General features: G+C 40.3%; 1 protein-coding gene, 3 long non-coding RNA genes and 3 other non-coding genes across 11 annotated transcripts; 4 read left to right on the plus strand and 3 right to left on the minus strand.

The window, feature by feature from the left end:
- Window positions 1-13219: 13219 nt before the first annotated feature.
- Window positions 13220-21306, minus strand: LOC128630084 (uncharacterized). Its single transcript, XR_008394329.1, has 3 exons — window positions 20882-21306; window positions 14824-15226; window positions 13220-14526 (listed from the first exon to the last, which is right to left on the minus strand). It is a non-coding gene; the product is annotated as an uncharacterized LOC128630084 (long non-coding RNA).
- trnal-uag (transfer RNA leucine (anticodon UAG)) lies at window positions 17742-17823 on the plus strand. The gene has a single exon. It is a non-coding gene; the product is annotated as a tRNA-Leu (tRNA).
- On the plus strand, window positions 18332-18413 carry trnas-gcu (transfer RNA serine (anticodon GCU)). Its single transcript has one exon. It is a non-coding gene; the product is annotated as a tRNA-Ser (tRNA).
- A 1789-nt stretch (window positions 21307-23095) lies between the features above and the next one.
- Window positions 23096-26573, minus strand: LOC128630085 (uncharacterized). The gene is made up of 3 exons (XR_008394330.1): window positions 26361-26573; window positions 24694-24819; window positions 23096-24073 (listed from the first exon to the last, which is right to left on the minus strand). It is a non-coding gene; the product is annotated as an uncharacterized LOC128630085 (long non-coding RNA).
- Window positions 26574-29130: 2557 nt separating this feature from the next.
- trnav-aac (transfer RNA valine (anticodon AAC)) lies at window positions 29131-29203 on the minus strand. The gene has a single exon. It is a non-coding gene; the product is annotated as a tRNA-Val (tRNA).
- Window positions 29204-49940: 20737 nt separating this feature from the next.
- Window positions 49941-52312, plus strand: LOC128630088 (uncharacterized). Of its 2 annotated transcripts, XR_008394333.1 has the most exons (4): window positions 49941-50005; window positions 50375-50488; window positions 50616-50788; window positions 51545-52312. It is a non-coding gene; the product is annotated as an uncharacterized LOC128630088 (long non-coding RNA). The 2 variants fall into 2 exon arrangements; XR_008394332.1 differs by having other exon boundaries at window positions 50375-50788.
- A 14055-nt stretch (window positions 52313-66367) lies between these two features.
- LOC128630086 (E3 ubiquitin-protein ligase UBR2-like) lies at window positions 66368-69715 on the plus strand. 4 transcript variants are annotated; one of them, XM_053678627.1, is made up of 6 exons: window positions 66368-66459; window positions 66700-67163; window positions 67284-67489; window positions 67582-67675; window positions 68564-68713; window positions 69505-69715. In XM_053678627.1, exons 2-6 carry the CDS (start codon window positions 67123-67125, stop codon window positions 69692-69694), a joined length of 681 nt encoding a protein of 226 aa, XP_053534602.1. In that variant the 5' UTR covers window positions 66368-66459; window positions 66700-67122; the 3' UTR covers window positions 69695-69715. The 4 variants fall into 4 exon arrangements, with proteins under 4 accessions (XP_053534602.1, XP_053534600.1, XP_053534603.1 ...); XM_053678625.1 differs by having other exon boundaries at window positions 66700-66872; XM_053678626.1 differs by having other exon boundaries at window positions 66383-66515; window positions 66700-66872.
- The last annotated feature ends 2374 nt before the right edge of the window (window positions 69716-72089 follow it).

Below are 72089 nucleotides of genomic sequence, written 5' to 3' on the forward strand. Positions count from 1 at the left end.
TTGTCTGCCTGTCCCTCTTTCAAATAAACAACTGTTCATCCTGCACTTGCATCCGTCCTATCTCTGCTCCGTCACGACACGTGACGGTGACCTGCTCCAATATGAAATTTTGTACATAATATACTTTGCAGGTTTCTGATGTAAAATGATACGAAATAGGATTGTTTACATTAAAATCCATTATATGATGATAATGTATGATAAAGGGGAAAATGTGAGATTTGCAGTCTAGAAAGTCACTTTTCCTCAAAAGTGCCCTGACAAAGCGTGTTTTCATTCCTCCTGTGTGTGCAGACACACGGGGGCGCTACACTGGCTTAAATCACTATACAGTGAGTTTCACGCCACTGGGAGCAAGGGAAAATAGTTTTTCTAACAAATTCATTATCATATGTTTCACATGTTCATGATTTAATATGATTCTTTGACATGTTTCTGACTCAATATTAGATGTTTAACTTGTTTACATAAAGCCCACCCCATTTCTCCAAAAGATGTTTTTTTTATTATTATTATTTAATTAAGTTATTTTTATTTTTGCTCATGCAGTATAAAAGAACAAAGTAATGGTACTTCAAAAAAAAAAGTCAATTGTTATTATATCAACAACAAAAAATCAAATGTAACAGATGTGCATTGTAAAGGTTTCAGCTCTACTCAGTGAAAATGGAGGGGACATAACAGGTCTTAATACAGATTATAACCCAGATCTAAGTCTAATCAACACTTACATCTAACCACAAAGTTACGTTGACGCTGACGTGAGGAACAGATGCAGGAGTAACAGAAGTGGGTGGGCTCGTCGCAGTGCATGGTCTTCTTAAAGGAGATAGCCTCCTCACGGGGGTCGGTCTTCTTATAGGAGATAGCCTCCTCACGGGGGTCGGTCTTCTTATAGGAGATGTTCTTCTTAAAAGGGATGAGAATCTCAAAAAGGGGATGGGCTTCTAAAAGGGGGTGTGATTCTCAAAGGGGATGGGCTTATTACAGGAAAGGGTGTGATTCTTAGAGCAGATAGGCCTAGTAAAGGGGACGGGCTTCTCGAAGGACTTCTAAAAGGCACCTCATGCTCATCACCACCATTTTGCTCCTCCTCATGCTGGTCAGGCATGTGGACGTCATCCTCGTAGTCACTCTCCACGGTGTTGTAGTACAGCTCGTCGGCAGCAAACGGCGGATCAGAAGATGTATCCTCCCTCCGTGTTCCTGTATCAAAAGAGATGAAGAGACAGTGAGACACATCTGCACGTCTCGTAAAAGGAACCAGAAAATCCTCCCTCTAAACTGTCCTTTTCACAAAACGCATTTACACAAGTTAATGGTAAATTACTGTCATCTTCCTATAACGGTGCATACATCCTCAGTATCTCCGTTATAGCTGCATGTAGAGGTGTTCGATACGGGTGTCACAGTGTCACGACTTCACCGTTAGTCACGGCATATAATCACACACTTACCTCACTGCTCACTTTCCCCCTTGCCAACAAACAGAATAAAACACATTTCTGTCTATTACCGTTTTTTTCTGATCTCTAACGGTTCTTATCCCTTTTATGTCCATCTGTGGCTCCCCAAAAACTCTTCCCACCCTCTTTCTCCTAAATCACACAACTCCTAACTTCATCACACATCGACGGCTATGAAGAACAAATCATCGCTGACCAGAATTAAACCAAACTACTCTATATTTTGCCTAAGCAGCACTGCACACTGGTCAGATTTATGATTATTTATTTATTTATTGCTCAGTCAGCTGCATTTCCTCACAGCAGCTCTCTCTCTCTCTCTCTCTCTCTCTCTCTCTCTCTCTCGCTCTCTCTCTCTCTCTCGCTCTCTCTCAGCTTATAACAACTTTAACAATACTTTTCTCAAAAATATCTTAGAAACAAGAACAATTAGGAAATTTTATTTGCTTTAGTTAAATTCTATACGGTTATACTATTCACTGTAGCAAACTTTAGTTAAACTTTTAGTAAACTTTAATATAGAAATAGCTGACTTTTCTACCAAGATAGTAAACACAAAACCAAACTGTTTCATATATCTGATTAAAATTTATATATATATATATATATATATATATATATACACACACACACACACACAGTATCTCACAAAAGTGAGTACACCCCTCACATTTTTGTAATTATTTGATGATATCTTTTGATGTGACAACACTGAAGAAATGACACTTTGCTACAATGTAAAGTAGTGAGTGTACAGCTTGTGTAACAGTGTAAATTTGCTGTCCCCTCAAAATAACTCAACACACAGCCATCAATGTCTAAACCGCTGGCAACAAAAGTGAGTACACCCCTAAGTGAAAATGTCCAAATTGGGTCCAAAGTGTCAATGTTTTGTGTGGCCACCATTATTTTCCAGCGCTGCCTTAACCCTCTTGGGCATGGAGTTCACCAGAGCTTCACAGGTTGCCACTGGAGTCCTCTTCCACTCCTCCATGACAAAATCACGGAGCTGGTGGACATTAGAGACCTTGTGCTCCTCCACCTTCCGTTTGAGGATGCCCCACAGATGCTCAATAGGGGTTAGGTCTGGAGACATGCTTGGCCAGTCCATCACCTTCACCCTCAGCTTCTTTAGCAAGGCAGTGGTCGTCTTGGAGGTGTGTTTGGGGTCGTTATCATGCTGGAATACATGCTGGGAGCATGCTCTGCTTCAGTATGTCACAGTACATGTTGGCATTCATGGTTCCCTCAATGAACTGTAGCTCCCCAGTGCCGGCAGCACTCATGCAGCCCCAGACCATGACATGTTTTTCAGTACAAACCTATAGTTATACATTTTTATTTCATATGTCTTCTACATTATCCAGTCAGTACAAAAAACATTTCAGATTCCTAAACATTAGTTTCCCAGCACAAAATTAAATGTTACAGAAAAATGTTTGTATGTCAGTAAAGAAAGCAGCATATTATGTAAGAGACACTTTTCAGACAAAAAAAAAAAACAACATAATGAAGACTGCTGGGTTTTGCTGCAAAAATAAGAAACAAGTGCGACAGTCAAAGTCTCCAGAAGAACCGTGACTGGTTCTGCAAGATGCTCAATAAAACCTACATCTCATTTCCTTATAAAACTGCACTAATAGTATGGGAGACTACTATTTTTTAAGCAAAGGGTCATCACAACAAATATTTACTGTTTACTGTTTACTGATTTTTATCTTATGTTTAAAAAATATAGAAACATTTCATTGGATTATTGTTGAAGCATGTTTGCTCTACAGCATTTCTTTGAATGTGACTTTTGTACAGTACGGTGTGTGTATATATGTACAGTACGGTGTGTGTATATATGTACAGTACGGTGTGTGTATATATGTACAGTACGGTGTGTATATATGTACAGTACTGTGTGTATATATGTACAGTACTGTGTGTGTATATATGTACAGTACGGTGTGTGTATATATGTACAGTACAGTGTGTATATATGTACAGTACTGTGTGTGTATATATGTACAGTACTGTGTGTGTATATATGTACAGTACGGTGTGTGTATATATGTACAGTACGGTGTGTGTATATATGTACAGTACTGTGTGTATATATGTACAGTACTGTGTGTGTATATATGTACAGTATGGTGTGTGTATATATGTACAGTACAGTGTGTGTATATATGTACAGTACAGTGTGTGTATATATGTACAGTACAGTGTGTGTATATATGTACAGTATGGTGTGTGTATATATGTACAGTACGGTGTGTGTATATATGTACAGTACGGTGTGTGTATATGTACAGTACTGTGTGTGTGTATATATGTACAGTACGGTGTGTGTATATATGTACAGTACTGTGTGTGTATATATGTACAGTACTGTGTGTGTATATATGTACAGTACAGTGTGTGTATATATGTACAGTACAGTGTGTGTATATATGTACAGTACAGTGTGTATATATGTACAGTACAGTGTGTGTATATATGTACAGTACTGTGTGTGTATATATGTACAGTACGGTGTGTGTATATATGTACAGTACGGTGTGTGTATATATGTACAGTACGGTGTGTGTATATGTACAGTACTGTGTGTGTGTATATGTACAGTACGGTGTGTGTGTATATGTACAGTACGGTGTGTGTGTATATGTACAGTACGGTGTGTGTGTATATGTACTGCATGGTGTGTGTGTATATGTACAGTACGGTGTGTGTATATGTACAGTACGGTGTGTGTGTATATGTACAGTACGGTGTGTGTGTATATGTACAGTACGGTGTGTGTGTGTATATGTACAGTACGGTGTGTATATCTGTACAGTACGGTGTGTGTATATCTGTACAGTACGGTGTGTGTATATATGTACAGCACGGTGTGTGTGTGTATATGTACAGTACGGTGTGTGTGTGTATATGTACAGTACGGTGTGTGTATATATGTACAGTACTGTGTGTGTATATATGCACAGTATGGTGTGTGATATATATATATATATATATATATATATATATATATATATATATATATATATATATATATATATATATATATGTCTGTACATTATACCTACGGTCTTGAAGGAAACATGAATTCTGCTCTCTACCAGAAAATCCTAAAAGAGAATTAGGATTCTCGGTCTTCAGTCCATAATATGAAAGTCAAGCGCTGCAAGACAATGATCCAAAGCATAGGAGTAAGTCCAAGTACTAGAAGTAAGTGAAAGTCTGATCTCCAGTTATTAGAAATGTTTGGTTGCAGTTATTGCTGCTAAAGGTGGCACAACCAGATTTTAAGTTTCAGGGGGCAGTTCATTTTTCACGTTGCTGATAGATGTAGCTGTTGGATAACTTTTTTAAAAGTATTGTTTATAAAATTGATTATAAAATACTATTATTAACCTATAAAGCACTAAGTGGTCTCGTGCCACAGTATCTAAGCGACCTTTTGGTTTTATATGATCCGCCACGCCTACTTAGATCAAAAGATGCAGGCTACTTGACGGTACCTCAAATAGTGAAGGCTACAGCAGGGGGAAGAGCTTTCTCTTATAGAGCTCCACAGTTATGGAACAGTCTTCCTATTAGTGTTCTGGACTCAGACACAGTCTCAGTGTTTAAGTCTAGGCTTAAAACATATTAGTTTACTCAAGCCTGACTCTATTATGCTAATTCACAGTCCTAATAATCTTTTCTCTCCCTCTCTCCTTCTGTCGAGCCACACATGAATTTATGGAGATACTAGAGATCCTGATCCTTTCTGCCTCTGGATGGAGCTCTCATCTACTCCAAATCCAGATTGCTGGGACTACGGCTGCTCCTAACGCCATACAGACTTCATATAAATCCATAATGAACTTTTTCACACTATCTGTTGTTGCCCAGATGAGGATGGGTTCCTTCTGAGTCGGGTTCCTCTCAAGGTTTCTTCCTCTTAAAACATCTCAGGGAGTTTTTCCTCGCCACCGTCGCCAGTTGGGATAAATTCGCACCTTTAATATCTGTATACCGTGTTGATATTTCTATAAAGCTGCTTTGAGACAATGTCTATTGTAAAAAGCGCTATACAAATAAAACTGAATTGAATTGAAATGAATTGTATTATATTTAATAGTATTTTATATCTATCTATTTATCTCTCTCTCTCTCTCTCTCTCTCTCTCTATATATATATATATATATATATATATATATATATATATATATATATAATATGCTGAATTTTTCAGTAAAAACATTTTTTAATGTAAGAAAACATAAAAACCAAGCAGTCAGGCATTAGCATTGATGCATTCTGCCCCATCTGAGTCCTACTGTACTTTTACTGCTCCATGTGTCAGTTTTAGTCATGAAGCATTGTGATTTATCTAGCATGAAGTATCTTGTAAATAAGGTTTAGAAAAATGCTATATAAATAAAGATTTAATTACCACAGAGATTACATTTACAAATATTTAAGCGACGGTAAAAACATTTTGAAGATAGTCATAACAACCGCTGTACTCACCTGTTTTTTCCCAATCTTTTTACCCGTTCCAATCCACTGTAACGACACTTTACTATTTAATTTATTCTTTAAATCATTATAATAATCATTATTAGTATGGTGGCTTAGTGGTTAGCACATTTGCCTAGCACTTCTGGGGATGGGGGTTCGACTCCTGCTTCCACCCTGTGTGTGTGGAGTTTGCATGTTCTCCCCGTGCTTCAGTGGTTTCCTCAGAGTACTCCAATTTCCTCCCCAAGTTCAAATAGATTAGATTCCACTTTATTGTCATTAAGCAGTTTGTGTGAGATTGTTTACATTCACCCCATTAATTATTTGCAATATACCACAAGTCACATGTTCAACAGGATGTTGTATCATCTGACTTTCCTGAAGATCATGTGAAGAAGAAAACCATGTTCTGTAATTTAAAAATTTTTTATAACAAAACTTAACCCTGTTGCGTTCAACCCTGTTTCTCATTTAAGAGCAAAATGCAGCCATTTTCTGCAAAGAAACATGATAAAAATGAGATTGATGCCCGAGATGGATGAACCTTTTTTTGAATGATTAAATGCATGTTTTCTTATATTTGCTCTTCATTCATTTATTCATTCATCTTCAGTAAACGCTGCATCATGATCGGGGTCGAGGTGGGTCCGGAGCCTATCCTGGGAACACTGTGCGTGAAGTGGGAGAAGTCATCCTTGACGGAATAACAGACCAGCACAGGGCACCACGCACACACGTACAGTGCATATGCATTAATATCAATTTAGCTATAACCAACACACCTATTTGTATGTTTTCAGTCAGTGGGAGGAAACCAAAGAACCCAGAGGAAACCCACACAAACACAAAAACAAGAGAATATGCAAAACTCAAGACCCAGACAATAACCCAAGCTCAGGATTGAACTCAGGCCCTGGGGAGGTGAGGAGGTATACCACCTTTCTATACAACCTATCCTACAGGGTCATGGGGAACCTGGACCTGGATGGTGGATGACAGGGTGCCAGTCCATCGCAGGACACAATCACATACACACACACACCCACACACACCCATTCATACACTACAGACACTTTAGACATGCCAATCAGCCTACCATGCATGACTTTGGACTGGGGGAGGAAACCGGAGTACCCGGAGGAAACCCCCACAGCACGGGGAGAACAGGCAAGCTCTGCACACACAGGGCAGCGGCAGGAAACGAACCCCCGACCCTGGAGGTGTGAGGCGAACCCTCTGCCTAGCGTTACAAGGGTTAAATTCACCACAATCATGAAATCAGCCCGACCCTAGATAGTATACCGTGTGTACTTGAGTATGTAGTACATTAGTGTTCAATTTGAAACGTTACCTAACTTTTTTATCTTAAACAGAAATGACAAATAAGTAGCACAATATTTCATGTCACTGAACTGCACCAAAACAGCACCCACAGGAAGCACCATATACAGTAAAACCACAACTGAAAGGAAAAACAAGTGTCCAGTAGCCCACCCTTCATTTTTTTGGTAAATTTAATACATCATCCGAGTCTCAGAAGTACAACGCATCTCACTAAACTTCCCAGTGTGAGCACACCACTCGCACTAAAAGTATCCAAAGTGACACAGCATTAGTAATATGTTTTGGATGGAATGGAGTACATACTTGAGGTAACTTCTGCCAAAATGACTGATTATAACTTCTAAATATTAATTACTACATATGTTTCCATTGACTGGTTTTCAGAAATGGCAAGAGAACATGCATTTCCATCAACTAATGGTTATGTAGAATATCCTGAAAAGAAAGTGACACAATAATGTGAGCAGTACAAGGCAGCTGGTCATAGAGACACAGGAGCACACACACTTGCTGGCACTATTTACTCAGAAATGTGCCTTTTAATGCTTGATTCGCCTCAGTTGTTTCACACCACCCCATCGTAGATCATTTTCCTATAAAAGCACACCAGAACGTTTTATACCTTAATTATGACAATTTTCTCCTCCTCAGCCAAGAGTCAAAATAAATAAATAAATTACATACTTTTTAAAAGTATAATAAATAATAAACTTAATATTAACATGTTTTCCAAATATCCGTTCATAGATTTAAAAAATTGTGACGATAAAACCACCAGGATTGAAGAAATATGGCCGTGGATGCAACTCAAGTGTGATAGTATGTAACAGCTGATAGTGATGCTCTGTGGTATGGAGTGTTTATAAGAAGACGGACAGGACATTAAAAAAGTTCACAACCAATAAAATTTATCCAGGTATATAATTACAATTATGTACATTATCCTGTAACAAGGAAATATTAAAATAGACATATTTTTAGAACCATCGTTCAAAAGGCGTGTTGTAAAAAATAGGTTTTGTTGTGATCTCACATTAAAACTGTAAAAGTATGCTTTCTTTTTCTAACGAGAACACGCATCAATGCGGTTTTCTCTCAATGTGTGCGAGACACAACGGGCAACATGGAGGAAGTGAGTGTTACTAAGAAGACGACAACGTTGACCGTACACTCGTATATGTCCTATCTGAATCCTCTCTGGGGGTTGGGGTTTATTAAGTCATAATGTAAGTGCCTGTCTTAATGATCTGTTCTTCTTTTTTGATCATGATCCTCTTGACATTCATCATGCCTTGTTGAGTGAATTCTGATGCTATTTCAGTCTCATCCATGTCATATCACTCTCTAGTGCATATAACTCCTTTGCTGCTGTTCAATGATGGGTGATAAAATGCCTTTATCGGTACATTTGCCAGCATATTTGCACGCATGATGTTTTCAACATGGCTTTTCTTGGAGCATTCTACTAGGATTTGTCCGGATCCTAGCTTTTTTAACATTTTTAACTGCTCCTGCTATGCCTGTAATGATTTTCTGTATTGCAAATGGAGACAATTTTGTAAGAGGCATGTCTGTTGTTTGTGACCCTAGCAGTATAAATCTCTGCCAGTTTTCACTCTTTTGAAAGTAAATACATCCAATGTCTGTTCTATCATCCGTCGTTTTGTTTTGTTTTTTTGTTAGCCATGTTTGTATTTTTAAATCTCACCACTCCTGCTCCCCACCCACCTCCGAGCCCAGCAAGGTGATGCACAGAGCTGTGGTCATCCTCCGGATATGCACCAAGGATACAGGGGTGATCTACTTGAGCAAAGGGAACAAAATATTCATTCTACTCAATTAAGACCCTAAGCCTGAGCCCTTTCTGGTACATCTTGACTAGACGATTTGGTCGGAGCGGGTACTTCCAACCTCCCGTCTATGTGAATTCGAAGCCAAAGAATTGTGTTGGATCTGAGTCAGCCACAGCATGCACGTTCCTCAAATATCAGGTTCTCGTCCTCTCCAAACACGGGTTGCAACTTACGGCAAATAAGTCGCCTCATTTGCTGCCTTTTACGATCAGCAAGAGGATGCTAGCGACCTATTCTTCCCCGGGTCCCCAGGTGTGCACTGATAGTGTAACTAACATTACTTAATTGAATTTTATATTCCTAAACCAATAGTGATGATTATGGTAGTAAAGATATATTCTATATTTAGTCATATAGTCTATATTTGGCCATCAACACATCAATGACTGGACAATAAAAGATATTAAAAAATAAATAAAATTATGTAGGGAATTTAGCCAGCGGTGGGCGGAGCACAGACACACAGGAGGGCGTTTCAGTGTTATGTGATCTTTATTTAAGGCTATCGGTGAGCGGACTGCGGGTATGTGTGCGTTTGTGTGTGTGTGGGTTGAAGTGCGATCGGGTGGTGAGGGTCTCAGCCGTCGTCGGTTACAGTCAAGGGGGGGCGGAGCCATCACTCGAGTCGGAGTCATCTAAAACCAGGAAAAAACACACAACAGTGATTAGCAGACATGCGCGCGTCGGCAAAATTGCATAAAACACGCTAGAGATCCGCGCTCATGCTCGGAGACACTTCTCTCCCTTTTCGAGTGGAATATCGTCCTTTTATACTCTCCCCTCGCTTGCTGGATGGTGGAATTCTTCCACGCGGTGCACCATTCATGAGCCGTGAGTGTGTCGGCGGCCCCGCCCCGCCACCACATGCTCTCTGGCCGTCCAAAACATTCGGTGGCGCTGAAGTGGAACTGTCTCTTCCGCGTCACCGCGGGAGGAGCGATCTTTGTTTCCTGTGTGCCGGCCGCCGGCCTGTCGCCACAGTACCCCCCCAGCTCCGAGCCCACTGCCGTCGTGTGTCGGGCCCACAGTGCATTCCGTCGCGAGAGGCCATCTGCATTCCCATGGTGGGTCCCTGCCCGGTGCTGGACCTGAAAAGAGAAATCCTGCAATGAGAGGAACCATCGGGTTACCCTGGCATTCGTGTCATTGGCCTTGGCCATCCACTGCAGTGGGGCGTGGTCTGTCACCAGGACGAAGTGCCGACCAGCCAGGTAGTATCGCAGCTCTTCGATGGCCCACTTTATCGCCAGGGCTTCTCTTTCCACGGCCGCATACTTCCTCTCAGCTGGGGACAACTTTCGACTGATATAAAGGACCGGGTGTTCCTCTCCGTCGAAGGTCTGTGAGAGAACAGCACCCAGCCCGGTCTCGGAGGCATCTGTGTGTACGGTGAATGGGAGGCCTAAGTCTGGGTTGCGTAGCACTGGGGCACTGATGAGGGCCTCCTTTAGGGCTTGGAACGCCTGCTCTGCCTCCGCAGACCATTTCACCCTTTCCAGCTGGCCTCGATTTTCTTCGCCTGTGGCTTCAGCATACCCCGGCCAATACGGTAGCCCAGGTACTGTGCCTCGGTCAGGCCTAGGTGGCATTTCTTGGGGTTGGCTGTCAGCCCGGCCTTCCGGAGTTCCTTCAGAACCTCCCCCAGGTGGAACAGGTGGTCCGACCAAGTTAGGGAGTGGATAACTACGTCGTCTAGGTAGGCGGCTGCGAACATAAGGTGGGGTCGCAGGACAATGTCCATCAGCCGTTGGAACGTTGCGGGCGCCCCGTGTAGCCCGAAGGGGAGAACCCGGTACTGCCAGTGACCGGTGGCCGTGCTGAAGGCCGTCTTCAGCCTTGCGTCTGGTGCCAGCATGACTTGCCAGTAGCCTTTTGTTAGGTTCAAGGTAGATATGAACCAGGCCCTCCCCAGTCGCTCCACGAGGTCATCTACTCGAGGGAGGGGATAGCTATCGAAATCGGAGACCTGGTTCAGCTATATATATATATATATATATATATATATATATATATATATATATATATATATATATATATATATATATATATATATATGAAATGTGTCCTAGCTTATTATCTAGTTCTTCATCTGTGTGGTTCAGCAACTGCTGCACAACTAATAGGAAAGAAAAATGTCTTTGCACATATTTACGTGTATTTATCTAAAGCAAATAAAATCTCCTAATTGTTCTTGTTTCTAAGATATTTTTGAGAACGAAAAGTATTGTTAAAGTTGTTATAAGCTGAGAGAGAGAGAGAGAGCGAGAGAGAGAGAGAGAGAGAGAGAGAGAGAGAGAGCGAGAGAGAGAGAGAGAGAGAGAGAGAGCTGCTGTGAGGAAATGCAGCTGACTGAGCAATAAATAAATAAATAATCATAAATCTGACCAGTGTGCAGTGCTGCTTAGGCAAAATATAGAGTAGTTTGGTTTAATTCTGGTCAGCGATGATTTGTTCTTCATAGCCGTCGATGTGTGATGAAGTTAGGAGTTGTGTGATTTAGGAGAAAGAGGGTGGGAAGAGTTTTTGGGGAGCCACAGATGGACATAAAAGGGATAAGAACCGTTAGAGATCAGAAAAAAACGGTAATAGACAGAAATGTGTTTTATTCTGTTTGTTGGCAAGGGGGAAAGTGAGCAGTGAGGTAAGTGTGTGATTATATGCCGTGACTAACGGTGAAGTCGTGACACTGTGACACCCGTATCGAACACCTCTACATGCAGCTATAACGGAGATACTGAGGATGTATGCACCGTTATAGGAAGATGACAGTAATTTACCATTAACTTGTGTAAATGCGTTTTGTGAAAAGGACAGTTTAGAGGGAGGATTTTCTGGTTCCTTTTACGAGACGTGCAGATGTGTCTCACTGTCTCTTCATCTCTTTTGATACAGGAACACGGAGGGAGGATACATCTTCTGATCCGCCGTTTGCTGCCGACGAGCTGTACTACAACACCGTGGAGAGTGACTACGAGGATGACGTCCACATGCCTGACCAGCATGAGGAGGAGCAAAATGGTGGTGATGAGCATGAGGTGCCTTTTAGAAGTCCTTCGAGAAGCCCGTCCCCTTTACTAGGCCTATCTGCTCTAAGAATCACACCCTTTCCTGTAATAAGCCCATCCCCTTTGAGAATCACACCCCCTTTTAGAAGCCCATCCCCTTTTTGAGATTCTCATCCCTTTTAAGAAGAACATCTCCTATAAGAAGACCGACCCCCGTGAGGAGGCTATCTCCTATAAGAAGACCGACCCCCGTGAGGAGGCTATCTCCTTTAAGAAGACCATGCACTGCGACGAGCCCACCCACTTCTGTTACTCCTGCATCTGTTCCTCACGTCAGCGTCAACGTAACTTTGTGGTTAGATGTAAGTGTTGATTAGACTTAGATCTGGGTTATAATCTGTATTAAGACCTGTTATGTCCCCTCCATTTTCACTGAGTAGAGCTGAAACCTTTACAATGCACATCTGTTACATTTGATTTTTTGTTGTTGATATAATAACAATTGACTTTTTTTTTTGAAGTACCATTACTTTGTTCTTTTATACTGCATGAGCAAAAATAAAAATAACTTAATTAAATAATAATAATAAAAAAAACATCTTTTGGAGAAATGGGGTGGGCTTTATGTAAACAAGTTAAACATCTAATATTGAGTCAGAAACATGTCAAAGAATCATATTAAATCATGAACATGTGAAACATATGATAATGAATTTGTTAGAAAAACTATTTTCCCTTGCTCCCAGTGGCGTGAAACTCACTGTATAGTGATTTAAGCCAGTGTAGCGCCCCCGTGTGTCTGCACACACAGGAGGAATGAAAACACGCTTTGTCAGGGCACTTTTGAGGAAAAGTGACTTTCTAGACTGCAAATCTCACATTTTCCCCTTTATCATACATTATCATCATATAATGGATTTTAATGTAAACAATCCTATTTCGTATCATTTTACATCAGAAACCTGCAAAGTATATTATGTACAAAATTTCATATTGGAGCAGGTCACCGTCACGTGTCGTGACGGAGCAGAGATAGGACGGATGCAAGTGCAGGATGAACAGTTGTTTATTTGAAAGAGGGACAGGCAGACAAATCCAAAACGTGATCCAAAACGTAATCCATAAACATGCAAGAGGTCAGGCGATTGGCAAACAAGCGTACACGGGGCAAGGCAGGAATCTAGGTCGTGGTCACGGAAAACAGGGTCGATAAACAAAACAAGAAACCAACTATGACGAGGGACTGGAAGCGGATAATCCAGCGCGAACTAACTCTAAACATGGACCGTGACTATGACTATGATACGAGCTAAACTAACTCTAAACATTTAATCTTCCGCGTTGTGTGCTGGGAGGCGCGCAGTATATATGCGGACATGATCAGCGTCTAAACCGCTAGCAGCTGAGAGCAATTCAGACCCACGTGAAATCCCAGCCAATGACAGAACAGGGAGGAGACATGACAGAAACATAAACAAAACACACGTGTCCAGATGTCATTACAGTCAACAACGGAAAAGCAGGTGCTCGCACATTCACGCTTAGAGCACGCTGCTTCAAGGGGGAATCGTGACAGAACCCCCCCCCCGAGTGCCATGAGTCATCCCACTTCATTGGCGGCCCCGGCCCCCTGGGCTGAATGTCCCAAACAGAGCCAGGAAACTGCCCGGTGTTCTTGGCGGCGTAGGGAGGCTGAGCGACGACCGCAGCTGAACAGGGAGGCTGAGCGACGACCGCAGCTGAACAGGGGGGCTGAGGCTCTGAGGTTACCAGGTGAACCTTGGGCATGGGCGGAGCTTGGCTGTGCGTGTCAGCAGACTCGGGCGTGAGCAGAACTTGAAATTACATGAATTTCTCAAAATAAACAGAAAAAGCAAGCAGAAATCTGTTTTTGCCTAACAACATTACATTTCAATTGCCCAGTGTTTAAAGGTGAAAATATACAACAAAACTGAAGTCATGCTGCTTAGGTATAGAAACTGTGACATACACAACACAACACCACATGAAATCTCTCTTACAAGAAATGCATAACACCATCTCTACTTGAGCAGATTATTTTTAAGTGAATGTACTCGTGCACTGCAGGCATCAGCTCCGATGTTCATGAACAGCCTCTGAATCACCTCAAAGGTGTATTTGAAGTTTGTGGGGTAGTTTATGTTACGTGCATAAAGCAATCCCATCAAGTTGACAAATGCATTTGGTACATCACCAAGATTGCGTAGAACGACAACTTCTTCCATTACAAGGGCTACATCACCGCAGTCACACGGAATAGGGTCCATCGCGTCATCCACAACTGTACTGATTCCAACAGTCACGCCCTTGATTAACTCTTCTTCAGAATCTGTGTGCTGTATTAAAAACAAAGACAAACTTTAAAATGTGCTTTCACACATACATCCTCACAAGCGCAGCGACTTAAGAACAGCATGAGTGAACCGATCTTAACTTTACTAGTCATCACACAAGATGAATTAATATCAGAAGGTGGAAAAAAATACAGTACAACGTCCTGAAATTCATCATCTCTCATGAAAATAAAACAAGGTAAACTCCATCAATACGTGGATATCAATACTCCATATCAATACGTGGACTTCCATTATCCGAATATCTTCCAACATCTTACTTTCCTCACAGACACTTACCTCACAGATCTGTAAGAACTGAGATGGATTCTCCCGCATGGACAGTGGCAGCCCCAGCAGTACTGCAACCCTCTTCCTGTGATTTGATGCCTCAAAAGTACAAATGTTTTATATTCAAATTATGCAGGACAAGAGAAATAGCAAGAAAGGAAATGACCACAGTATTTACAAAACAAGTACACTTGAAATAAACCTACTCACATTTTAATCCAGGCTCTCCAGTATGGCACTCCTTTCTGCGATGTCTGCATGGCGCCTCGAGCGGTACAAATACAGCAGCTTTGAGGCGTGTTTGTCAAGACCCTCATAAAAGGACTTGCTCAGGTCCATCGACACAAGTCTGGTGAATTCTGCGCTGATCTTCCGTCATTACAGAACAATTCTATCAGTGCCTAAAGTAATTCTATGAGGAAAAGAAAAGTCATTCAAAAATGTAATAAACAGTGTACACAAGCAAGATCAGGACCAGAGTAATATATTCTCACCAAATCTCTTGATAAATTTCATGGCCAGCGGTTCATATACATATTGATATTGTAAGCAAAGCTAATCAGGGAGCATTACAGTGGAAGCAGGAGCATCAGAAAATGAGAGGTTATTATATATATATATATATATATATATATATATATATATATATATATATATATATATATATATATATATATATATATATATATATATATATATAAATAAATTACGTTCAAAGACTTGCATACTTAACACAAGACAGTTCGGATCATTTTACTGACTCGGATCTTTGAATCTCGTTCAGCAAAATGAACGACTCTTTTTTGCATCATTTCGTTCATTTCAGCAGAATAAAGTTAAAATGTTACATGTTAACCTCCCCAACACCTCTAGTACTTACGCAAACATTGATCACATTTGGAATAAAAAATAAACTATAGGCTAATGCAACCGAGGCCGAATTATGAGAAACAGAAATGATTGATTAATTGCTTAGCATTAGCAGTCTGTTAGTTCACCTCCCGATCCGAGTCGTTCTTCTTTTGTCACGTCACATTTGATCAGTTCACGTCTCAAGTTAGTTAGACATAATATAGTACTATGAAATGTTTCTGACCCAAAATATTACGAAATATGATTGTTTACATTAAAATGCAAAAGTTGATGAAAAAGTATGATAAGGTGAAAAAAGTGACATTTTATGTCTAGAAAGTCAGTTTTCATCAAAAGTACAATAACAAAACTAGTTTGCATTCATCCTGTGTCTCCTTACACACTTGTGCTCTTTATCCGCTCAAAACGCTATACAGCGAACGAGAAGGCGCTAGGAGCAAAGGAAAGTGGTTTTTCTAACAAACTCATATAATCAGTTGCCCGACCTACTCCAATTTGATTCTTTTCGCATATTTACACATAATATAGTACTATGAAATGTTTCTGACCCAAAATATTACGAAATATGATTGTTTACATTAAAATGCAAAAGTTGATGAAAAAGTATCTCTAAAGCGCCTGGACTCCACCAATCCACAGTCAGACAGATTGTGTACAAATGAAGGAAATTCACGAGCATGGTTACCCTCCCCAGGCGTGGTCAGCCAACAAAGATCACTCCAAGAGCAAGACATGTAATTGTCCACGAGGTCACAACGGATCCCAGGGTAACTTCTAAGCCACTAAAGGCCTCTCTCGCGTAGGCAAATGTCAATGTTCCTGAGTCCACCATAATGAGTACACTGAACAACAGTGGTGTGCATGGCAGGATGGCAAGGAGAAAGCCACTGCTTTCCATAAAGAACATTGCTTCCTGCATGCAGTTTGCTAAAGATCACATGGACAAGACACGAGGCTACTCGAAAAAACGTTTTGTGGACAGGTGAGACCAAACTAGAACTTTTTGGTTTAAATGAGAAGGGTTATGTTTGGGGGAAGGAAAACACCGCATTCCAGCATAAGACCCGTATCCCATTTCTGAAAAATGGTGGTGGTAGCGTTGCAGTTTGGGCCTGTTTCGCTGCATCTGGGCCAGGACGGCTTGCCATCATTGATGGAACAATGCATTCTGAATAATACCAGCAAATTCTAAAAGAAAATGTCAGCACATCTGTCCGTAAACTGGATCTCAAGAGGAAAGTGGGCCGTGCAGCAAGACAACAACCCTAAGCACACAAGTCGTTCTACCAAAGGATGGTTAAAGAAGAATAAAGTCAATGTTTTGGAATGGCCAAGTCAAGGTCCTGACCTTGATCCAGTAGAAATGCTGCGGAAGGACCTGAAGCAAGCAGCTCATGTGAGGAAACCCACCCACATCCTAGAGATGAAACTGTACTGTAATGAGGGATGGGCTAAAATTCCTCCAAGCTGACGTGCAGGACTGATCAACAGTTACCGGAAACGTTTGTTTGCAGTTGTTGCTGCACACCGAGGTCACACCAGATACTGAAAGCAAAGGTTCACATACTTTTGCCACTCACAGGTATGCAATACTGGATCATTTTCATCAATAAATGACTGACCATCTGTAATGTTTTTGTCTGGTTTCTGTAATTAGGTTCTCTTTATCTACTTTTGATACTTGTGTGAAAATCTTACGATGTTTTAGGTCCCGGTAATGAAGATGTATAGAAAGCTCTAAAGGGTTCACAAACTTTCAAGCACCACCGTAAGTGGGATGTAAGGTCATGGCAGAAGAGCTCTTCCGCAAACACTACCGATGTGACCGTGGAGCATGGGGTCTTAAGCCTAGACGAATCGCGTCCAAAAGACCAGGGCTTAGCTCTGTCTTCAGCAGGAAATGGTTAGATGTCTCCGCCAGAGCCGGTTAAGCGAAAGGCACTTGAGTCTCACAACAGCCCATTTGTCGCGCCCATGCCAGATTTCTTGTTGTCCGGCGGAATGACCCGGTCACCTTCTTACCACGAACGGGTTTACCACCACGCCGGCCTGCGGGTAGCGTGGCCGAGTGGTCCAAGGCGCTGGATTTAGGCTCCAGTCTCTTCGGGGGCGTGGGTTCAAATCCCACCGCTGCCACGGGCGTTAGCTTACGGTAGGTGATGTCTCGTCTCCAAAGGCTTTGCGCAGGTTTTTCTCCCACGCTTTCATGCTATACACCACGTAGCATGCTGCCTCACGAACGTCGCAATTCATGCCCCCCTTTTCCACAGTCGTTGTGTATATCCAGGTAAGGATAAAAGTTACATTTCCATCCATCCATCCATCTTCTATACCACGTAATCCTACTCAGGGTCACGGGTAAAAGTTACATTTTCCAAAGAAATTTAACTCGCTGGGACGGGCAGTCCATAGGTAGTCGGTACCTAGCCGCCCAAGGATTGGATTGCATTGCGACGGCTCGACTATGGAGTTGTCCCGTTCTGTGAGACCTTTGGGCCGTCTCGCCGCATCGTCACCCTTCAGTTTATATGACGGCACAGCTCATACCCCAAGACTTGAATCAAATCTATTTGAGAAGCAGTCATCTAGTCGGCGAACACGAAACCCTCATTTGCATAGTTTTCGTTAAAGGGGGCGGGCCTCGGACGAGGTGGCCGAGAGGTTAAGGCGATGGACTGCTAATCCGTTGTGCTCTGCACGCGTGGGTTCGAATCCCATCCTCGTCGCAAGCTTCTCACTTTGCCTCCTCTTTCCAGCAATGTCTGGCTTTGTTGCAATCTGTCTCACACCTACAAGGCCTACAACCGGGAAGCTTTGTACAGGTCCCTGAGCTGGCACTAGAGAGGGTGGAGAAATGTGAAGAGCTAGCACTGTGGCTACGTGTTTCGCGACCGTGAGCTGTATTTCAATGCTTTTTGGCCACAGCTGCTGTAAGGCTCTTGCGTCTCTGGAGGTCCGTCAACGCAGAACGCATTCCGCAGTCCAGACGACAGGGACAAAGAACCTGCACCGAAACCTCTTTTTTGCTCCGCACACCGGGATGTAATTTCATACGCGTGAGCTATGTCAGCAAGAGGTTAAGGTGATGAGCTGCCTATCCGCTGTGCACAGCCCATGTGGGTTTGGACCCTATTTTTCTTGTAAAGACCTTGCTTAAGCGCATCCTGTAAAGGAAGCGTGCATGGTGCAGACACTGTTGGCATCTGCATGAGCAGTTAGTCTGAAGGGGAAATTAGGGTCAGGTGTTTTCAATCAACGGGATGACAATCAGGTGTGAGTGAGCACCCTGTCTTATTTGAAGAAGTGCATGGACTCCACTAATTCACAGTCAGACTGATTGTGTAGAAATGAAGGAAAATCAATCAATAAATCAATCAGTCAATCAATCAGTCAGTCAGTCAGTCAGATGTTTGCTTATACTATTTAAATAGGCCCCATTTGGTGGCATCTGTTGCTTACAGCCATACCACTCTGATGAAGCCTGATCTCAGAAGCAAAGCAAAGTTGGGCCTGGTTAGTTATTGGTTGGGAGACTGAATGGGACTACTAGGTGCTGTAAGCTTTTCATTTAGATAAGTGTTTTAAGCACTTTACTTTCTCCTGACATTGAAGAATATTCATTACTACACCAAAGCAGCCTCCAATTCCTACAGTTTTCTCCCATACATGATAGATGAACTCTAGTGCTACCTAGAACAACCTCCTGGAACTGATCAACTTTATTAAAATCCGGTGGAATTGGGCCATTTTCATGTTGTTTTTCAAGACAATTTTCATATCCAAATGTTCAGCAATTACCATGAAACAGTCCATTTCTGAAAGTCTCCGTATAACCTGTTATAGGAGATGGTGTGGAGTTCTCAAAAAAAAATTTTTATTTATCCCAGGAAGTTTTCAAACAGAAACCCAGACAAGAAGTCAAGGCTTCCATGTTTTTTGACATCCTCAGAAAGATGGGTTAGCCCATGTACATTGTAGATAACAAATTCAGGACCATACAACTCACTAAAATGCTTTACAAATGACACTAGCAAACTGTGAGCAAAGTCATTAAGAATTATACAAAGAGTGGATTGGAGAGTATAAAGATAGCAACAGATAATTAAAATTGCTGTACATTGGTTATGACAGCACATCAAGAAGAACCACTGGACTTGTGTATAACAGAAAGTGTCGCAATTCTGTTGCTTTCCACCTCAGTCTTTCTGAGAATTGCCTGGGTTTCCTAGCAAAGTCCTCAGGAATATAACGTCTCAAGCTAACAAGTGTGTCTGAGATTATAACACTTTGGCGAGCAGACAAATGACAACATAAAGGCCCTGAAGCAAGCCATAAGTCCAGCAGTTTTCACATAACACCAAGACATACAAGGTGCATGTAATCATGTGGAAAGCATGATACCATGCCAATTCCTGCAGCTTTTAAAAGAGATGTTTCAGTATGATGGTCTTCATCAGACATGTTGATAAAAGACTCATCAGTCCTACGTGGGCTGTTGATCTCAGGAAAGGTCATTCTATGGTTGATGTACACACCAGATTGGATGCACTTGTCACAACCTGAATAACCAGTATGTGATTTAATTCCCTTTATAAAAGCTCTAGCTGGAGCATCACACAGGATAGATGTGACATTTAGGAAAAATTGCTTCCCATTTATGGCAAATCCCTTGCAGTTCACTGACTAGATCTTTCAAATTCATCAGTTTGTGATGTTGGCTTTGATTTACCACAGAACAGAGCAATGACAACTGGTTTCTTAGTATAACCCTGCAGTAACCCTATAATTGGCCAAAACTACAGAGACGAACTTTTAAACAGTGGTAAGACATCCATGTTCAGTTGAAGTCAAGACCATATAAGGCTGCTTCAGTAAAAAAAAAAAAAGGGGGGGGGGGGGGGGTCAATTAAAATGAAATATGCAATTACCCATTATATTCTTGGTTTTAACTAGAGATGCACCGATGTATCGGCCGATACCGAAATGCTATTTTTCATCTATCCATAATTTAAAAATATCTGATAATCCGACAGCACAAAAACTCTAGAAATTACTCAGAAAGTATTGGAGTTTTTGGCGCTTGATGATCAACCATACTCTGTAGTGAAGGACATGGGATTTCCGCGACTGGAAAAACACCTTGAGTCTCGCTACACTTTACCGAGGCGGCGTTATTTCACATTCGTCTACTTACCGGAGTTATACAACCGTATGACAGATCATATTCACGAGCTTCTTCATAACCACTCCGCGATGAACTTCACCACAGATGTTTGGTCTTCAGCTGTAAGTCTGACGAGTACGCTTAGTCTCACTGCTCAGTGGCTCCACTGTGACTTTAAATTTAAAGTCTTGCTTCATGCACAAGAACTTCCCGGTTCTCACACTTCATAAGAAACACCTGCATCGCGTTGTAAATCGCGCTGCTCGCAGGTGAACTCTCGCGATACTCCTGGGCAGAACGGGAACTCACATTCCTGCTTCTTAAAGGGCCAGCGGAACATTTTATCCCTAGATGAGAAGGACATCTGTGCACACTGCATGGACAATACACTTAATTAAGGGCTTTAATAACCAGTTTCACAATTGGAAGGTTGTCTTCTTTTTCACCTGGTTATTTATATATAAAAATATAAAGTATTTAGCATGTTTGTATTTAGGTACTTCTGTTTCTAAATAAATAAGCATTATGTCATCAAATCACAAGTCTGTTCTGATTTAATGGTCAGAAGCTGTACTATTTGACGAATAACCTAAAATCACAAACATGATACTTGTAAATAAAATCATGTCATATATGCAGTTTATTAGATCCTTAAAGTAAAAAGACAGCTAAATAGTGAAAAACATAATTGTTGGATTTATATGAATGCATGACAATAACTTGCTAATAGTCCATCAACTTAATTGGCATGTGCTCCAGTCAGTGTTGTTCATGGGGAATTTATTCTACAGCTTCTACAGTTGTAGTGAACTTCTACAGTGAAAAAAACCCAATCCTTTAAAAAACAGTTAATGAAGCTGAGGCTCGAAGGCGGGTCGCTGGCATAGAAAGTCTGCTGTTACCACTGCAAGTACCAGAAGTCACTGACTGCAAAACTGTGTTTACAAGAAGAGTCACTGCAGTCATCAAAGTCGATGGCATAGAGATCTGCTGGGCTAGCGGTGTGGATGAAAGGGCTCTTGCTTCATTTTGTGCTTATTTTGTCTTCAATTCAACATATCCATCTCATTTGAAGAACACTCTGATTTTTCTTCAGCAATATGTTTTGAAACTTACTGTGGATGGTGACAAGCCTCTACCTACTCCAGTTACCAGAGTAATCAACCTCTTACAGTAATATCTGCCAAAAATGCCTCGTCTATTCTGTTGTCCTAAATGCTCTGGGAGAACGATTGTCAAATTAATCCAGCACATTGGTCTCATTCATGCACGAGGCAAATTTTTCAATAACTTGTGGTCTTAATGACTGTCAGAGGACCTTTTCAAAGTATGAGTCCTTTAGATGTCATATTTACCAAAAGCATAAAGACACTGTATTACAACGGACTATGGCTGATGATCCTCAGCATTTGCGATGGTGCAATGACGATGGTGCTTTTGAAGTTTGCAATCCCCTCGGGTCTAAACGTAACAAGCAAAAACTGTGTGCAATCTACTATACAATTGGAAATATGGGTACAAAGTATTACTCTCAGTTAAAACATTCATTTAGCTTTACTTCCTTTTGTTATCATTATTATTCATACTGTGTGAAATGTCAGGATGAGTGGACTGTCCTCTCACCAGGTGAGGAGGTTGATTACCAGGCACTAGATATATACAATGTTGTTGACAAATTATTTATTAGCACAAGATATTATTGCTGAAGACAAAACAGCCCCACTTTATACTGATTTTACTCCTCACCCTTTAATCTATCTTTCTTCTTCTTCTCCTTATTGTTATTATTATTACTAGAGTAGTAGCCTAGTAGTATTCATCTTAGCATAGGATTAGGAAGTGATTTCTAAAAACTGTCAATCACACCCTCATGCTAACACTATACATGATGTCAATGGTTCACTACTCCTCTTTCTCTCTCTCTCTCTCCATAGATACTTACAGGGACCCTCGACTTTAAGTCTTTTTATTGCAAAAGCAACTGCTAAAATAATTATGTGCAGATGGAAAAAAAAAAAACGTATTAGGTTAAGCAAATGTTCTGAGTTCTTTTTCCTAGCAGTTTTTGTCATGTATATGTATTTCATCAGCGCTACTATGAGTTTCTTCCCCCCCCCGGTAACAATAATATAGCCTTATTCTGTTTACTCAGAAAGACTATAACTTTATTTACAGTTCCTCTCCTTAACTTCAGTCACTTCCTCACTGAAACCTATATTCAGAATAACTCCAAAGCCTAAGGTCTAAGCCTAAGTCTCCACTCTAAATCATGTGTCTAGAACACAGGCTCTGAACTCTTATCTAACACATTTAGTGTTTTATCTGCTCTAAAGCACCCACCTCAGCTCGTGCAGGCCGCTTAATTAGCTGATGACTTGAATCAGGTGAGTTTGGTGCAGGTTCTAATTGAACATCCTCAGGAGTGTAAAGAAGCCTCTCTCTAATATCTTTCTTACCGGTTCAACTCCAACTTCATCACCACCCCAAGAAAGCACTGCATGTTAGTAGTGTTCAGGGTCAGTATCTAAACTGATAGTCTATTCACACACACTAGCACTACTGCACTTCACATCCAGTATTTCCTTCTCTAATGTAGTAGGTTCATTGGTAACAGGTTTGTCTGATTAGTATTCTGTTAACAATGTCGGTGTGTTGGTTTGGAGTTGTAGTTTGTGTTTGCCATGTTTGTAGTCTGAGGTGCATTCTGGGAAACGGAGTCGCTGGTTTGCTGTGACATGACAATGACACTTGAGAGTTTACTGTTCAAGACTCAGAATTACTATACATTACTATAATTACCATCAAGCTGCACATGACATTTTATGAAAGTAGTACTATGTTTTTTCTCATTTACGGGTACCTCATACAGTCAAAAGGTTATTGAATTTTAATTATTTTCTTAAAAATAAAATAAAAAAATGTAAAAACTGAGTTGTGATTAGTTGTGAAATTAGACAACACTTGCAGACTCGTCCTCTGAGGTGAAAAAGGTTTATTACAGAAAGATGGTTAATACAGCATAGAAGAAGTATCCCAGAAGACAAAAAAATTTACATGATCATCCTGTTTACAACGTTTACAGCCAGGCTCTTAATGCATGCTGTTACCTTCTTGAGCATCAGTGAATGTTTGCACCTTTTGGAATAGTCGTGTACGAGTCCCTCGGTTGTCCTCAGTGTGAAAAGATGGATCGGAACATCATATAACCTCTACTGGAAAGGGCTAAAATATGCAGGAAAAGCAAAGTATGAGAAGGACCTGGAGGATTTTTCTGAAGAACAGTGGGCAGTTTAACTGCTCAGGACAAACAAGGGACTCATGAACAACTATCATAACACATAAAAAGAGTCGTGGATCATTCAGGTAACGACACACAATATTAAGAATCAAACGTGTGTAAACTTTTGAATGGGGTAATTTTGATTAATTCAGCTATTATCTTGTGGACTATATGTAAACATCTGTTATGTGAAATAGCTTATTCATGGCGGTACTAAATAAGAAACTTAGGATTTTTATGATCAATCTTATTTTGTAAAGAGTATTAAGATTTTGTAGATACTGCAAGTGGTATGTAAACTTCCGACCGCAACTGTATACCCACCCAGATACCAACACACACACACACACACACACACACACACACACACACACACACACACACACACACACACACACACACACACACACACACACACACACACACACACACACACACACACACACACACAAATTCAACCATTTAAAAACAGCAAGGACTTTTATAAACAATCAAAAATAGACTACAATATGTACATTTTAACAAATTAACAAAGAGTCCACAGTTAAAACACTCTAAATACCTTCTTTTTGCAAAAGTTTTCAAAAGTCTTCTCTTGCGCCCGCACTCTCGATCTGATGCCAGCTGGAGCCACCTCTTCATGGTCCCCACAACCTCCATCTCTGCAGCTTTAGCCGTGAAGAGGTTTCTATGAACATTGGAAGAAAGCAATGCATATCGTAAGCTTATTATGAATCCTAAGCATTAATTACGTTTATACCATGGTCAGTGTGAATATTGGATTCTGAATGGCTGGAAGGTGTGCATTATAACCGTTTATTGCACAGGTAGTTCCAGTCAGTTTGATCACTGTGAGCATTTCTAAATCAACGCGCAGCCTACATGCACACACAAACACACACACACACACAGACACTCGAGCAAACAGAGACATTCGTGAACACACATTCGTACACACAGACACTTCTTGCCGGCGCTGTCTGCAACTTTGTCTGCAACAAAAAAAATAACTTTGCTGGTAAAAAGTTACATTATATTTCTCAGCAATGAGGTGTTACCATCACTGTTTGTGAAGTAATTCAACTCTCAGTTTTACTACACTACTGCTGCGCAACACTGACTATGTTTACATGGACAGCAGTAATCTAATTATTGACCTTACTCTGAGTAAGATAATAACGTGAATAAGGTGTTTACATGTGTCGCGCCACGCCGTCCGACGTCCCTCCAGAATTTCACGTCAACATACAGTTCGTCTTCGTTATGGTATAGTATACAGTTTTGGGTATTTTTATTTAATTTTTTTATGAACGCTTTAAGCGCAGTTTTTTTTGTCATGCTGTACGTGCAAACAGACAACTGCTTGAAGCCGTGAACTGCATCCCAAACCGTTCACTTAGCGTCTATATAGTAGCCGAGATAGATGTATTTTCCCCACTACAGGCCTATAGTAGGCAAGTATGCGGATTGGGACGCAGTATGCGGATTGGGACGCAGCCGTGCGCTCTTGTTCGCCATAAAATGTTGAGCACTGCCGTGTGTGTACGTGTCCTGTCGCAAAATGTGGTGAAAACTCACACAACGTTAATAATGTGATTCAGGTGTTTACATGTCTGTAATACACGTTGATAATGTGACTGAAACAGGAGTACTACATGTCTTAATTCGATTAGTGCTTACTTCGAGTAACTTGACTTTAATCAGATTAAGGTAATTAAAAATTGCTGTTTACATGGTAGTTTCTTAATCAAAGTATCGTCTTAATCGGGTTAACAGTGGATTATTGTGGTCCATGTAAACTCACTGACTGACTGACTGCTGAGAGGCACATGATGCAGGAAATTCATACATGATTAATCTCTCTGTCTCTGATAGATATCTGTCAATTCATTCAAATAAATGTAATCTCATCACACTACTTTATCTCTGTGTCTGATTTATATCGGGCAAAATTCCAGATCTAATGACCTAACTAATAGAAATTAACTGTCATTTTAAACTTTTAATCAAAGTTTGTGCTTCTAAAATCAATGACAGCTTTAACTTTATTAATTGTGGAAAGACCATGGTATAAGCGGGGTAATCCATGGCTAGGTGACGATTTGAACGAGTGGTTCATTTCCTCCACATCATGCACTAAAATCGTTTAATGCACATCTAGCCGTGGATTACCCCCTACATATCATCTGAGAGAGACAGCTAATTCTGTATGTAAACAGATATACTTACCAATCATGACCTCTCCAAGTTTGAGAGTGGCCAGTGAAGTCTTTCCATCGACTCCTGTCCAATTGAGGTTCTTTGCCAGGGAGTTAGCAGTCACCCTCTTCAGTATGCGCCAGGTGCAGTCGAGCACATCCGCCCTGTCAATAAGCGCCAACCAGTTTACCCGAAACCGATGATTTTTAAAACAATAATATAATATAAAATATAAATAATTAATAAGCATGTATTGCCTTGTCAACTGTGTCAGTGCTTCTCACTACTCCTGCAGTTACCCTGCCCTGTGTGTTTTCCATGTTTTGCTCCTCTAACAAAGATTAGGTCATAACTGTTCCCTCATTTCAAAGTGGTGTTGAATGTTGTGCTTTGAGTACGAGAGTGTCACCTTGAGAAAACAAACACTCTCAGTAGCTGTGTAATTGTGCAAGCAATTGTTAACAAAAAAAGAAAAAAAAATTCTCACAGTTTTTGCTTGTAATCTGGGCTCTGTTGCATCCTTTGTTCCAGACTATGCAGTTGAGGAAGATCTTGCAAGGCAGTAAATCTTCATCAGTATCCAAAGACTGCACCTGGAACACCTGTAGTTGAAGCAAGCTCAGTGGTTTGTTGGTCCAGCACCATCTCTAATTTAGTCAACACCTCCCTCAGCATGGCTATGGTAAAGAAGTTAACAATATTTACAAATGATACACGCTACAAAACTGTACAACTCCATCCTCAGTCTTATTCCTAACCTACACAAATTCCAGTAAGATGAGTGGAAATCACGGTTAATTAATACCTACAAAAGAAAGTCAATCAGAAAGCAGGAGAATACTTGGTACTGCCGGTACTGAAAAAAAAACTTATCGTATCATTCTTTTTAAAATTTTAGTATCAACTTGGTACAGATACTTTTGACATCACAACTTACCAATTACAACATCTTTGAATTGCAGGGATGCCAAGGATATTGTCCCATTCATTTGTAACAGATAGCTGCACAGTGACAGGGGCGGCTGTGGATCAGGTGGTAGAGCGGGTTGTCCACTAATCGTAGGGTTGGCGGTTCCCAGCCAGCATGACTCCACATGCCAAAGTGTCCTTGGGCAAGACACTGAACCCCAAGTTGCTCCCGATGGCAAGTTAGCGCCTTGCATGGCAGCTCTGCTATCATTGGTGTGCGAATGGGTAAATGAGACACAGTGTAAAGCGCTTTGGCTATAACTGTGCCATTTACCATTTTACCATTTAGTGACGCAGAAGCGGAGTCCGTTCCATTCCGTGGTGTTTTAATTAACGGAAGTAAAAAAAAAGAGATGAAGAGAAGGGTGGGGTCTTAGGAAGCAATAAAAAGAACAGGTGACTAGGTGAGAGAAAGCGGGACGCGGAAATGAGCGCCAGGTGGGAATGGCGGAACTGATGGTGTGTGTTTGACAAGGACCATGCTAATGCTCTTACTGTGGATTATAACCTTGTGGATATTGATTCAGGAGGCTGGCGAACACTTCGGGAATATTCTGCCAAGGTGAATAAACGAGTGAGCGGAGTTTTGAGGGTTCGGAGACACATCACGGGTTTGAGATCCTTTCTTTAATACTTTTGTGGAGAACCAGTATGTTTAAATCGTTGGATGTTACTGTCTGTAAAGAACTCCGAGTGTTAAGCGGAATCTGACTGCCGGTTTCCCATGCTTTCGGGATCACGAACTCCCGTACGCCTAAATCACCGCCATTGAAGTGCAGCTTTTAAAGTGAACAACTTTTTGTTTTGGTTAAGAATTATTTTGGGGTTAAATGTTTTTTTTTCTGCCTTTTGTGTGTGAAAATTTTCTTGTATGATTAGAGCCTTGTTTCCTTATGGGTGCGTTTATTAATCCCACGTAGGGGATCTTTTTGGTTTTCATTATTTCGGTTTCTATGACTGAAACGATCTGTATTTTCTTATGTTTATTGCATAAATAATAATAAACTTATTTTGTAAGAATTGAGTAGCCTTATTCTGAGTGATGTCCAAATTATAAGTTATAAGTGACTGTTAATTTGAACTGTCTGGCGTCCAAACCCCATAAGGTACCACGCTACAGAGTGGCGCCCAAATGGGGACCGAACCGTAAGATTTAGAAAGTTTAGTTGGGGTACTGAAATTAACAGACTTGGACATTTGCGTTATTGATGGACTTGACCATTGTTAATTATTGTGAAATACAGTGTGTACATATATTTTCAGTTTTTCTGGTTGGTGTTTACATGAAATGTATGGTTATTGAGAACATTCAGGAGTCTGTGTAACTACTTGCTGCTCTGTATTGTTTCTCTTCTTCCCTGGCCATGTCTACCCCTACCCCTCGAATCAAGCGCATCATTACTCTTGTCTTCTTGATGAAGGAAAGAGCCAGGCTTCCACATTCAGTGGAAAAGCAGAAACGGCCTGTGATTTTGCAAGCAGCTGTTATCTGCCTTGCTACAAAAGCTCAATGGAACAGAAACCGCTCCCAGCCTTTTTCGGGCGTAGACCTCTTGCTGATAGGTGAACTTGGTGACCAGTACTTTACGGAAAATTTCCCAGTCACGTTCAGAGTCTTATTGAGCAACGAAAGAGCCAGGCTTCCACTTTCTTGGGAAAACCAGAGACTCCCTTTCATTTTGTAAGCAAATGTTAACTGCTTTGCTACAAAAGCCCAAAAAAAGGAAATCTGCTCTGTCCAAGGTCTCGCTTTCCGGCTGTTCCTAGAGGACCTGATCCTACAGTGATGACAACCGGTCAGTTATTAAAGCAAAGTTCAAAATTTCTAGCTTGTTTCCGCCCGGTCTCGAACCAGGGACCTTTTGCATGTTAGGCAAACGTGATAACCACTACACTACAGAAACCACGACAGAAGCTCCCTTTAGCTGAAGAGCACATACTTAAACTTTGTTCAGCAGCATTGACTTGCCCAGCGTGGTATTGGTGGTATAGAGGTGAGCATAGCTGCCTTCCAAGCGGTTGAGTTTGATTCCTGGCCAATGCATGGATTGTGCTTTATGGTAGTTGGCACAAAAGGAAGGAATCACCTGTCTGAAAATAAATGGGTCAACCTAATGTGCCTTAGGCCTCACACAACTCTTTCTGCTTCCCACTTGAATTCTTAGTGCTTCTTTACTGTTTGTAAACACAGAATATCCAATATGACATGAAGTGCATTCACACTTATTTACAGTTAATGAGCTGACTGACACTGCATTGATTCCACAAGGGAGGTATATGCTGGTGTGTATGCACTTAGGTTCACTCTTATGCAATTATTTAAATGTTCATCTGTCAGTCTTGTTCTGAATTTAGATTCTATCACGTTAGAGAGAGATAGTTTGTATATATTGTAACCGTAGTTTTGACAGGTATAGGTCAAAGGTCAAAAAGATACACATTCTAACTCTCTATATCTAGATCAAAGGTCATGATCATAAAAATATGAATAGTTATGTTAAATCTGGATCACATCCATTCGTGACCATATATGGTGCTGCCATGTGTGTTTTTCCGCCCCACACGCTGCGCACACCTGGTACATCTTTTCACATAGAATATGAAACTCTCTGTGGTAGGACATAAAAATATATATAGTTTTGTTAAATCTGGTTCACATCCAAATCGTGACCATACCTGGTACGGCCATGTGTATCCCACATCCAAACAAAAATATCACACACACACACACACACACACACACACACACACACACACACACACACACACACACACACACACACACACACACACACACACACACACACACAAACACACACGTGCATGTACAGACAAACGCATGCATACGAACCTGCTTATAAAAGTCGAGCATCCCTCTAGGCTTTATAATACTCTGTACTTAGAACAACGTGTGCGATCTTACAACATGGCTGATGTTTGTCCTAACGCGCCGAAAAAAGCTCACCCTTTTTTGGGAAGAATAGAAAAAATGTTAGAACATGAAAAGATTCAATATTGGGTAATGTCAAACGGATGTACAGCCAGGTTTTTTTTCGATGCAGAAAAAGGAACCGTTTTGCTTTTCAAGTTCTCGGTCCCGGGACACATCCACTGGAGCCGTGCTACAGAGAACGTAACTTTTAACAAAGGTGACTGGAAAAAGTTCAGAAAATGGTGCAAGGATTTTGACTACATTGTTAGAATGGATTTCTTTTCCCCGGATGCGTACAGACGTAAATGGAACAGTACGTCTCTTCAATGCAAATACTGTATCAGAGCAACAAATTTCTCCAAGAACCAAGTTTCACTGCACTGTGCTGCTGTATTAACCGGTGACAACGCCCCTGATAACAAAGAGAATTGTGAAGTGAGGTATGACCGAACCAGCTGGCACGATCTGCAACGCTACTTCCGGCAAATCGATGAATTATTCCAAAAAACTGGAAGAGGCAAAGAAATGATGCAAATAAAAATAAGGCTAGAAGAAGTCTTATTCTGAGATCGTCAATATACTATTCTTGATCAGAAACTCCACCTCCCCAAGACTCCTCCCACACGCTATATAAATGAGTCTGATTACATATCGAGCCAAAGTATTCTGAACGTCAACCAGCAATATGTCTTGTGAAATCAACCCCGTTTTCTACACCTCTGATGCAACCCTGTATGCTGCTGCTGCTGATGATGATGATGATGATGATGTGACCAGTTCGAGTTTTGAAGACGGTGAAAACCTAGGAAAAAGAAATCTGACCTATCTGACAACGAACGATGAAGCCGACGGGTGTATAACCAACACTGTTCTAACCATCATACGTGCTGTTACGGGGGAACTGCTGGACAGAGTTATCCAACAAGATCTGAAGGACAACTGTCACGGCTGCGCGATCGATCACCCGAGTCAACTCCAACACGCGTGTTTGTTCATCCTGAAGAGTACTATCTACACCTAAACACCTACCGATTGCTGAAAAAACTGTTTAAACCATGGTTCAAATACACATTGGCAAGAGGTCTGAAACTGTGTGGAATCAAACACACTCCTTCCCTGGAAAAAATTCAAGGCATCGCTGAAGTCACCGTGTGTGAATGGCGAGACGAGCCTCACATCAAAACCGTGCTGAACGAGGTCAAGGAGAAAACCAAAGACGTTTTCAACGAGCAAGTGTGCGAAGACGTCGTAGATTACTGGAACTTTCACTCATCTCTGGAACCTGCTGAACCATCGCATACATGGGAAACCTCAAAACAAGCCACGTCTATTCTAACTGCGAGAAAAGGCTGAAGCCGACTAAAACAAAAATGCTGAAGACATTCGTAAATAGCGTGTGTCCTTAACACATAGGTGTGTAACAAGTTTTTTTTTTTTTTATATGTATTGCTGAATCAATTGAATGTAAACTAAACATGTATCTAAACCTGTGTGTGTTTAGAATGGAAAATGTTACTTTGATTGAATATGTAATACCTTACTCACGTGTTCTGAGATAAATGCTTATTCTACACTGGTGTTTGATCATTCTCGCCTTGACACTCGAAATGACTGAACGATTTATGAAGAATATATATTATACACCGTCAGAACCTGGTTCGTACAGTGGTGTTGAGAGTTTGCAAAGAGCTATTGTTGAGAAAATAGGTAAAAGAGCTAATGATACTGAAATAAAAAACTGGTTAGCAGAGCAGGATGCATACAGTCTACATAAACCAGTATCTACAAAGTTTAAAAGAAACAAGGTTTTTGTGAAGAACATCGATGAACAATGGCAAGCTGATTTAGTCGATATGAGCAACTTGTCAGAGAGTAACGACAATGCGAAATTTATGATCACGTGTATAGATATTTTATCCAAATATGCCTGGGTACGTGTGTTACGAAACAAGACCGGAATCGAAGTAACTAAAGCTTTTGATTCCATTCTAAATGAAGGTAGGGTCCCCAGAAAACTACAAACTGATCAAGGGAAGGAGTTTTTTAACAAAAATTTTCAAACATTAATGAAAAAACATGACATTATTCACTTTGCTACGGGTACGGGGCAAAAAGCATCGGTGTGTGAAAGGTTCAACAGAACGCTAAAGACCAGGATGTGGAGATATTTTACCGCTTTTAACACGAGAAAATACATCGACATAGTTCAGGATTTGATTCAAGCGTACAATCACAATTACCATTCCAGCATCAAAATAAAACCTGCCGAGGTCAACGAATCCAATTCCTTCAGAGTATTTAAAACCCTCTACGGATTGTTCACACCTAAATTAAAGAAACTAAATTTCAAGTTTAAAGTTGGTGATATCGTTAGAATTTCTCGTTTAAAAAGACAGTTTGAGAAAGGATACGAGCAAAACTTTACGGATGAATATTTTACAATCTCCGAACGGATACCGAGAGATCCCCCAGTGTATAAATTACGAGACTATGATGGTGAAAAAATTGACGGAACATTTTATGAACCCGAGCTACAAAAGATCATTATCGGTAAGGACAAGACGTTAAAAATTGAGAAAATCTTGTCTGAAAAGACCCGAAACCAGAAAAAAATCTGCCTGGTGAAATGGGTGGGTTGGCCCGATAAATTTAATTCGTGGGTTCCGGTCGAAGACGTAGTTAACATAACAAAAGGATCACCGTGAACAAAACTGAAAACTATACTCATTAAACCATGGAAGAGTGTGGTTTCTTTGTGACCCTTCCAAGCAACGCGTCTTTGGATATTTACCCTAATAATAAGATCTCGCATTACACTACTAAATTCGCCAAACCAATCGATTTGAACGGAATATGGGAAGTATCGCTCGCAGAGGTTCAATATATCCAGAGTTGGTACTCGTTAACGGAGGAAGACAGTATGTGTCATATTATTCAGAGGGATGGAAAGAGAACACTAAACAGTAACTTTAATATCACTCCAGGATATTATAAAAATATCGATGAAGTGGTTAGTGAAATCAACAACAACTTAAAGAAAATGGAGCTCGGAATAGAGCTATTCTATAACCCTATGAAAAATAAAATACGCATCGTATCCCAAAAACATTTTGCGTTCAAAGCTAATGGAAAATTAGCATATATGCTCGGTATGAACCCCGGTGTTCCGATAACGGCCCGAGAACCAGAAGCGCCTAACCCCTCTGATATTCACGCAGGCTTTTATACGATGTATGTATATACAGACGTTATCGAGTATCAACGGGTTGGTGACAGTTTTTCTCCGTTACTGAGATGCGTACATGTAACGGGTGAAAACAACAAAGTCGTCACAATTACTTATGATAAGCTGCATTACGTACCTCTCACCAAGAACCACATTACCGATATAGTAATCGAAGTCAAAACGGATCAGAACAAGCCTATACCTTTTAGTTACGGGAAATTTATTGCTAAACTATACACTTTAGACCCGCTAAACATTCGTTCCGTATGTAAAATGATGGATAGGAGCTATGTTCATCCGCAGACCTACGTGGATTATTATGTCCACCAGGCTGGAAATGGTCTTCCTGGGTTTCAAGGCGCCCCCACCATGTATGGGTCGGGGCTAGGAGGACTGTTCAAGGGTCTTTTTAGAATGGCGGTTCCGTTCCTCAAAAGGGGTTTTGCTATTGCAAAGCCTCATTTAAAAACAGCTGCTAAAGGGTTCGTAAGTGACGTATTCAACAACATTATGAGCAAGACACAAGCTCAGAATCAAGACGGATCGGGGCTTGCGTTGATTGCGTGTAAAAAATCTAAAAGGCTCCCAGGGCGTCGACATGTGGTTCCTAATAAAAGACGTAAGGTTACTAAAATCAAGAACAGTGTGAAAAAGACCGAGCAGAGAGGCAACAGGCACCCTTCCATCTCTCACAAGAGAAATCGGCTGAACATTTTCTAACATCATGGCGTTCTTACACAGTCTATCCTCAGAGTGTACCAAGACAGAATTGGATATTTTCACATTACCTTTTACCCAAACGAGTATCGAAAAGTACACTTATGTCGAAATACCACCACTTTCTGCTCTTATGGACAACGGGCCCCTGGAGTTCTATGTGGCTGGAAACGGGGAGGATTACCTCGACTTGAACAACACTTTTTTACATCTGACCTGTAAAATCGTGAACATCGACGGTTCCAATATAGCTAACGATGCAAAGGTTGGGGTCGTTAACTACCCCGTAGCCTCACTTTTTTCAAAAGTGGATGTCATGCTCGGGGATCGTCTTATTTCTCAATCTAGCAGTACATACCCATACCGTGCCACCTTTGAAAGTCTTATCAACTATGGAAAAGATACACTGGAAACACAATTTTGCACCGGGCAATTCTACAAAGACACAGCAGGGCATATGGACGCCACAGAACCGGATGGACGAAACGAAGGCCTCGAAAAAAGGGCCAGTTTCAGTGCTGAAAGCAACACCTTCGACCTGATTGGACACATTCACTCGGATATATTTTTTCAGGATAAACTTTTACTGAACGGGATTGATTTGAGGATTGAAATGGTTCGCAGCAAAGCTGAATTCTGCTTCATGAAGGAAGGAAATGCAAATTTCAATCTGAAAATACTCAATGCTTCTCTTTTTTTGAAGAAAGTAACCGTCTCACCGTCTGTAAAAATCGGTCACGGACAAGCACTTCTCACCGCCACAGCCAAGTATCCGATCGAAAGAGTCTGTTTGAAGACCTTCAGTCTAGCTGCAGGGAGCCGCATTTGTTCACAAGAGAACCTTTTCCTCGGTCCCTTACCTAAAACCATTATCTTTGGGATGGTAGACAACGATGCCTTCAGCGGGTCGTACAACAAAAACCCTTTTAATTTTAAACATTACCATGCAGAGTTTATCGCGCTGTACGTAGATGGTACGCAATATCCTTCAAAGCCGTTTCAGCCTGTTTTTCAGTCCGGTAACGTGGTCCGTGAATTCCATTCTTTAATTTTAGCATCAGGAAATCAGCTGAAAGATCAGGCTTTGTCGATAAACAGAGAGGAGTACCTGAACGGATATACTTTATTCGCTTTCAACCTGAATCCCGATGACGATTGTGGGCAACATTTGTCATTAATAAAATCGGGCAATATGCGATTGGAACTCAGATTTCGTCAACCACTTCCGATCACGGTGAATCTAATCGTGTATGCCAGTTTTGACAGCATTCTAGAAATAAACAATCGAAGAAACGTGCTCATCGATTACCAGTAACTCATGGATACCAGAGAACTAACGGAGGTTATGAGAAGTTGTCCTGAAATAGATAAAATATTTCATGGCGTGATGGCCTGTGACGAGCTACCTACAAGTACTCTGAGAAAGTTTCCAGCTTTATTCATCGTAAACACACATCCGAAACACATGCCGGGTGAGCACTGGCTAGCGTTATGCCTTAATGACGAAAACACAGGAGAATTTTTTGACTCGTACGGAAACCCTCCAGACTACGAACTCTTTCCTCGATCGATTCATTATTTTTTGACAAAGAACTGTTGCAATATAAAATATAACCCTGTACAAGTTCAAAACTTTACGTCGGTTTGTTGCGGGCAACACTGTGTGTTTTTTCTGTGTCACAAAGCTAAAGGTTATTCATTTAACCCTATTATGTCTATGTATAGCAAAGATTTAATTAGAAATGATAACACTGTTGTGTCATTCGTTAAAAAAATGTACCCTAGAGTAAATAAAAAGCATTCAATTACATGTGTACAATGTGTTAACTCTCTAGATATGTATCATTTACATATGTAGTGGAATGTTAAATGACGATGCTTCACAAGAAAAATGTTAAACAAAAGTTATTTTATTGAAATAAAGGGTAACATAACATAACATTCTTTGTCCCTCGTCATTTTCAAAAATCAAACCAGTCAGTACGGTTAAAAACGGGGGATTTGAAAACTGGCTCAGAATCGTAGTCTTTGCTTTTAGGTGTGGAAACAAGATGAGAGATATCTTTAGATCTTTTTATGTCAGATATTTTGCGTCGAACACCGCCATTAGGTATTGCTGAAAAGGGTATATTTAGGTTGGCTACTGTCTGTAAGAACTCTTTCCAACCTAAAGGCCTCCGTTCGTCGGATACTCGATAAGGGGCCGTGAGATTTTTTAGCAAATCCACCATGTGAGATCCTTTGATAGTGTTTCCTTTAAAAATAAATTCACCGCTATCGTTCCACGCAGCCCCGGCTTTTAAAAGTTTTTCCATAACGTACGAAGCGTTTCTTTTGTTTCTAGCAGAAATGTTAGCGAGGACCTCTTGCACGATCTCGTCTTTGGGGGGTTCGGTCACAGCTGCTTCCGTTTTGCTTTCCGATATTTTAGGTAGAGACAGGGTCAATTGGGCTGTTTCCTGCTCTCCTACTTTAACCAAGTTTAAAAAATTTTGCAGCACAGACGCGTAGAGTTTCGCCTTATCGTATTCGTTCAGATCAGTCCTTGATAAAATACCACGTATTGCATCGTCCAAGTTGTTTTCAACAGTCTTTCTTATGGTTTCCTTCTCCGCGGCGATGTTTCTGTTTATCGATCTGATGTTGAGGGACTAAATACATTTTCTCAGCAGTCTCCATTTTAATTGTTGCGGGACGCGATTAAGCTGCTTATAAAAGGAATGGCTACACTGAGCAAAGGCAGAAGAAATCCTCCGGATTGATTAATAACTTTCCTTTTTCTTTCAACGGATGCTCTTTTATCAGCAAATAGTTTGATCCATTTTTTTTTGTTTTTTTAAAACCCTGTACTGTTTTGTCGTCAGTGGTATGTTTCCCCAGAGCATGTTTAAAGCTAGTTCACGTATGCTCAGGATGAGATCTGTGGGCGCATCGCGTAATATATCCTTTCTCCTTCGGGATGGAGACCTGTGTAATGAATTCAGCAACGGGAGGGTTTTTTTCAATCGCTCAGACATTTGTTGTCGATACTTTAAAGTTTTTTCTTCTTCTTCGGAACATACACAACCGGTTTCTCCCCCGGAAACAACCCTGAACGGAGACGAAGTTCTTCTGGCGTTTGTGCTTTCAGGTCAACAAATAAATACCCGTAAGGTCTAGAGACAGCATCGAGAAAACATTCTAAAAAATACTTGCTGTTACCCGGATACATTTGACGAGCCAGTATGCTGATCTGTAATTTATCTCTAGGGTTTTTAAAAAGAACCATGTAGTTGGTGTTCAAGTTGATTGTTCTACTGGTCTTTCCTTGAAAAAACAAGTTTTGAACGAGGTAGATGACGCTCAGATTTCTGTGGTGTGTGTATTTTGTAAAAGCCTTTTCTACTTCGTCATTTTTACTGGCGGATTCCATCAAGTCATCGATTACCAACAAGTTTTTTTTATTTGGAGGAAATAGTTCGTCATCACACAAAGAATCAGGGATTCCTTGAAGAAAATTTATTTTTATTCTGGTCAATAATTCATCGTACAGAGGCTGCCAACACGTATAACACCAGACAATGTTTTCCGGAACAACCGACATTGCCTCTTTACAGTTTTCCAACAACATTTTGATAAAAAAAGATTTTCCACTATTACTCGGTCCACATACGATACATGAAAAGGGAAGTTGCAGCCTAGCGTCAAAAGCAGTCACGTTCATATTTTCCTTTACAAAACACATCAACAGAAACTATATACACATATATACAAGAATAGTCTTAATAGCCGTAAGGGAGAGTTGTAAAATCAGATAATAAAACACGCTTATCGTACACAACCCTGAACCTTTTCAACTGTGATTTGTTTCTCAAATGAAACCCCTTTTTATCTCTCACGATTTGGTTATGCGTGGTTACGAGATGACCTGAATGATCCGGATTTTTCACTCGCTCGTCCACCAGTTCTGTTAGTGATTTCAAATTGACAATTTCAGAATTGATATAATTTAAAGTAATGCCTTTAGCTTTCATGGTTGTTTTTCCTTTCATGGTTTTGTAACCGTAGGTTTTAGGACCTGCGCTTACAAATTCCACGATTTGATCGCCATCATCTAGTTCGCTGGTAAGACCACCCAAGTAATCGCTTAAGGGTGGCATCCAGTCACCTTCCTTACTTTTAAAAATGACGCTATCTGTGTCTGTGTACAAACAACGCTGATCCAATCGATCCATCAAATTGTACAGCTCAAGCCTGGCGTACGCTGTAGTGAAAATGCCGATGAATACATTAGCGTTTAGCGGTTTAATCAATCTCTCGTCTGCGTAACGCCACTGTACCATCGCCACCTCCTCATTCAAAAAAGAGAACTGACTCACATTATAAATATCGGAGAACATGAACTGTAAAAACTCGGCAGGATCTCGAATTAAGGTCGTGTTCGATCTGTCTGGTCTTTGACACATCTTACCCCACAACGAGTTTAGTGCGAGTTTAGCCACGGATCTTTTGGCAGGATTAACAGTGATAAATTTCGGATCCAACGTAATCCCTTCGTTCTCCTTATATTTGCGAATGTGCTCACGTTTAGATGATTCATCAACGACCCAGGACGGATAACCTGAACTTTCCTGTTTGGTCTTGAGGAACATTTTAATATATCTCGTAAAAAGCTTATCAGACCTTTTAGGAAAGTGCCACACTTCAAACACTTTTAGAATTTTGTAACCTTTTTCGACGGCTTTCTCAATTTCGATAGATGCCCATGTTCCGATAAGAGCTCTCTCCTGAGCCGTATGATCGCAATGTTTTAACTGATGTTCAGCACACGTTCTACATAGAGGAAAGAGGAGTTTGCTTTTTACACGAAATGGTAGAACAGGTGCCCACAGTCCCCTAGGTGGTAATACCTTTGCTCTAATGATACCAAAGTAATATTTCAGAGGTTGAAAGTCACAATAAATGATGATAGGGTGATCGATCGGGTATGTCTTTGTCTTACTTACGAATGGGTAAAGCGAGGTAAAGTCGAAATAATCGATTCTCTCACCGGGTTGAGCTATATAATGCAAGTTTAACGCGTTTGTTTGACCGCCGTAAAGAGCATCTCGAGGGTTTAAACGCTCAGGAAAGTCAAAGTCTTTTAGAAAATTTTGCACGAGATTGTCGTTTTTCTTCATTTCATTCCACTCATGTTCCCACATCAGAGTGACAGAGTGACAAATTGAGAGTGTCTTGCAAATTCTTAATTCTCTCCATCGATTTTTGACGGATATCTCCGAAGGTTGCGTTTGATTTGGTAAGAGGATGCGGGGTCATTGAGGGAAAACACTTTTCACAGCCGTGATAAAAACACCCAAGAAACTCAAAAACCTTACGGTTTTCCCCTTCCTCACAGTAACCATCTACGTAATAGGTACCGAACCTGACTTCACCTTCGATCAACACGTGGCGAATGGGTAGGTTTTGCGTTTTTGAAACATATTTGAGCCATTGTATGGAAGGTGTTGAGAAAGATTTCTGAGTGGTGATGTAATTATCAAGCGGCGGAATAGCTAAAGTGTCTTTACGCAGGAAGTTGGTTCTAAAGATTTTCATGCACACAGATGCGATCGTTATGCATTTAAAAGGATCGACCTTTGTACTATCCAGAATTTCTTGTCTGAAAGCTATACAACCCTTTCTCAAAATTTCTACATCGTTCACACAGTATTCTGCCATCTCTTTCTTGAAATCAAAGACTTTGTCAGAAACCGTTCTGTACCACTTAAAGAATTCTTCTCTATCCTTAGGCATCATGCCATCTACACCGTAAAACTTAGGGTCAGGATACGGCCCTACGTAATCCTGATGTTCTACGGTGTTCCAGAAATGGGGAAAATAGCCTTTCTTGCTTTCCGAAAAACCCATGGCTTTTGGGATGCTACTCAATTTCATGGGTAAGAACGATAGACTATCAATGTAGGACTGACGAAACGCGGTATCGATGAAACACAAAATTTTACCGCCTTGCGCTATGATTTCGGGTGTGATTCCTTCTTTCACTAAATGGTTTAACAAAAGGTATGAATCGAACCCTCTAGCGTTATGGGCTATAAACTTGTATCCGTGGTATGCATTACACCGAAACTTTTTAAAGAAGGCACTGACGCAATCATCCCCTTCAGCCACCCACTCCTCTCCCTTAAAATCAATACAGCATATGAAATTAGCTACATGTGTTCCTGTTTCCTGCCTAGTCTCGAAATCGTAAAACACATAATCCGTATTTTCGCTTCTTTCCTGGCCCTCTGTATAAAACATCTATGCTCGATATCCTCATCGAGTTTTTGGCCACAGAGTATGCATTTCGAATGGGCACATACGTGATTCTCACGACTAGAAGGATTACCCCTTATCACACGTTTACATTTGCCGCAGTAGAATCCCGTTTCACACATAGAATATTCGCCTTTGTGCGATTGAATCTTTGCTTTATGCCTCTCGAAACAGTATTGGGAGCTACACAGTCTCTGACACTCTGGACATTTAGTAACATTCTTAGGGTGTTTGTAACAATCGGGGTCGTGACAAACGTTGCAGCTATAAGCGCATTTATGTTTCCATAAAACGTCAAACCCCGAATGGCAGAAATTTTCTAGCGATTTGTTCGGTTTCAAAATCATTTTTTTCATGATTCAAAAGTTGGCTAACACACAAGGCGAAGCACATGTTGTCTCTGTTGTGAAAAATGTACAGATGCTGCATTTTCTTCTGCAGGGTTTCTGATTTGAATATATGGCCTATTTTCCTTCTAATTCCACCACCCCGAAGTGGTCGGACGATTTGGACGACTATTTCAAGGGTATTATAGGTAAAAATTTCACGTTTACTCTGAATTGCATTTTCGAGCATGGTCAGAAAAGAACCTAAATCGATGACACCATTGTCTAATTGAACGCGTGATGAAACATTGACCGTATCACCTCTAATTTCAACGGTGACTACATCCTTGGCAGAAATTAAATTGTTAGCGATTTCAATCGCACTGTTTAAAATCTCTAAAACATAATTATAAAAATCTGCAAAGCTGTCAACATTCGCGACAGAAGAAAAATTCACTCTTCTCCTAATCTCAGTGTTGTTGAATCTTTCCCGATTAATTATTCTAATATTAGGTTCTAATCCATCACCTTCTTGCTCTACTTGGATATCAGGCGAGTTTTCCAATTGAGAATCTCGGGTATCGGGCGAATGTGTGTTTTCCATTTGAGAATCTTGGGTATCGGGCGAATGTGTGTTTTCCATTTGAGAATCTTGGGTATTAGGTGAGTGTATGTTTTCCATTGGGCGGTTGCGTTCATTATCGTTTTCCGAATTTTGTGCAATATTGCCAGGGTTTTCAATTAAGTTAACAAGACCGTCATTTATCCTCATAAGACTTTGATTAAGTTCGTGTATCATATCATGAGAAGATAACGGACTAGGTTCCTGAGCGTTTTCTGGAGTCGAGACGATATTCTGAACGGGAGATAATGACATATTTTCATTGATTTGATTCACCACGTCTATTAAACATGGATTTATCTGCAAAGATTGTCTTTGTTCGATTAGGTTATTTTGTAGCTCTAACAGACATTGATTTAATTTGAAAAATATGTCGTGCGACGTGACCGGCGTACTTGATACAGTTTGACTGGAATTTCGTCTGGGGTTTTCATTTTGAGTATTGTTCTGTTCTGACGATCTTAAATTTTCATTCAACTGATTGACTGCATCGATTAGATCAGGGTTTATTTGTACTGAATGACCGTGTTCATTTAGGTTATTATGTAACTCTAACAGACATTGATTTAATTCAGAAAATATGTCATTCGGCGTCACCGTTGTGTTTGATACGACGTGATTTGGACTCTGATTAGGTCTCTCACTAATCACTTGGTGTGACGGTATTAACCTTTCGTTCAGCCTGTTGATCGCTTTGATCAGTTCAGGGGTGTGTGCGAATCATTTGAAAAACTCTGGTTTCCGTCATAAAAGAAATCATGCGATAATGGAGAATTTTCGGTTCTCTTTTTTTTAATCTCCATATCCGAACTGCATTTCAGTCGTTTCTGCACCATATCTATCATACAATTTTCTAATCAACTTTATGCTCACTGAGAGACATCTATTCACATTTTCAAGCGTGCTGTACAGTAAAGGGATAAAATCTGTACCTCGACCAGATTCAAGTGTATAATCAATCTGTCCAAAGTTTTCCAATAAATCAGTCTTTGCTTCGAAGAATTCACGCCACACTGCGCAGATCTGTTGTAGTTCGATGTCTTGTTGAATGTCGGTTTCCGAGATGATTTCCTCTTGGTCTTCTATTGCATCACTCGTATCTATAAGTCACAGAACATGTGAAAGAGCTTTTATTTATTTATTTATTGTGCTGTGTAAATAGAAGGTAAATATACTACAACTCACCTGAAATATCTCTGTCGTAATCACTGTTAGTCACGTTTCCCTCAAATTCTGAATATGATACAAACAATGTAATATTCACGTATGAAAGACTTTTACAGCATGAAACATTCATAATTTTATGTTATGACTTACGTGTGGAACTCAGATTCAAAAGGTCATGAGTGGTTGTTTCGGGAATCTCATCATCAGAGATAATCACCAAGCTGTCTATAAAACAATAAAACATACTTTTAATAACTTAACATTCTCATTTTAGATCACTACATAGATCTAAGAGACAAATTTTAATTACCTATACACTAGAATCAGATGAGCTTAACTCGGTCTTGCACTGTAATATAAATGTAATGAATATTTACATTTTAGATAAAGTATCGTACCAGATTACATAATGACCAGATAAGGATGATGATTTTTGTACTCAGAATGATTAGTTCTAAGTTTATATCAATATCATTGCCTACTGGATAATTACATAAACATTGTATTTCAATTTATATTTAACTATTAATTGATTAAAATACAAATTTTTCCCTGCCGAGAAATCCATGGTGTCTGGAAGTAGTGAAGGATAGACTCTGGAAATTCTGTTGAACTTTGCCGATGTTCAAACTTTCGAAGTAGTGAAGAACTGTCTCTGGAAATTCGGTCGAACCTTTTCCGATGTTAAAACTTTCGAAGTGCTCGACTTTATAAACAGGTTCGTATGCATTCGAGTGTGTGTGTGTGTGGGGTGTGTGTTTGTGCTCGGGAATGCATCAGAACGGGGGTTTTACGTTGTTGACCTTTTGACCTAGGCCTGACTCGGAGTGCTTCATATTCTACGTGAAAGGAAAAGATCGTGTGTTCCCGGGACCGAGAACTTGAAAAGCAAAACGTTCCTTTTTCTGCATCGAAAAAAAACCCCGGCTGTACATCCGTTTGACATTACCCAATATTGAATCTTTTCATGTTCTAACATTTTTTCTATTCTTCCCAAAAAAGGGTGAGCTTTTTTCGGCGCGTTAGGACAAACATCAGCCATGTTGTAAGATCGCACACGTTGTTCTAAGTACAGAGCATTATAAAACCTAGAGGGATGCTCGACTTTTATAAGCAGGTTCGTATGCATGCGTTTGTCTGTACATGCACGTGTGTGTTTGTGTGTGTGTGTGTGTGTGTGTGTGTGTGTGTGTGTGTGATATTTTTGTTTGGATGTGGGATACACATGGCCGTACCATGTATGGTAACGTTTCTGTCACGAATGGATGGGAACCAGATTTAACATAACTATATATATTTTTATGACCTACCTCAGAGAGTTTCATATTCTATGTGAAAAGAAAGAACATGTGTGTGCAACTTGTGTGGGTGGAAAACACATGGCCGCACCATGTATGGTAACGAATGGATGTGAACCAGATTTAACATAACTATATATATTTTTATGACCTACCACAGAGTGTTAGAAGGACCATGTGTACAACGTGTGTGGGGTGTAAAACACATGGCCGTACCAGTTATGAGAACATATGTGTCTGGAATGCATGGGAACCAGATTTAACATAACTATACATATTTTTATGACCTACCACAGAGTGTTAGAAGGGCCATGTGTGCAACGTGTGTGGGGCGGAAAACACATGGCTGTACCAGGTATGGTCACGAATGGATGTGAACCAGATTTAACATAACTATTAATATTTTTATGATCATGACCTTTGATCTAGATATAGAGAGTTAGAATGTGTATCTTTTTGAGCTTTGACCTATACCTGTCAAAACTACGGTTACAATATATACCAATTATTTCTCTCTCACACAATCTGGGAATATTTTTATATATTACAGGTCTAAAAGTTCTAAGTGATTTACACAATGGGCAGTCTGGCAGATGTCTAAAATATTTACAATGCCAAGTTCTTGACGGCTCCACCATTTTTAAATCACTCACAGCAGATATTGATAAAGTAATTATTATAATACAAACAGTCCCACTGGACTCACACCCCACAGTCTGTACAAGATTCAGACATTCAATGAAAAAGCAGAAATATCTCACAAAGTCCTGTTTTACTCATCTCAATCTGAAGATCACACACACACAGTGTTTATTATTTTTTGTCTTTTTTTTCTTTCTTTCTTTCTGTTTTCACACCGAAGCAGGTCTGCCTGCGCAGATAAGAACACACACACACACACACACACACACACACACACACACACACACACACACACACACACACACACACACACACACACACACACACACACACGCACTGAGGCCTTTACTCACACTTGTCTCCAAAACTAATTTTCAGAGCTCATCAAACACACATGTCTCCTTATGTATGGAGTTCATATACACACTTTATTCTAGTAATAGCAGAGTGATATCTTCCTAATGTAAGGCTCCCGGAATGTTGTCCTTCACCCAGGTGGACCTGGTCCTGGAAGGTCTGTCAGGTGCCCCATTTGAGCTCTTAGATTGGATCTACTGTCTCAAGCCGGAGGGCTGATTTATCACCCTTGGCCAGAACTGTGGAAACTGTGGGTCTGGCCCCTGACGGGCCCCAGCTCATAGATTCTATTCTCATGACTGTAGAGACCATGTTAAATGCTAGAGCACCATCCACAAGGAAATTGTATGCACTCAAGTGGCAGCTTATTGTCTCGTAGGCTAGACTGCTAAAAAAAAATGCTTTGTTTTGACAACAGAAACCCTTATAAAATTTGGTAATGGTTTTAATGGGAATTGCATCGGTTTTAATGGAATCTGTAATGGTCCCTTAGGACCTCTAATGGTAATTTGTTGCCGTTTATTGGTGGCATGTTATGTCTAGGGGTACCATTAAGGACCAATAGAACACCTTTGAAATTTGGTAAAGGTTTTTAAGGTTTGTAATGGTATTTGTAGTGGAATCCATTAGAATTTCTGTGATGGTTTTCAGCAGAGATGTGTCACTATTTCCGCTGATTAAAACACCTACAGCTGAGGAACTTCGGTGCTCGTCATTAGGCTAGACCAATAAAAATGCTTTGTTTTAACTAATATGGGAAGATTAAAAAAAGAGGGCTATATGTGGGAAAAGAAATGACAGGCGAGGTTACACGGGTTAGTAGCTATCTAGCTAGTGGCTTCAAGCAGTCGTTTATTTGCACGTACAGAATGACAAATAATTAACTGCACTGGAAGCTTTCGTAAAAATTAAAAATAACACTCCAGACTGTATACGGTACCATAACGAAGATCAACTGTATGTTGATACGTGAAATTCTGGAGGGAACGTCGGACGGCGTGGCGCGGTGACATAATGACGTGCCGTTAATCCATTTATGTTCTATAACATGTAAAACGGGTACACGAGAGGAGTATTTTAAAAGCGACTCATGTAAACACCTTAATCACATTATTATCTTACTCAGAGTAATATAATTAATAGTCAATAATTAGATTACTGCTGTCCATGTAAACGTAGTGCATGTGTACTGAAGTGCTAACAGTGAAATCTGACTACCAAAACCCCACTATGCAATGAGCCTTCATTAAAAGCACTCACAAAATAAAAACACTACTCACCATCTACACGTGAACTCCCATCCTCACAGAATGACTCGCAGATGTCCGAACCTCCATCTGAAAAACAAAAAGTGGTGAGTTTATTCGAGCATCACATTCTCTTCTCTCCTCTCTTTTCCCCTCCAGGCTAAAGATGGTGGCTATGAGAGCGAAATTTTCCATCCCAATGTGGAACTGAATTTCCTGGAGATTCCCAACATCCATGTGCTGCGGGAATCTCTGCACAAGCTGAAGGAGGTGGTCTACCCCACCATAGAAGAACTTCACTGGTACTCTGACACAGATGCCACGCACTGGCTGGAGTATGTCAGGGTAAAGACACACACACACAAAATATATATATATATACACACACACACACATACACGAACCTCATAAGAAATTAGCCTTATAGAATCTGTTTTGCTTCTGTATGGGGTAATACAGTGTAAAATACAGATCATTCACCAAAATTTTATATAAAAATCAGTTACAAAACACATAAAAGTCACAACATCCACTCACCGTGCACTTAAATAGGAACACCTGCTGATTTATACAGTTATCAGCTAATCATGTGGCAGCAGCACAATGCATAAAATCATGCAAATACAGGTCAAGAGTTTCAGTTAAAGTTCACATCAAACATCAGAATGGGGAAGAAATGTGATCTCAGTGACTTTAACCATAGCATAGTTGTTGGAGCCAGATGGGCTGGTTCAAGTATTTCAGAAACTGCTGGGAATTTCATACAGTAGTCTCTAGAATTTTACACAGAATGGTGTCAGAAAAAACCCATAAAAACACTGAGTGAGAGACAGTTCTGTGGGTGGAAACATCTTGTTGATAAGAGAGATCAGAGGAAAGTGACCAGATAGGTCAGAGCTGCCAGGAAGGATATACTGTAGTAACTCATATCATCACTCTTTATAACCGTGGTTAGCAGAGAAGCATCTCAGCATGCACAACACATCAAACCAAACCACAGAGATCACATTTCCCCCCATTCTGATGTTTGATGTGAGCATTGTATGCATTGTGCTGCTGCCACGTGATTGGCTGATTGGATAACTGCATAACTAAGCATTGATATACTTATTACTCAGTCATTGTTTGAACAGGTATGCATGTAGAGAGCAGCAATGTCTAGCCTTATTTAAACAGCATGTCCTCTCCTAATCGAAGACATTTCACAAAACAGGAAACAGAAGAACATAAGAACACAGAGCATCTGTTTTGTTTTATAGTTAGATATTATGCCCTGAACATACATTGTGAATAATTATTACATTTTAATTGTTAAGTACTTATTTAATTAATTAATATCTACATGTTGTTCTAGACAACTATTTGTGATACCTTGTTTGTGAACCCTTGTGTGTTGTGTTTTACTCACAGTGTAGTGATGGTTGTTTGACCTGTGTGTGTGTGTGTGTGTGTGTGTGTGTAGCTGTTATTAGCAGGTGCAGTGCGTATAGCAGTTAATGGTATAGCAGATAAGGTTGAATGTAGTAAGAGCTCGATGGTGGTGCACTGCAGTGACGGCTGGGACCGTACGGCTCAGCTCACCTCTCTGGCCAAGCTGATGCTGGACTCGCACTACCGCACACTCAGTGGCTTCCAGGTACTGATCGAGAAGGAGTGGATCAGCTTCGGACACAAGCTGGCCTCGGTGCGTATGAGCAGTGAGGGTGTGGTTGTGTGTGGGCGTGTGAACGCATGTATATTTAACCCCATCTTTCTCTCTCTGTTTCTCAGCGTGTCTGCCTTGGAGATGAGAATCACGCCAACTCGGAACGATCCCCTGTCTTTGTGCAGTTCATCGACTGTGTGTGGCAGATGATGAGACAGGTCAGCTACTGATGCTTTACACCACAACACTGTTGAATTCTCCAATCTGATTGGTCAGAAGGCGTTGGCGACATTTCTGGAACAGCAAGATTCTGATTCCAGCTGCAAGGGAAATTACAGCTTTATAGTGATGTGCTCGTTCTCGTTTCTATAGCAACAGCTCATTCACAGGGTCTAGTATGGCGTATGCAATACATAGTCTAAGCGTAATCGTAAACATATTATAAACATGTTACTTAAAGAAAAAGACGTATGATCATTGTGATCTAGTTGAGATTTATAAGTTATCTATTTATGCAAGTTTTATGGAAGTAGTCTCCAGTGTCACGGCAGAGAGGACATTGCACTTTCCAGTTTCTCAGTAACATTGCAAGTCTTATTAATTTCAAGAGTTAGGGGGAAAAAAAGAGAGGTTTGTGAGGAAACTATTGTTTTATTTTAAAGTAAGAGATCATAATGAGAACAAACTCTCTTTTCCAGGACATTCCACGGGGCTCCAGATGGTGACTAAAATGGTCGCTATGCGACCAACTTTTTAATTTTGCGACCATGTTTTTTCTGCCAGTCGCCAGTGGCCACCGTTACCCTCAAACAAAATTAAAAAACGAATTAAATAGAAATGACCATACATCATCTTGTGTTAGGCTACTGAACTCACATCCCCTCTTGCGCATGCGTGTACCTGCCCCAGCGCCTGCACTCCTGTATGGTTTCCATAGATGAACAGAAACAGGTTTAACGTCACGTTTATCAGGTTAAAAAGTTGGAAGTGAACTTTATTAAAGGTGTTTAATTTAGTTTGATGTGGTTTAGTTCGTTGGAATTTGACTGTATCTGTTATATTTAGGCTAGCTAACTGCATAGTTAACTAACTTTAGCCAGCTGAGAAGAAAAATATCAGAGTTTTCCTCATTCCCTGCCTGTCCAAACCCTGCCTCCTCTACATCAGATGCCAACGATGTTGAGACCAACTCGACCAGTGAAAGTTCCCAAGTGACATTTGAGTCATCCCAGCCCGTTTCAATCGGTGTGCAATCTTTTACAGATGATGACAGCCAAGCGCAGCGAGTTGAGTCTTCTCCCGTCCCTGCGGCTCTCATCCCGACAAGACAGTTTAAATCAGCTTGGCTACAAGAGTTCGCCTGGTTACGTTATGACAAAGGGAAAATGTACTGCACCTTTTGTGCTAAAGCAGGACAAGATATTGCTGGTAAAACAGAGTTCATTACCAGTTCGAGTCATTTTAAAAAAGAAACCGTGAAGAAGCATGGAGACAATAAAAAACATAAGAACGCCAGGGATTGTGTCGTTGCTAGGTCTGCCCCTCGTGCCACCCCAACCGTGAAAGCAGTGCAACGTGCTAGTGATAAAGTCGCTGAGAAAGAGATGAGGGAATTGAAAAAAAAATTCAATGCAGCCTACATGATTCTGAGCCTGAATAAGCAGGAAACAACTAATTGTACATAGTAGAATAAGAAAGTGAAAAAAAGAATCAAATGATTGGACATTTAAGTATTTACGGTAATATGATTCAATATGATGTACTGAACATTACACATATTGTGTATGTAAAGAATACATGGTGTAAACTATGGGAGGCAGAGTAAACAAAGGCAGACAGTACAGAGGGGAAAGAAAAAGCAGTGTGAGGTAGCCATTTAACAATATCATCATATGTCATATGACAACACTATATTTTGGCTCCTGAAAATTTGATTTGGCGCCAAAATATTTTGGGTTTAGGAGCCAACGGCTCCTAGATTATTTTTTTTGCCTGGAGCCCTTTTCCAAATTGTTCTTTGGCTATGCCCCATGTTTGTGCAATGGCTCAGACCGGTTTTTCCTCTTTTCTCAGCTTCAAAACGGCTTGCTTTTCTCCCATAGACAGCTCTCTGGTCCTCATGTCAGTTTATTCTTTTTAACAACAAATGCTGTCTCCACAGGCGAAACCCAGGGCTCAAACCAAGAGAAGACATTCAGAGCTATTCATTCTTTAAAGTCCATTTAACAAGGTACACCGGGGCAGCGAGAAAAACCCATCAGTCACTCGTTCCAGTATTTTTGAACAGTTAATGAATAGGGTGGCTTCAAAAAAAGCTGCCATGTTTTAATCGGTTTAACACATCTAGATGTAAATATGAGGAAATGAAAGCTGAAATTCTGATCTATTGTCTCATATTCGTCTTTTATCTCAAACCCAAATGTCACTGTATAGCAAAAGCAGTAGAATTGGCCTTGATGTTCCAATACTTTTATAAGAAATAAATATAATTTCCGTACTGAACAAAAGACCGATTATCTGTTCAGGCGTTATTGTGCAGATCCACATTTAAGCATCTTACTATACACTGTTAAACCCAGTGTTTGTGTTCTTTTTTCAGTTTCCTTCTGCTTCTGAGTTCAAAGAGCTTTTTCTCATCCCCGTCCTGGAGCGCCCCTACAGCTGCCTGTTTGGTACATTCCTCTACAGCAGTGAGCAGGAGAGAATGGAAAAGGTACGCTCCACATTTCTCCACTAATGGGCGGAGGCTTTCCAGCCTGTCTGATTTTTCTGAATGGAAATGAATTTGTCTAAGTGTCTTATGACTTCTCTCTCTGTCTCTCTCTCTCTTTTGTTTTTAGGAAGTACAGGGTAGAACGGTCACTGTGGTCCTACATTAAGTCAGCCGGAGGACTTCACTAACCCGTTCTATGTGGACTGTAAAAACCAGGTGCTGTATCCACTGGCCAGTCTCACACATCTGGAGCTCTGGGTGGGTTATTATGTGCGCTGGAACTCACGCATGAGACCACAGGTGCTTATACTGCAAACCACACTCTATGAAATTATGGGGAAATGCTCAAAAATAGTGCTTCCAATATATACCAAAATACCTAGATACTTGTATAACTGAACAGTGTCACTTCAAACACATGATGAATGTCACTTTTTTTTACTAGATGTTTCTGGGTTTTAACACGAAGTTTGGTTTAAAAAAACAAAACCATTTCTATCAGCACAAAGCTAAAAGCACAAAAGCTGGAGTAATGGGTCGGTAAGCATAAAAAGTGCCGTACACAGTGGAACTGGACACACGAGGATCTCTGACACTGTTGACTCTTCAGTGGTTCCATTTTCTGTTCTAGTTTGTAGGTACAGGTTTCAGTCTTCAACAACATTGTAGTTTTCTTTTTAAAATGCACTCCTTGGTTGTGCTCACTGCATTACAAACTCAAGTCCAACATTGTGAGATTATTTTTTTTAAATGTGTTGAAATGGAGTTTTCTTGTGATTCCTCTATATTCCTGTATATTTCATGATTGGCTGGTTAGAAAACTACATGAACGTACAAGTGTTCCTAATAAAGTGGACGGTGAGTGAACATGACGTGGCTGAAACGATTTCCAAAACACTTCAGGAGCAGCTAGCGATAAAGATTAAGGTTACACCGGCTTGATGATTGATCTTTTAATAATGATGCATAAATGAATAGAAAGCGAATGTAATGATTTAGAAAATCGGTGTCCCAAAACGAAACGGATGTTTGTGTGCTTTGTTGATTCTTATGTAGACGCCGCTCCATCAGAATTTGAGAGAGTTATTGTTTTTGCGTGAAGAACATGGAGGAGCTCCAGAGAGAGGCCACGTCATCCTGCTCCATCTCCTCATCCTCAGAGCATACTTCTCCCTCCTCACATAGTGGTACACCACTTCACACTGCCGTCTAAATACACACGCGCACACACACACATACATACATTTAAGAGCACATACTGTCTTTACTCAATGAATACACTCGGGCACAAGTAGGGAGTGGATGAGTATGAAGCGGGCACACACACACACACACACACACACACACACACACACACACACACACACACACACACACATTCCTGTTTGCAATTTTTTTTTTAACTATAGAGAAGTAACCTAGTGTCACATTTTATAAATCCTTAATACTTAAAAATGGATCTTGGAATGATAGTCAGCATGTCTGCAGCATGAACTCACAGTATTTATAATCTAGTATTTGACCTGTAAATATGTAAAAAAGAGAAGTATTAATATATTTGTCCTTACACGTCATGTTCATCTTTCCCTGTGGCCTCATTTGCTCCTCTGTGCCAACTCCCTTTCATCTTTTAACATTTCAATACAGTTTTTAGCTACTTGAAGTTTTTTGTTTGTTTTTTCCCCCCAAGGTGAATCATCCATCTATTTTTGTATTTTATTAGTTACTTTCCATTTTATGTCCGCTCTGTCATCACACTGAAGCGTGATAGTTATGTCAGTATTATTCATTTCTCACAGACTTGCCTTTCACCTTGCTAATATATGGAAGCACTGAATAAACGGTCAATTTGTCATGTTTCTGTATGAAGGTGTTAAAATGTTGAGTTGTACGGCCTTTTCTGCCTCGTGGACTTTTCACCGGTATCGTTTGAATAAATCAAACTGGTAATGAAGTGTCGTTACTGATAGGGAAGCAAAACAGAGACAAAGATCTGAATGTGGAAATCCACTGAATTTGGAAGTGAAATTTCGACACCATTGAATTAATAGAATCCGTGTATCATATCATTCGTTCTTTTCATATTCAATTATCCACTTATCCAAAAATGGAAAAATGGCTTGTTATTTTATTATTCATTTACAGATCCAAAACGAAACAGGGAAGAAAAAAAAAGTCGTTTTCCGTTCTTTCAATCTCACGCTCAAGTTAAAAATAAGCGATTAGAAAACGGGTCAAATGTCCAGGTTTCATTTGAACATTTTATTCATTTTTTTCGATTGACTATGACCCGGAAGTTATTGGTTTCTTCACGTGTTGTGCTGGATAAAGGTGTTTTTATTTTGGTTTATTTGTTTAGTTTTTTGCTGAAGAGCATGGGGAGATTCGTACTGTTTAAGGGAGCCAAATGTGTAACCCTCAAAGAAGACTGCAAAAATATTAACTGCAGTTAAACCAGTCAATAATCCTTTATAATCCTATAAACGTTTCTGTATTTACGCTTTTACATTTTAGAACATGGGCAAAATCAAGTTTAAAGAGAGGCTGTAATAAAAATACAGTTTTTGGATATCAGGGTCGGTGCAGTGGCTTTGTAGTTAGCTTCTTTGCTTCACACCCCCAGGTTGTATTCTGGTTTCCTCCCCTAGTCCAAAGACATGCATTGTAAATTGTCCGTAGTGTGTGAACAGGTGTATGATGGGCTTACACCTCGTCCACGGTGGCCCCCGCCTTGTGCCCCGAGTCCCCTGAGATAGACTCCAGGGTGACCCTGTGTAAGATCGATGGAATATCTGATTTAATGAACACTGAAAAACTTTTCATGTCTTTTTTTGAAAGCATGTAACATCAGCATGACGTATGGGGTTCACCGAAACGGGAATATTGAAGACTCGAATAACCGGCTCTTTTCCCAGTCTGTGTAGCCTCACATTGCTGTTATTGGGTGACACGGGTGGAATCCAATGAGGTTTTCTACTGTTCTCAAGGTTTGGCATGCTGTGCATCCTGAGATGCTTTTCTGCTCACCATGTATGTAAAGAGAGGTGATTTGACGTTACCATGGCCGTCCTATTAACTGGACCCAGTCTGGCCATTCTCCTTTCGTCAACAAGGTGTTTCCACCCCGAGAACTGCCACTTACCGGATGTTTTTCACACAAGTATGTGTGTGTGGAAATCCTAGGAGAGCCGCAGTTTCTGGAATACTCAAACCAGACCATTTAGAATCTACAACCATGCCACGGATAAAATCACTGGATTACATTCTGGTGTTTGATGTGAATATTGACTGAAGCTCTTCATCTGATCCTGCTTGATGTTGTACATTGTGGTGTTGCCATATGATTGGCTGATTGGATAATTGTATGAATGAGCACATGTACAAGTGATCAGTGAGCACATCTATCTACCATAGAGGTATTTTGGGGCAATACTTGACAATGTACCTGGCTTTGTTAGATTTGTGGCCAAGTTGAAGAAGCTTTTGACATCCCAATGGAAAAAAATAAAACAATCAAAGAAAAATTCACTTTCAGTCTTTTTTTTTGTTTAGTTTTTTCCCCCTTCATGTTAATCTCTTTCTACAGAACCCGTCCAAACTTCATACGTCAATGCAGTAAGCAAGATAAACTGTCTACAGCTGAAGAATCTAAGCATGCATCTGTTTTCACCCTTATAGAAAAAGTTTTGCAGTTCCTATCCAAAAGACACCAAGAGCCCAGATGTCCTTAGAAACTAAATGTACCCTCCAACTCGTGGCCTTTTCAGAAACTCGATTCCCAGACGTCGCCACACTGATCACAGTGCATCCTTCAAATCCACCGTGCAGCGGAAATGGACCAGTCGATTTAAACGGATTGTTGAAAATGTACGTTGTTCAAGGCATTTGTGAATTTGAAATTTCGCTGCAAACCGAGTCTGAACAGTCGCCAGAATCTGAGGCAAAAACACACGAAGGAACGAGATCACGTCGTCATTGCCTCGTCTCTGGTGTTCTACATTTTTGACAAAAGTAACACCAGAGATGCTGCGTTAAAGTGGTCAAGAAAATTACACCAGAGTAAAAAAATCTCATTGGGTTAGATTATAAACATCGACTGAAACTCTCGATAGGACGTGACACTGTTGGAGAGTTGCATACGAGCGGACATTCAACAATATTTAGTAGAGGCATTGTGGATGTTTTCGTCTGTGTTCGTCTGTAATATACTGGACAGTCCTACCAAGAGTTCGACCACATACACATTCAACTGAAGCTCATACAGTCAGCATACTGAACTCTCCTTTTTGCCATAGTGCGGCCGCTTAACAGGATAAGGCCTCAGAAGTCAAGCACCAGCAGCTTGTGGCTAAAAAACTGCAGCAGAATTGAGCTCGGCTAGGAGGTGACGGGTGACGGAAAAACGCCGGGGAACCCCGGAAAGGAAAACAGGGCTGTGTTCCAAATCTTTTATTGCCTCCTCTTCAAACTCCAAAAACCTCTGGGCCCTACAGCTAAATCCAGAGCTGAGGAAAACAACCATTCAACTAAGAAGGCCTTCTCAAACACAATGTTTGAGCGAAGAGAGGAAATGATCAAACACGGATCAATTGGAACACAGCCCATACAGCAAAACCGTAAAAAGGTGCCATAGAGTGTAAATGATTCAAAAAGACACAAATCTAAGCCCAAACACTTCATATGACCATTGATATGACTGCTAACGAAATCTATTGTACTGTAGCTGCACTGCTACACGTGTATATAAAGATACACCGATACAACCAGTTGAACATGAATAACACGCAAAGCACATTTCACAGGCATGATATCTTTCAAAAATGTCCAAAATCACAAATTCCCTAATAAAGGAAAAAGACATGTTTGTGCTAACATGTAAGACTTGAGTTTCTACATCTTCCAAACAAGTACACTTGAGCGTCTTCGTTACTGTAAGCTCGGCTCTGAAAATCTACTACCACTGTTGTACCAGTAAACACACACACACACAGACAGAGCAAAGATTGGTCAACAAGGTTTCTTCAACGCAACCACCTTTTTATACACGTACGCTCACTTCATATTGTCAGTCCCTTTTTAAAAGTGAATTAAACCATGACCAGCTATCTTCTCAAAAGTCCGGTCAATTTCAGAGCACAAAAAAACTGCCTATATACACGACAATTCAGTCCCACGTCTCTGAAAGAAATGCAGAGCACAAATGTACAAATCACTGCGATTTCTATTTTTCTTAAATGTGAAAAGGATGCTTGTAAAAAGATGATAAATCTTCACTGGGAATTACTTTAAGGTCATCAACAATTAATTTATAAATCAGGGGAGCCTGGCTCTGGTCCTGAATTCCTGTGATCATGCACAGTGTGATGATTTCTCATCTAACACTCCTACCTAATGACCCGAGGACTTAAATCGGGTGTGATTCAGGAAAATTCCCAAACTGTACTGGACTGTAGTCTTACAGGACCACAGTAAGGCTTCCCTGCTCTAAAGTGTTTACTATAGAAATATTTATTTGAACATGATGTGGATAATCTAATCACAGACTCTGGATTAACGGTGCACACAGCGATGCTTTCACACAAAAGTGTGATGGACACTAAAAAGCTGGAGCAGCACTAATGCATGAATAGTTTGTCTCAGAGTTTGTACTTTCAGTTAGAAACACATTAAACCTCTGCACAGTTTCCAACTTCATATGAATAATATTGTAAACAGTCGTATTAGTGAGAATGAGGACAAACAGTTAAATATTCACAGAAAGTTTGACTTAGTCACAAAGCAGATGTCCCTCCCCCACCCCCCACTGAGAGCATGTATGCATTGAGCAGTGCTCCCTCTTCAGGCTGGGAGATGTATCACAGGTTACACCACGTTGTCTTCTGTGGGCAGCTCAGCACTGGGGGGCTGGAGGAGAGTTTGTTGAACTGTAAAATGACATTTTCACTTAGGGGTGTACTCACTTTTGTTGCCAGCGGTTTAGACATTAATGGCTGTGTGTTGAGTTATTTTGAGGGGACAGCAAATTTACACTGTTCCACAAGCTGTACACTTTACATTGTAGCACAGTATCATTTCTTCAGTGTTGTCACATGAAAAGATATCATCAAATAGTACCATAGCAGGCTGAGAGTTTCACATCAACAAAGGTCAAGCGTGCTCGTTAGAATATCAGCCTGGAAAGTTTTCAAATCGGTCTTATCAGTGTTTTTTTGCTCGCTCATTCACACTTTGCACTATGGTTACGATAACAGTCTATCCTTCTGCCCAACATGGATAAAACTGGCCACGTCAGCCATTTTGACAGCCTGTGGTGTTGTCTGGTTAAAAATGTGTGTAAGTTTATATTCTAGATTATATTTGTAGTACATCACCTTGCACATGCACTTTTTCCCCTTAATAGTACAGGGACATACTTGTGCATGAAAGGCAGATAGAACAGTATAATCAAAAAGAGTGCGAAGAAGGGGAAAAAAGTAGAGTACTCGTGATCCCGCCCTCCTTTAAGCCAACCAGTGAAAGCAAAGCTCGTTATCAAACAAATTCAAGGTCTACAAAATAACCTGTTGGGAGAACACCACATATAAACACTACACCTTAAAGTGACTAACATCCTATATAAGGTTTGCATAATTATTAGCTTCTCCAATTCAGGAAAATGGGCCAAAAAAAAAAGGTCAGAAATTGTAAAATGCCTATCAGAGGGCTGCAGCACACTGACGATCGCAAAATTATGGAGGTGTGACCTCCCAAGAAAAATGTTTACTGTTGTCATTCATTACTGTATCGGCACACTTGCAGTGTAAATTCTGTTGTTTATTATAACGGAAGTGATGTGTTAGTAATGAGGCCGCGTTGCGATCACGCGTGGTGTAGACGCGCTGATACAGAGTGTAGAGCGAGTAAGATCTGTAATGTCTAATTCAAACACAAAATTTTATATTTATTTTATAGTATTTATCCATTATTTTCATGGCTGCACAAAAAGCACTGAATTAAACTACAGTCCTAATTAATAATATACATTCTGGTGTGTGTGTGTGTGTGTGTGTGTGTGTGTGTGTGTGTGTGTGTGTGTGTGTATTGGGTTCTTTTCTGTTTTGGACAAACACTTGTGTAAAGTTTTAGTCTGAAGTAACACTCAGTTTGTGGATTTTATTTCAAATAAGAAGAAATGGTACTGAACATTTGCCCCGACCCCATCTGATTAATCAAAAAAATAATCGGCCAACTAATCGATTATGAAAATAATGGTTAGTTGCAGCCCTAATAATTATTAATGAATGAATCATCCCCACTCCTTCCTCCAAGTGGATTTACCATATATTGTATATGAGTATGGTTCATGTAGACCAGTTTACCTCACAGCTCCATGTTCCCTGATTCGATCCTGAGCTCAGGATACTGTTTATGTGGAACTGCAGTTTCTCCCTGAGTCTGTGCAGGATTCCTCCAGGTTTTCTCCCACCACACAGACCTACTGGTTGGTGGATCTCCTATGCTATCTTGCCCCAGGGTGTGAATGAGTCTGTGATTCTGTGTCTGTGTGTGTCCGTGGTCTCCTGTGATGGACTGATGTAAGATATATTCTTGCCTCTTGCCCATTAATCCTGGATAAACTCTGGATCCTCCTCAATCCTGAGCAGGATGAAGTGGTTACTGATGATAAATAAATGAGCAAAGTTGAAAAACTGCATCTGCTTTTTACTTGTATCTACTCTATGGGTCAATATCGTACACTCATATAATTGTCAGATTATTAGAAATCCATGGCTTCAATATGTGAAGGGGAAAATATTGTTAATATAAAATGATATCTAATTCCTTTAATGCAAATAGGTAGAGTACAAAGCCACCTACTAAGCCACTGCAGTGGAACTGCATGATAGAAGTAACAACTTCATTCATGTCATGTTCTGTGAAGAGATTACTACACACCTTTGTAAGATATATTCAGTTTCTTGTCTATTTCTGACATGGAACAGCCTTCATTTCTCAAAACAACAATAGACTGATGAGTTTCTGAAGAAAGCTCTTTCTTTCTGGCCATTTTGTGACTGTAATCAAACCCACAAATGCTGATGCTCCAGGTTCTCAAGTAGCCCAAAGAAGGCCAGTTGTATGGCTTTCTTAAACAGCACAATGGTTTTCAGCCGTGCTAACATCATTGCACAAGGGTTTTCTAATGATGAATGAACTTTTTACCATGATAATGTCAGATTAGCTAACACAATGTGCCACAGGAACACAGGAGTTGCTGGTTGGTGAAAATGGGCCTTTCCATGCCTACATAGATATTCCCTTAAAAATCCAGTTATAATAATGACTGTATTTCTGATCAATGTTATTTTAAAAATTCAGATTTTATTCAAAAGCAAGGCAATTTCTGAGTGACTCCAAACTTTTGAACTGTAGTGTTGCTAAAGTCATAAAGTTAATAGTAATTATCTCATGGTGGTGTTCTAGTTATAATATCAGTACAAGGCACTGTATAAGGTGTGCTACTGTAACAAAAGAGGCAGAACATTAGTTTGGTTTGGAAATTACCAGAGGGTTTGGTCATTCTAGACAGCATGGCTCAGGTTAATTGTCAGTCATAAAATACAATAAGTGGAGAGGAAAAGTAAAAGGATATAATGGATGCATGCTTAAATGATGCACTGATGGATTTTTCTGTGCATTACAGTGTGTGTTTTTATGAAACATTGTAAGAAGCAGTGGAATAAGGTGGACTGAGAAATATAGAACATTACTTAATAGGCCTAATACTGAATATACAAGGAGTTTTATTTAGTGTACATACATTTTAAGAATTCATGCTGGTTTTATTTTCTAATTTATTTTACTTTTTTATTCTATGGTATGCTGGTATGGCAAGAAATAAATTATAAATGCTACTTACATTTTAATGGCGTTTTCTAACTCTCTGTGTGTGTTTTAACATAATCTGTTTACAGTGAATTCTATAAAAGATTGGGTATGAATGTGGATTTAAAAATAAACAGCTTTAATCTCTATGGTTACATGAACACAGTACACTAAGTAAAAATCTCTGCATACGGGTGGACTGAAAATGAGGAGATGGGAAGCAGGCTCAAAAATCAGTTCTTTATTTTCCTTCAATATTTCTGTCTCTTTTCAGGAATTTTATTTCACTATGCACAGATCTAGACACGTGGGTCTCCTGTGGTGTCTGTCCCCTCTCTCCCCCTTTTATCCTGCTCATTGAAACACAGAACACCTGTTACAAAATCCTGCACAGGTGTAGATCCTTACCACTCACTTTTCCCTGGCTCCGCCCTCCATTCACAAACTGGTGTTCAACCAAACCCCGCCTCCACAAATAAGTAGTAGGCAACTTCTATATTTCCCAGTCTACCTCATTTCCCTGCTTATTATGATGTTTCATAAAAACACCATTTAATACACATAAAATCCATCAGTCCATCATTTAACCACCAACCCATCATTTACCCATAGGTGTGAGGTGTTTCATGCATCTCTTCCTGTAAATCCCTTCACTTTTCCTTTCTTCACTTACTGTATTTCCAGTCTTTCCCAATTAACCTGAACCATGTTGTCTAGAATTACCAAACCATGTCTGAAAATGATTCAACTATAAACATATGTACATGACAGATTATTATCCCTTATGCTTAATGTTTACAGTAATTAGATACACTTTGTTAGTATTTAGTGGTATTGCCTGTTGAACTTGGGGTAGCCTTCCACAAGCTTATCATGATTTGCTGTAATTTGTGCTCATTCCTCCGGACAGAACTGTTTTGAAGGCCTCATTGCTCAGACATGCTTTTTCACTTCAGTCCACAAATTTTCTTTGGGAGTCAAGTCAGGGTGTTTTTGATGGACACTCGAGTAGATTTACTTTGTTGTCTTTAAGCCATTTTGTTACAACTTTGGAGGTATGCTTAGGAACATTGCCTTGATTTACATTTTATTTTTTCCCAATAACCTGTGTTCAATTTCCCTTACTCGCCCTACTAGGCCAAAACCAGTGTGCACTTGCAGCATGAGGAGACGTGTGTGTAGTAGGGTGTTGTTTTTTAAACTACTATATTTTCTATAGTTGCTATCTAAAATGACCTTTAATACAGAGGAGGTGGACTATGGGGAGGTGCAATACCAGTACCCTGATACTAACATAACATAGAGGTTCTCTTTTTTTTTTGGTGTACAGACAGTGCTAATATTTCCTCTACGTTACTTGACAAAGTTATTATTTTAGCTGTCGAACACAGTATATTAGAGTTGGAATGAAAGAATGAATATGGATATTATTTTATTTCCACTCCAATATACTGTGGTAAAAATATATATTTTTTAAAACAATAACTTTGCCAATGTCCAAATATTTATGAACCTGACTGTATCTGCTGGGTCTGCAAAAATAATGTAATTAATAAAATAAAAATAAAATAAAAAACAGCTTGGATGGTCATTGTGCATGTTTTTTCTAGTCCAGCCAACTTTTCTGATTTTTATGGAATTAATGAATGAATTTTTATTATTAATATTATCATGTTTTTTTCATACATCTTGCAATGTGCTTTTGGACACATTATTGATGGAACCTGGAGCCACTGGGTGTTTCGGGTCTTTAATCCTAAGACTCCCTGGACCTGTCCTGTGTCCAAATTGCTGATAACCCTCCAGAGCCTTCTTGAAGCTCTCTCAGCAGCCTCTGTGGTGTTCCTGATAGTTCTTTTCATTTGTTGTAATGTGATGTTAAGATGCTTTAAGGTGTGGTAGAGAGACAGGCTGGAAAAGCCTCTCCAGCACACAACGGGATCCTCATAATTATAATAATAATAATAATAATAACAACAATAACAACAACTATCATATGCATGGAGTTTGCATGCTCTCCCCGTGCTTCGGGGGTTTCCTTCAGGTGATGTGGTTTCCTCCCCAATTCAAAGACATGTGTTGTAGGATGATTGGCATTTCCCAATGATCCGTAGTGTGTGAATGTGTGTGAGTGTGTGTACAATTGTGCCCTGCAACAGGTTGGCACCCTATCCAGGGCTGTCCCCTGTCTTGTGCCCCAAGTCCCCTGGGATAGGCTCCACGCTCCCCCACGACCCTGTGTAGGATACGCGGTACAGAAAATGGATGGCTGGATGGATGGATGTCCCAAATCAATGTCACTGCTACAGCAAAATCATAGAACTTTGGGGAAATTAAACTTATGGCAGAAAATTCTACTGAGCTTCGTGCCACTGCAACATTATTATTTTTTTTAAACTTATGGCTCAATACTAAACCTACCAAAAGTTTCTCACTCCCATTTTCTCTCTGCCAGATCATTTAATAAATAAGCTAAAAATCTACCACAGAAACAGAAAGCAAAGTTAAAACCAACAATTTATTTTCAAAGGTTATGTAAACATCTCAAAATATACTGTACCTCTGTTAAACATTTCACAATAATCAGTAGGAATAAGTGGAACTAAATCTTATACAAACTGTACATGAACATGGTCAGAAAGATTCCAACAGGAATTTGAAATGTGAACCTTCAATTAAAACTGGAGTACGTGAGTGAGGGGTGCGCTGCTGTTACCTGTAGTCCAGCAGTGTAGTGAGTGTGGTTTGTTTGGAATGGTTTGAGTTTTGGATAGATCAAGCTAAATAAAACACTTAATACACATGGGTAATAATGTCTGTTTTTATATTATTTAAGGTTTTATGCTAAACATAATCCAAAATGATGTACAATTAAAGGTTAGTATAATTAGCCTACACTGAACAAGTTAAGTGATATATGTGCACACATACTAATCATCCACCAAATATTGCTAAATTTGGCTGAATTATAAAAGCCATTAGTCGTACTGAATGAAGAGTCGTTTGGGAGTTTATTGCTGAGCCAAATGAACTGACTCACTGAAAAGAGCTGGAATAACAATCACTAATTTGTGTATCTTTGATTCCTGTATGTGTCTATAAATCTTTACGTGCCCTGATGTTGCCATGCCAACTGGTCACTTGCGTCACGATTGCAATGAACTCAAATCAAAAAATAAATAAATAAATACATAATAATAATAATAATAATAATAATAATAATAATAATAATAATGTAACTGCTGTTTTTCTAAGTTGAGCAGTGTAAGTGTAAGTTCTTTTGGCGTGAGGTATTTGTGTTGCACAGTGATGAATAATTTGCTGTATATTTCTCTTTAAACAGTGCCTATGTCCAGTGATGAATAATTAGTAAGATTTGATGGTAATATTAGTCTACAGTTATTTTCAAACTTTTTGTAACATATTTTCTGTCTATTCCAGATGTGTTGAGTCCTTCACATTGGAATAAGATGAATAGTTAATGTTGAATTAGGATTTGCATGGATGACGTGTCTGGATCGGACAGTGTTGCATGTTACGTGATGGTTTCTTTTGCTGTTGATGTGACCTGTTGTTGTACTGATGTGGGTCTCACTGCAGTGACATGTTTGTTAGTTTAGTTCAGTTACAGTCTCTTTGCAGCAGTGTAGTTTGAGTGACTTGTTATTTTTCTGAACCGTAGACTGTTGAATAGAATAAAGTAATGTGTGAAAATATACAAATATATATTATATACTGTGTGCTATGGATATGTAATACAATGTATACGAAACACAAGTCTCAATATTTAAATAATACAGTGCAATGGTCACAAACACAGAGAGGTAGAGTTAGGTAGAGTTTCAATTTTCAGTCTCAGTCGGACCTGGACAGAGTGCACCTTCTCCTGAACTCTTGTCCCCGACAGCAGAGCCACTTATTAGCAACTAAATCAAAGATTAAAAGAAATATTTACAAAAGATTTATGAAGCTGCTTGGATATCAGTGAGCACTGATTTTGTTTCCAATTTTCAGTAAAATTGAGTACATTAATAAAAATAACCAAATACGCCAAGCATTTTCTGCAGAGGTGCTTACTGGAAACTTACTCCACGTACTGCCTACAAAAACTGGGCATGCAGCATGCAAAGTTCTGGTATCCGCTTCTCCACTCTTTAGTAGGTTGAACCAAATCCCTGCCGAACCCTGTAGAATAAGTGAAGTGAGTGCCGTGTGCCTCATGATCATATTCAAATGTAGACATGATTACTAGGTTCACTAACACTTTTTGGTGGAAGTGCAACACCAACATCAGGAAACACAGCTTCAAAATCAAGTTCATCACTCATCTGAGACAGAACAGTCCATTTTTGAATGATATTGAGATAATGAGGAACAGTATAGGTGTAACGTAGAATACACTGAATGTCATGCATTACACGGTGGTGTAGTGACATTGGAGGCAGAGCAGAGAGACAGAGTGATGAGGCCATGAGCTGTAATGGTATCTTCTGCAGAGCAGAGGGTTAGGGGATGTCCTCAGTGGAACCAGGCAGCGGAGTAATGACCTCAGCTGAGTAAGGAAGCAGAGCAACCAAAGTGGAGCAGGGAGGGTGGGAGATGATTTTACCTAGGTTGTGAGCCCCCTCCTCAAAGAATTTCCTGAGGGGGCACCTGGCATTGACTACGTTTACATGGACAGCAGTAATCTAATTATTGACCTTACTCTGATTAAGATAATAATGTGATTAAAATGTTTAAATGTCTGTAATACATGTCCATAATGTGACTAAAACAGGAATACTCCACCTGTCTTAATTCGATTAGAGCTTAATTTGATTAAGGTAATTAAAAATTGCTGTTTACATGGTAGTTTCTTAATCAAAGTATGGTCTTAATCGGGTTAAGAGTGGATTATTGTTGTCCATGTAAACGCACTGATTGAGCCATTTGAGTGGCTCTGACCAAACTTCCCTTCCCCAGTAGTTCCCACATCAGGCAATTTTTCTCCACTCTACAAAGGTATGACAAAGAGTGGCCTCAAAGTCTGGCTTTAAGCATCCGGCCTGGCAAGTACAGGCAATCCCAGTTAATCAGCCTGGAGTATTCTGGGTAACTGAGTTCCCCCACACGGCAACTCTTGCGGTGCACTGCTGCTGTCTTCTGCTGACTGTGCGAGGTGTAGCACAGCCTCTTACGCCTCACTTGTGCCTTAATACCTCTTAAAATGCTACAAGCAACATATGGAGAAATGAAGCATTTGTTTTAATCCTATGTGCCATGATATGGCAATGACAATTCCATGGATGCAGCATTCCCTTTTAGCGAAACACAACACGAGTTTTAATGCATTAAAAAGCTTTTTTTGTTGGAAAGAAACAGAATGGTAATGGGTGGCTGATTGGCCTACAGTGAGTGACACATCATGTGTAAGTGAGTTATTAAAAGAGCCGGACACTGCCAGTACCAGCAGTGTGATCCTGACTCCAGGACAGGAGTCAAAATGGTAAAGGCACAGCTGCACAATAGCATTCCAAATAGTGTCCCCAGTGATACCCCTTGCTCACAGAAACAGCACACTGGAAAGTGTCAATACTATTTCCCAAAGCGCCAGCTCAGCCTAAAACGTCTCTTTAAGTGCCTGATGAATGTGAAGGTGTCAGGGTTGAACTAAAGTCGGAACAAACTGAACCAGTGGATAGAGAGTATCACAGCGCGCACTCTCATTTAAAAAAAACAGACATGGAAAAGCATTTAAGTACATTGGTAGTGGGGTATAATACAGAAGACTAACACGGCACTACACACAGCCAGCTGCTATTACTGGGACAACACCACCGATGGACTCTGCATGGTCAGATGGGAGAACTATGCAATAATAAATTTTATTTGTCGCCGCCTTTCATAACACTCAAGGATACCTTACAAGAAAGACAACATACAGATATAGCCGCAAGCGGTGATTATCGGGATCCAAGCACAAACTGCTTGTGTACAGTTATACGATTGACCATGTCTCTTTTCAAATATAATACAAGTCTTTAAGTGTCTCTACATGGAAGTGTTATTCTATGTACTATATTACAATATACAAATAATACTGTCTTCATTTTAGTTGGACAGCAATGCATTCAGTCATGTCTAGCAACTTAACAAATGTTTTCAGTATTTAGGATATATAAAAATGAAGATATTTTGAAGATCACAGATTTCTTTTGCAAACGGATTAGGCTTAGATGGTTTTAGACTTTATTAAACTTTATGAAACTATAATGAATTTTGTGCATAGTGGACCAATTGAACTATTTATACTGAGATTTTAAACTATGAGACCTGAAAGGATTTGTTATCATGTGGCTCCCTCTGGTGGACAACATTAGTGTTATGGCCTTCTTCTCTCATTCTCATTGATATGAATGGCTGATATTTTAAAAATTGTTGTTGGCGCTCAGAGCATCAGAAATCCATGAAACATGACATGCTTACTCAATGTCTTGTTGTCCATGTATACCACATTTTGTGAAGTTTGAATATTGTGTTTAGAAGGCCAATTAGTCATTATGGGCCACACCCAGAATCAGCCTGTATCTCAGATAAAACTGTTACAAAGCGGTTTTGCTGCTGATCATCTGTAGGTGGCCCTAGGGGTGTTTTGATGTGGCTTATTGTGCGTATTACTTAAAAGCTGTATGTCAACATGAATATTTAAATGACATGTAAGGATTGCTTACTACACAAACTGAACTTCCATGCACTGTGATGTGTGCATTTTATTTCCCATATAGTGAAAACTGTCAGGACATCTGCACCAGGCAGAACATGTACATATGAAGGCCATGGTGTAGGCCAAGGCTAATGATGTATTGCAGTATGTACTTTGAAGAGAAACAGGCAAATTAAATGTTAGTAAAATTGTAATGCATCTTCAGTATTTAATGGTATGGTGTGTGTGTGTGTATACTTTTTAGTGCACAAATGTGTAATATTGAACATATGCTTAGTTTTGCAAGACTTTGATTGTGTATGCATGTAGTTCTAACTGCACTGCTGTATCGTTTTCTTGTAGAAGTATTTTCCTAAATTATGTGTCTTTTTCTACACAGATGGTGGTTAGCATTAAAACGATGGTGAGTGCACAGCTGCTGCACCTCCCTGTGAAGGAACAGGGCACTGTCACAAGGAGGTCACACTTTGAGCAACTTTCTATTCCACAGACATATTAACCATTACCCTTTAAAGTGTTGAAGAGCTTAAATCTACGTGTGTGTGTGTGTGTGTGTGTGTGTGTGTGTGTGTGTGTGTGTGTGTGTGTGTGTGTGTGTGTGTGTGTGTGTGTGTGTGTGTGTGTGTGTGTGCGTGTGTTGCAGACTGTGTGGGACAAAGACAAAGCATAGAGAAAAAGGAAAGCTGAACTGTGCTGGAAAAAGACCATGACTCAAACATTACAGAGCCAGAGTCATTTTATCAATAAGTACATAGATCTGCTCACGCAGGATTCAGAGGATCTGGACGCCTCAGCCTCTACATCAGCAGAGCATAGGTACCTAAGCATGCTCGTAGCGACGCAGTGTTCTTAATAAGTCAACTTGTATTGTATTCTCAATATCCAATCAGTACATTTATGTCAGTAAATGCATGCATCAACACTTCCTTGACTTTGCTGAGCAGTTGTCTGTTCTTTGTCCTAAAAGTTCTTGCATATAATGGTGGTCTTCACATAACATAAGTAAATTCCCATCCTTTAACTCTTTATCTTGCATATTCATTTAGAGCATTTTCTGTTGGGGTAAATGAGTAGAGAGGATCCTAGGCCATTTTTAGCAATTTCCTGGTGATTAAAAAAAGATGAACCCATTTATTCAACATTGATTATTTTAACAAATTCAGAGGGACCTTAACATAAAATTAAGGTTATAATGTACTTGTAACCATCCGTCTCTGCTTGGTACAGCCCCAGTTCATGTGACAGTGCTCTGGTGTGTGTGGGACCTCGTCGTTGGCGTGCCAGAGGAGGAGAGAGGAGGCAGATGGAGATGTGTATCCTGTGTCACGAAGCGCAGGAGATCCTACCTGATGGCACCGCCATGGTGCTCGCTGCCTTTGTCCAACGCTCTACGGTCATGTCCAAGAACCGCAAAAGACCCCCTCACAATCCAGGTAAGGTTATGGTTTACAGTGTGCAAGTCAAGTAATTGGATAGGTTTGAGTAGCCAGTGTGCTTATTTCTGGAGGATACATGTGTGTTCCAGAGAGCTATGATCCCCTCTTCATGCACCCTGACCTGTCCTTTGGTACCCATACCGGCAGCTGTGGCCACATCATGCACTCTCTCTGCTGGCAGAGGTGAGGAGTTGGGCAAAATGTTACTTCTAGACAGCCTTCTACTTAATCCCAAATAAAAAGTTTTGCTGCTTTCAAATGTTTGTGGATATAGGCAATAGATCAGCAGCTAACAGTAAATAGTTTGTCTAGAAAATATGACCTTTATATGAGCAATTACAAATACATTAGCTAATATTAATCAATCAGTCGGAATGTTTTGTGACTGAAAAGTCAAAAACCTAATCTGTGATGTACAGGAAAGTCTTCATGGATGTGTGGTGATCGATAAGATGTAGATCCAAATTGGATGTGTTTGGCTTAAATATGCGATCTGCAGATTTTTTTTTTTTTTTTGACCCAATACAGTGAGCTGATCATCGACACAAAGCATGAAACAAAGCTTGCTATGTGCACTTGACTATTTTTCACTGTCTGTAAACTTATTGTGCCTCATGGGGAAGCAAAGAACGTTAACCTGATCTGACCTTAGGAGTAAGTGCAGTGAGTATCAAAAGCTAAAGAAATCAGGTGATGGAACTTGTTACGCTTGGTAATCAGCAATGCTCGGTTGTTGAGAACGTCAGATTCTGCTATGTGTTGTGCGCTTCCCAATCAAAAATACTTTTCATATGTTCCCGTTCTTCAATGGAGGGGAGTGCTGTCCAACAGTTTACACTCCTGAAGAAGAAGGTTACCTCGGAGAGCTTTACAAGCAGTATATTGTGTTCCCACGTCAATCCTACATCCATGTCAAGCTTAACAGCTCAGTGGATCAGTTTGCTTGTCACTGCTTAATAGATCTGACCAGTTCGGTCATTTCTGTGATTGCATGGTACATATAAAGCTCATGGAAATTTGACAGGTTGTCAAATAATGGTCTCTTAATCTTGCAGTTATTTTCTCTTACAGATACTTTGAGACACTCCAGAGTCAGGATGCGCAGTGGCTGCATGAGCAAACCAGTTGCGATGTAGTGAATGGGGAGTACTTGTGTCCACTCTGTAAGTGTCGCAGTAACACTGTCATTCCTCTCCTGCCCCTCACTGAGACCACCTGCAGGTACTCGCATACAAACTTGTGCTTGTGATTATTCTAAGTGGAGTTGCTCTGAATCCGGACCGCTTAATATTTTAACCATTGCATTGGCGAATTAGTTGTAGTGGCTCTGTAACCAATGCAAACTTGCCTATGAAATGCCATGGAAGGTTACAGAATGACACTGTAACAGTGCATACCCCATTCCATTATTCCTCTTATTTATTTATATATTTTATAGCAAGGGAATTGATATTGGGCGCACGGTGGCTTAGTGTTTAGCACTTTCGCCTCACACCGCCAGGGTCCGGGTTCGATTCCCGCGGCTCTGTGTGTGTGGAGTTTGCATGTTCTCCCCGTGCTGCGTGGGTTTCCTTCAGATACCCCTGTTTACCCGGTACCCTGGTATCTCCCCGTCCAAAGGCATGCATGGTAGGCTGATTGGCGTGTCTAAAGTGTCCGTAGTGTGTGAATATGTGTGTGATTGTGTGCCCTGCGATGGACTGGCACCCTGTCCAGGGTGTACCCCACCTTGTGCTAGATGCTCCCTGGGATAGGCTCCAGCTTCCCCATGACCCTGAAAAGGAGTAAGCGGTTGAAGATGGATGGATGGGACTTGATATCTGTAGCTGAATTGCATGTCTTGCCAAGTTGAGATCAGAGTATAGAATTTCTGCTTATGTAAGATGGCTAATCCACTGCTGTTGCAAGATATTTAGTCACACTGACTCAGTTTATTACAGTAAATTTGCCAGCTGTCCCATTGAGTTTGACATTTTCTCTGGTTAAATAGTAAAATGCATGCATGTTTGTAGTTACAGCAATAGTGAGCAGCCAGGCCTGGCTCATTGGCTGAATGCAACGTATATAAGCAGATCAGAGCCTTGCACTCTGCTCATAAGAGAGTCAAGCCAACAAGTGAGTCTCATCATATATAGTGCGTGTGCTCCTTATTTGTGTGTGTATGTGTGCACATGCAGTCATATTGTGGTGTTTGTCTTTTAGATGCTGGTGAGACAGAGACTGTGCAGGACTCTCCTCCTCCTGAGAGTTTCAGGCTGGACCACACACCAGTGTAAGCATACCCACTGTTTCCTTTCACAACTGCGTATCTGAGCGTGTCTTTAACACTGATCTGTGATGTGTTTTGATAGCAACCCTTATTCAAGCTCCATAAGGGAGATGCTGATGACATTTGGGACCGCAACTTATAAAGTTGGCCTTAAGGTGCACCCTAATGAGCAGGACCCCTGTGTGCCTATTATGTGCTGGGGCAGCTGTTCTTACACCATCCAGTCTATAGGTCAGTCTGCACCCATTTCTTACAGACTAAGAATTCATGTATAAGATTTACAATATTCACTGACCTGTGTTAATGGGTAGTTAGTAAAAATGTTTTACTTTTTGGTAAAGAACATTATGATATGCATTTGTTGTTTTTCTGTGCTTGTATTTTGTACAGAGAGATTATTGGTAGATGAGGAGAAGCCTTTGTTTGGAAGTTTACCCTGTAGACAGGTATGACAACCCAACTTATTGTCATATCTCAGCCCAGCCAGGACTCGGTTTCCCGAGAAGCAACACGGTATTCTACTGTGTTTATTCGATAAGTGACTTTGGCCTTTGCATACGTCCCCGACCACGATTTCTGTCTTGCCCCGTTTGTTTTGTTTGCATGATGCCTGACCCTCGCTTGCTTCTTGACTACGGACTGTGCTCACCCCTCTGGATTATACTGCTATCCTCATCTGGGTAACAACAGACAGTGTGAAAAAGTTCATTATGGATTTATATGAAGTCTGTATGGCGTTGAGAGCAGCCGTAGTCCCAGCAGTCTGGAATTAAAGAAGATTTGAGCTCCATCCAGAGGCAGAAAGGATCTGGATCTCTAGTATCTCCATAAATTTGTGTGGGGCTCGGCGAAAGGAAAGAGGGAGAAAAAAGATAATTATGACTGCGAAGTAGTAGAACAGAATCTAGTCAGGGTAGGCTTGAGTAAACAAATATGTTTTAAGCCTAGACTTAAACACTGAGACTGTGTCTGAGTCCCGAACACTAATAGGAAGACTGTTCCATAACTGTGGGGCTCTATAAGAGAAAGCTCTTCCCCCTGCTGTAGCCTTCACTATTCGAGGTACCGTCAGATAGCCTGCATCTTTTGATCTAAGTAGGCGTGGCGGCTCATATAAAACCAAAAGGTCACTTAGATATTGTGGTGCGAGACCATTTAGTGCTTTATAGGTTAATAAAAGTATTTTAGAATTAATGTGAGATTTTACTGGGAGCCAATGCAATATTGATAATATCGGTGTGATATGGTCGTATCTTCTGGTTCTAGTTAGGACTCTAGCTGCTGCATTCTGGACTAACTGGAGCTTATTTATATTCCTACTGGAACATCCAGACAGTATGACATTACAGTAATCTAATCTAGAGGTGACGAATGCATGAACTAGTATTTCCACATCATGTAGTGACAATATGTTTCTTATTTTAGAAATATTTCTGAGATGAAAGAAGGCTATCCTAGTAATATTATCTACATGAGCATCAAATGATAGGCTGGAGTCAATAATCACTCCAAGGTCTTTAACTGCTGCACATAATGACAGAAAGACCATCCAGAGTAACCACGTGATCAGAAAGAATATTTCTAGCTACACGTGGGCCTAATAAAAGTATTTCTGTTTTATCAGAATTAAGTAGAAGGAAGTTAATTAACATCCAATGTCTAATGTCCTTTACACAATCCTCAACTTTACTAAGCTGCTGTCTGTCCTCTGGCTTCGCTGAAACATACAACTGTGTATCATCAGCATAACAGTGGAAGCTAATTCCATGTTTACGAATAATTTGACCTAGGGGTAGCATATATAAAGTAAAGAGCAGTGGGCCTAAAACAGAACCCTGTAGAACTCCAAAAGTATCCTCAGTACGCATGGAGAATTCATCATTTACATCTACGAACTGATAACGATCGGTCAGATAAGACCTGAGCCAGGAGAGGACTGTTCCCTTAATACCAACAACATTTTCTAATCTATCAAGGAGAATAGTGTGATCTATAGTATCAAAAGCTGCACTAAGGTCGAGTAACACAAGCAGCGAGACACAACCCTGATCGTAAGTCAGTAGAAGGTCATTTACTACTTTAACTAACGCTGTCTCTGTGCTATGATGAGGTCTAAATCCTGACTGATACATTTCATGAATGTTATTCCTATCTAAGTACGAGCATAACTGCTTTGCTACAACCTTTTCTAAAATCTTAGAGATGAAGGGGAGATTTGATATTGGTCTATAGCTGGACAATTGAGACGGGTCAAGATCAGGTTTTTTAATCAAGGGTTTAATAACTGCTAATTTAAGTGATTTAGGTACATAGCCAGTGCTTAGGGAA

The sequence above is a fragment of the Ictalurus punctatus genome, unplaced genomic scaffold, assembly GCF_001660625.3.
Source record: "Ictalurus punctatus breed USDA103 unplaced genomic scaffold, Coco_2.0 Super-Scaffold_100046, whole genome shotgun sequence".
In the NCBI taxonomy this organism is placed as follows: Eukaryota; Metazoa; Chordata; class Actinopteri; order Siluriformes; family Ictaluridae; genus Ictalurus; species Ictalurus punctatus.

Coding starts and splice junctions, on each gene's coding strand:
- LOC128630086 (XM_053678625.1), top strand. CDS start 66,763: ATGACTCAAACATTACAGAGCCAGAGTCATTTTATCAATAAGTACATA. Junction 67,676..68,563: donor CACTCTCTCTGCTGGCAGAG/GTGAGGAGTTGG, acceptor TTTCTCTTACAG/ATACTTTGAGACACTCCAGA. Junction 68,714..69,504: donor CTCACTGAGACCACCTGCAG/GTACTCGCATAC, acceptor GCATGTTTGTAG/TTACAGCAATAGTGAGCAGC.